Source organism: Trachypithecus francoisi, unplaced genomic scaffold, assembly GCF_009764315.1.
Source record: "Trachypithecus francoisi isolate TF-2019V2 unplaced genomic scaffold, Tfra_2.0 Lachesis_group6, whole genome shotgun sequence".
In the NCBI taxonomy this organism is placed as follows: Eukaryota; Metazoa; Chordata; class Mammalia; order Primates; family Cercopithecidae; genus Trachypithecus; species Trachypithecus francoisi.
In genome coordinates this window covers 100063557-100135645 of record NW_022681471.1, presented here as the reverse complement: position 1 = coordinate 100135645, position 72089 = coordinate 100063557, and the positions used below count along the sequence as shown (strand labels likewise).

General features: G+C 39.7%; 1 protein-coding gene across 1 annotated transcript; it reads right to left on the bottom strand.

Moving 5' to 3' along the window:
* Positions 1-26126: 26126 nt before the first annotated feature.
* Positions 26127-71295, bottom strand: XK (X-linked Kx blood group). The gene is made up of 3 exons (XM_033202092.1): positions 70763-71295; positions 62762-63024; positions 26127-30611 (listed from the first exon to the last, which is right to left on the bottom strand). The coding sequence occupies exons 1-3, from the start codon at positions 71005-71007 to the stop codon at positions 29785-29787; spliced, it is 1335 nt and encodes a 444-aa protein (XP_033057983.1). The 5' UTR covers positions 71008-71295; the 3' UTR covers positions 26127-29784.
* Between the last annotated feature and the right edge of the window lie 794 nt (positions 71296-72089).

Genomic DNA, 72089 nt, shown 5'->3' with positions numbered 1-72089 from the left:
TGGATCCATTGAAGTCACCCAGAAAGATGGCAAATGTTAGCGAGGAGAGGCTAACGTAATGCAGTGCCCGAGTTCTTAATAAAGCAATTCATGTGAGGACACAGCAGTACATGGACCGCCCCCCTTAAAAAGGAGGGGCAGAGGGGAGTAGAGCCAAGTGGCCCACACCTCAATGGGGCACAGGTATCTGCATGCAGTGGAAGGATTGAAAGTATGTCAATGAGGAGCTAGGAAGAAAGCAACTCTCATAGACTAGTCCACTCTCATGGCATGGCATGTAGAGTAGTTGGAGAGCCAACTGCTGTAGCTTAGCTGTCTGTAGGCCATGGGGTCTTCTGGAGGAAAGAAGGCCATGAAGTTGTGAAGATGTTCAGAGAAGAGTTGAGGGTGTAGGAGAGGCTATTAACCATGGGAGGAGAAGTACAGATGTTCAGTGGGAAGGTTTTGCAGGGAATGGGGAAGACCAGGTGGTTGTCCACATGAATTAAGAGAATGTAGAAGAGATGGGAGAATTGGAAGAGTTGCCCTCCCTCGATCCTGTTCCCTCAAATATATTTCAAGAGTCTCTTGGTTCAAGACAAGAGTCCCTCAAATACACTTCAAGAGTTTCTTGGTTCCTTTTATTTAGATGAACCACACTCAACCTTTTCCAAACTTCCCAGATGGCTCAGTAGCCAAATACCTCCCCACCCTGTTTGCCCTCCTTTTCTTGCAAAGTGGTTTCATGATAGACTTACATAGAATTTTTTCAAATCCTGACCACTGCACTAATAAGTTGTAAGACCTTGAGCAACCTATTGGACCTCTTTTAGCCCCAGTCTCCTCATCTGAACAATGGGAGGTGGGTATTAATACCATCTTCATTGGGTTGGTGCGAGGACTAAGTGTACACAATGCACATAGTCTGATGCTCCACATATGGTAGCTGCACAACGCATGGGTTTTGTCTTTCTCTTTAAATGTGGTATGCAGAATTGATAAAAATGTTCTAAGTGTGATCTGACTGGTCAAGAGTGAAGGGGGATCTTGATTTCCTATGTTATGGAGACCCCACATCTATGGTGTAACCTCAGACTGATTTTGCTACCCTTTTAAAGACTTGCCTCACATTATTGGCTCATGCAGAAATGTGCAATCAACTACAACCACCAGAACTTTAAAAAATGTATTTGTAGCAATTGAGTTGGGGTAGCTGATAAGACATATCAGGCCAACTATACATGAATTAAGAAATCTAATGGGAGGAAGTGTTGTTGTATTAGTTTGACAGGGCTTCCATAACAAAGTACCTCAGCCTGTATGTTTTAAACAATCGAAATTTATTTTCTCACAGTTTTAGAAGCTACAAATCCAAGATCAAGGTTTCAGCATGTTTGGTTTCCTTCTGGGGCCCCTTTACTTGGCTTGTAGATGGTCGTCCTCTTCCCTTATTTTATATGGTCTTTCCTCTGTGTGGTCTTTCCTCTGTGTGTGCGTGCCTGTGCCCCAACTTCCTCCTCTTATAAGGTCATATTAGTTTAGAGCTCACCTTCTGACTTCATTTTAATTTAAATGCCTCTTTAAAGATTCTATCACCAAATTAAGTCACATTTAGAGGTCCTAGGGTTTAAGACTTCAATATATAAATTTTGAAGGGGACACAATTCAGGCCATAACAATAGTGAATGAGAATTTTATTTTCAAACACCAAAAATTTGTCAGGTCTTCTTGTCACATTTTAATATATACTAGAAACACACAAAAAAGCTGAGAGAGAATATAAATTAAGTTTGTTTAACACATAATAAGGGATGGGTGCTCTTCATATGAAAGAGAAAAATCTCTGAAAAAGTATTCACTGAGTGAAGAAGTAAATAATGCATCCCCTTTACCACAGATAAAATGTACAACTGTCAAGTCTAAGGAACAAAACAAGGGAAAATGAAAAAAAATCTCATATGGGAAGTTTATCTTTTTCTATATTTTCAGGACATGGCTGATGTCTGGCCATATGTTCCTCCTTGGAAACATGGGCATAAATGTTTCTTTAGAGTTTTAGCTATGGAAGAAGCCCTGGAAAGAATGGCTAGTCTGTTGCTGCTGCTGCCCTGCAGATAAGTGCTTGGAGTTCCTATTAAGAATTGTTGGGTTGGCCGGGCGCGGTGGCTCAAGCCTGTAATCCCAGCACTTTGGGAGGCCGAGATGGGGGGATCACAAGGTCAGGAGATCGAGACCATCCTGGCTAACACGGTGAAACCCCATCTCTACTAAAAAAAAAAAATACAAAAAAAACTAGCCGGGCGAGGTGGCGGGCGCCTGTAGTCCCAGCTACTTAGGAGGCTGAGGCAGGAGAATGGCGTGAACCCGGGAGGCGGAGCTTGCAGTGAGCTGAGATCGCGCCACTGTACTCCAGCCTGGGCGACAGAGCAAGACTCCGTCTCAAAAAAAAAAAAAAAGAATTGTTGGGTAGACTGCACTAAATCATCCAAATTCTCTTGCCCAGTTCTTACGTGAAGGAGGTCACACAATTTCAAGATGACCACATAGGTATGGAAAGAGGAACCAATATTCCTCGAACATCACCTACTAGTAGTTTCTGTGATAGATAGTTTGCATTCATTAATTTAATAAAGTATTCACATCAAGAAAAATGCCCAAATAATCTGATTTTAAAATGGACAAAAGATCTTGATAGAGTTTGAATGTTATCCCAGCCCAAATCTCAAGTCAAAATGTAATCTCCAATGTTGGAGGTGGGGACTGGTGGGAGATGATTGGATCATGGGGGTGGATTTCTCATGAATGGTTTAGTACCATCCCCTTTGCACTGTCCTGGTGATCGTGAGTGAGTTCTTGCGAGATCTGGGCACTTAAAAATGTATGGAACCTCCCCCATCCCTCTTTTGCTCCTGCTCTGGCCATGTGATGTGTCTGCTCCCCCTTCACCTTCTGCCATGATTGTACATTTCCTGAGGCATGCCCAGAAGTCAAGCAGATGTCAGCATCATGCTTCCTGTACAGCCTGCAGAACCATGAGCCAATTAAACCTCTTTTCTTTATAAATTACCCAGCCTCAGGTATTTCTTTATAGCAATGCTGGAATGGACTAACACAGTTCTGAATAGACATCTCTCAAAAGAAGACATACAAGTGGTAAACAGATATATGAAAAATGCTCACCATTACTAATCATTAGAAAAATGCAAATCAAAACCACAATGAGCTATCACCTCACCTCAGTGAAAATGGCTTTAATGAAAATGACAAAAAATAGTAGATAATGGTAAGGATGTAGAGAAAGGGGAATGATTGTACACTGTTGGTGGGAATGTAAAGTAGCACAACCACTATAGAGAACAGTATGGAGATTAATCAAAAAAACTAAAAATAGAAGTACCATATGATCCAGGAATCCCATCACTGGGTATATATCCAAAATAAAGTAAGTCAGTATTGAAGAGATAGCTGCACTACTGTGTTTACTGCAGCACTATTCACAATAGCCAATAGCCAAGATAAGAATTAACTTAAGGTCCATCAATGGATGAATAGAAAATGAAAATGTATATATACACAATGGAATACTATTCAGCCATAAAAAGAATGAAATCCTGTCATTGAAACAACATGGATGAAACTGAAGTATTTTATAAAAATAAGAGAGCCTCACTATTTTGACTAATGGAAACTATTAATACAACATTCAATTGGCAGAGTTAATACAAGAAAAAATGTTACCAGAAAACTGAGTTATATGGACCTCTCCACAGTTATTATCCTCTGTGAACACTGTTATGGCTTCTCTCACCATGTATTAGTTATGTATGGCTTTAAATTTATTTAAATTGAGCCATTTTGCATGTGCTATTTTGCAGCTGGCTTTATTCATCCATCCATGTTGTGGTGAGAAGCAGTGATTAATTTATCTTCATAATACTATAGTATTTTATTTGTATGAATATACACATGCAGCTATTTTTCTATTAATGGCATTTGGGTTTCTTTTGTTGGGACACTTATTAAAAATACTCTTATGAATGTTCTTACAAATGCATTTTGGTAAATATATATGCACATTTCTTATGAGTACATAGAGGTAAAGCTACTAGATCATAAGATTACATTGATTTAACTTTAGTATAGAACACCAAATAGTTTATGAAGTAGTTATGGTACCAGTTTACATTCTGACCAGCTGTAGCAAAACTTACTTATTTTAGGGAAGAGCATATATAATATTGCTGTAATTTCATGTATTCCTTAAATATTTGAACGAATTCACTAGTAAAGCCAAATGCACTTGGAGTTTGTTATGAGAGTAGGTTTTGAGTTACAGCCTCAATTTCTTTATAACATAAAGAACACTTCTAATTTTTATTTATTAAATTATTTTTCCATTTATCATTTGGATACTGATTGTTAATTTAATTCCACTCTCTGCAAAGACCATAATCTCCTTTAAAATATTTTGAAACTGTTTCATTGTTCATAATATGGTTAACATTGGTAACTTTCCAAGTACACTTGAGAAGACTATATATTGTAATTACACGGTACATTGTCCTACATATGTCAATTAGGTCAAATCCATTAATGGTGTTCTTTAATCCCATTCAAAACCCCAGCAAAGTTTGTTTATTTATCCATAAAAATCTGACTCTAAGCAGGGAAAAACAAAAAAGGCCACACCCATCTCAATGTATATTACTTTTAGGACCTGGGCCTCAAAAGTCCTGACTTCTTTTATTGCTTTTGATGTTCTTTGCATTTTATCTAGCTTTTATAGATGTTTGCAGTGGGAGGGTTGTTGTGATATAAGCTACTCTACCAAAACTGAAAATGGAACTCCTTCCCCAACCACCGTATTTTTATTGTTGGTATTACTATTTCTAATGGAATGAATGAATTTTCTTAAAATAGTACAAAAGAAATATATTCATGGGATTTTAAAAAATCTTTTCTTTTTTCATGTTGCTTGAATTTAGTGTTATTTAACTAGTGTGTTTCTAGAAGACAGAATATATAATAAATACAAATCAAAGCTCTTTCAATGCAATCGGTATTATTTACATGTGGAAAATGGCAGCATTTACCTCAAATCATTATGTTTATGTTTCCAAAAGGCTTGCCCAACTATAGGCAGAGTACATTGTTTCTGTTTGAGAGACATGTTACTCAGGCCTAAGGCAAAGTTAAGCAAGTCTCATTGAACATAGGAATCTCATACACACAATACTCAGGGAGGCTGAGGCGGGAGAATTGTGTGAACCTGAGAGGCGGAGGTTGCAGTGAGCTGAGATTGCACCATTGCACTCTAGCCTGGACAAAAGGGCGAGACTTCATCTAAAAAAAAAAAAAGAATTCTAGGTTGAATATAATTTCCAGCAGAACTTTGAATTTCTATGAAACTTCCCATGGACATATGTACATAAACAGATGGCATATCCTTTTTCTCTCTCAGGTGTGGTCCCTGGTCCATGGGCCTTGGTCCATGGTCTTCTAGTTTCCAGTGTTGCTGAAACAAGTTTGATTCTTGCTACTTTATGGGTTACCTGTGTTTTGATTTGTTTTGTTTTGCTTTAATATTTCCCTTCTGGAGGCTGTCGCAAATTTACTTGAACCTCGATGTTCTGAAATTTTGTAATAATATATCTAGACATAAGATATTATTTTCAGTGTGCTGGCTACTCTGTGGACTCTGTCCATATGATGACTTGTATTATTTAGTTCAGATAAAGTATCTTATAATTTCTGGCACATTTCTCTCACGCGCTATTTCTATATTCTCTTTCTGAAACTTCCATCAGTTGAATGACAGACTGACTGTTTTCATTCCCGTGTTTCACTCTTCCCTTCTTTGTATCTGGTATTTCCATGCTTCCAGTTTCTCTGAATTCTTCAGGGTAGATAAGAATCTTCCTGAGCATTGTCCCCTTCCTCACTATGTCTAAGTTTGATTTCTTTCAGCCTAATTCATGATTTACCACTTTATCAAAAATTAAATGGTACCAGCTCCTCTTTGTACCTCTGGTAGAATTTGGTTGTGAATCCATCTGGTCCTGGGCTTTTTTTGGTTGGTAGGCTATTAATTACTGCCTCAATTCCAGAACTTGTTATTGGTCTATTCAAGGATTCGACTTCTTCCTGGTTTAGTCTTGGGAGGGTGTATGTGTCCAGGAATTCATCCATTTCTTCTAGATTCTCTAGCTTATTTGCGTAGAGGTGTTTATACTATTCTATGATGGTAGTTTGTATTTCTGTGGGGTCAGTGGTGATATCTCCTTTATCGTTTTTTATTGTGTCTATTTGATTCTTCTTTCTTTCTTCTTTATTAGTCTGGCTGGCAGTCTATTTTGTTAATCTTTACAAAAAAACAGCTTCTGGATTCATTGATATTTTTGAAGGGTTTTTTGCTCTATCTCCTTCAGTTCTGCTCTGATCTTAGTTATTTCTTGCCTTCTGCTAGCTTTTGAATTTGTTTGGTCTTGTTTCTCTAGTTCTTTTTTTTTTTTTTTTAACCAAGTTTCGCTCTTATTGCCCAGGCTGGAGTGCAATGGCGCAATCTCGGCTCACCACAACCTCTGCCTACGGGTTCAAGTGATTCTTCTGCCTCAGCCTCCGGAGTAGCTGGGATTACAGGCATGCACCACCACGCCCAGCTAATTTTGTATTTTTAGTAGAGATGGGGTTTCTCCATGTTGGTCAGGCTGGTCTCAAACTCCTGACCTTAGGTGATCTACCCGCCTCGGCCTCCCAAAGTGCTGGGATTACAGGTGTGAGTCACCATGCCCAGCCTCTCTAGTTCTTTTAATTGTGATGTTAGGGTGTCGATTTTAGATCTCTCCTGCTTTCTCCTGTGGCATTTAGTGCTATAAATTCTGGAAAAATAAAAAAGGAGAATTTTCCTTTTGGTAAAGTTGAGATTTGGGTTTGCAGCAGTTTACATTTTTTTTTTTTTTTTTTTTTGAGACAGGGTCTTGCTCTGTTGCCCAGGCTGGAGTGTAGTGGTGTGATTTGGTTCACTGCAACCTCTGTCTCCAGGGTTCAAGTGATTCTCGTGCCTCAGCCTCCCCCATAGCTGGGACTACAGGTGCATGTCACCATGCCCAGCTAATTTTTGTGCTTTTTTTTTTTTTTTTTTTTTTTTAGTAGAGACAGGGTTTCACCATGTTGCCCCGGCTGGTCTTGAACTCCTGAGCTCAAGTGATCCACCTGCCTCGGCCTCCCTAAGTGCTAGGATTACAGGCATGAGCCACTACACCTGGCCAGTTTACAAATATTTTTGACCACAACCACAGTAAGAACACATTTTATATTGTGACTCACTGTACTCATAACTGAATAGAATAGAAACAAAAATTCTCCCAAAGGATACTTGACTCAGCATGAAGAGTGCTGTCTGATATCTCATTTCTATTTAATTCTTGTATTTTTCCTTTTTAAAAATGTTTGATTGAGATTCACTAAATCTATATGAGGATCCATTAATAGTTTGTAACCCACAGGTGGAAGACTTCTGGAACATAAGTTACAAAAGATATAGCAACACTAGGCTAGGAGGGCCCTTCCAGAACAAGCCTTCCACAGTTTCCATGGCTACCCATTTCTCAGGTCAATAAAATTAGTGATGCAGTAAACCAAAACTATCATGGCAATCTGCTCCTCTCTTTCTTCTTCATCAGACCTGGGAATGCACCTCATAATGAAAGCAGCAGGAATGTGACATCTCTTGACAGTGCTCTCACAGAGGAACCAGGCCAGTTTTTGCAAGGAATGGTTTGTTCATATACCTCACCCAGGCTGCAGAAGAGCTGACTGACCCCTTCCCTCACCTCAACAGCCATTTAGATGATAATTTATTTCTTTATGGGTCCTTTGAGGAGTTGCCCTCCCCCAGGGTGTGGAGAATTACTGATGACTCAGAAAAGCCAAACCCCAGCTCTGAATCAGGAGACGTGCCACCTCTAAGCCTCCCTTTGGGTTTCCCCACATGCTACAAGTCCGACAGACTCCTGCAGCCCTCCTGGTGGTGTGAGGTCCCTCGTCTTAAGCCCAGCTACAGCTACCCTTTGTCACTGGGCTGATTGCCTATCTGGGTACTATAGGGCCTCTTTACCATAATGCTGGAGATGGGACCCTGAACTAAAGGACCACAGCCTTTCCAGAGCAGCAGATCAGGTTGCCAAGTCTGATATGCAGAGCTATGGGGGAGGGGGGGTGGTGGTAAAGGGAAATTGTGGGTGTGGGTGGGCGTGGGAGTGATGGCGTTGCTCCACTTTTAGCAGCTGAAGGGAGAACATGTGGTGGCTTAGAGTACCTCAAAAGAGTGGAGGTTAAGAGTAAGGTTTTGAAAGTCAGATGGTTTCAACTCAATCTTGGTTCTTCCCCTTATTGTCTGTGTGACTTTGCCGTTGACCAATTTTTTAAACTAGTCTGTGGTCTCCACTTGTGTAACTTCTACTTTTCATCCTGTTTTGAAGAATACATGTGATAATGCATATGAATCATGAATTGCCTCACATATAGCATGGGCTCATTAATGGTAGCTGCTATTATTAATGCATTGTTGTTGTTATCATACTGGGGAGAGGAAAAGGCGGAAAGACTTAGCTAGTGGTCCCTGGAATGCAGCTAAATGCAGGATGTAATGCCTGGTAACTGCACACATAGTGTACCCTATTACAGAAACTTGCCCTTCCTGCTTTGGCAGAGTGTGTCATGCTTGCCTGTTAGGAGGAGAAGCTTCTGGAATAGCTGTGCTCAGAAGGAATCTGAAGCAAAGCCATGGCAAGTCCCAGTGTGGCAACAGCCTCACACTGAGCATCTTGGCCTTTCATGGGTTTGGAGTGGTGAACATGGGCAGGCCAGCTGAGTATCTGCCTTCCCTTCCCTTTTAGGACTTAATATTTTGTGATTTAGTCATAATTTTTCAGGCTTTTCAAGATGGCTCTTTTTAAAGGCATTATTTCTCATTGGGACTTTCAGGGGGTGATTCGTAAGCCTCACCTATATTCCTGAAAGGCCACATTGTACAAGGCACATATTTGAGGAGGTTGTTAGGTGTGTAATAGAGATGGGTCTAGCATTGGAGGGGAACAGAAGTGGTGGGAAAGAAACAACAAGTCATAGAATAAGAAATATAAAAGGGAGAAAATTAGAACACATGCAGCGTAAAACAGCAAGCTAAAACTCCTGCTGGGCCCTGGTGCTAAGGCAAGGTCAATATTCCGTATCTCGATGAGCAAGCACTGCCACCTGCTGGCCAAGGGGAATGTGACTGCCAAGGGATCCCTTTGGAAATGGCATACATGCATACATCATTTTGTTGGTGCTTTGAACATAATTGCATTTTTTTTTTTTTTTTTTTTTTTGAGACGGAGTCTCGCTCTGTCGCCCAGGCTGGAGTGCAGTGGCCGGATCTCAGCTCACTGCAAGCTCCGCCTCCCGGGTTTACGCCATTCTCCTGCTTCAGCCTCCCGAGTAGCTGGGACTACAGGCGCCCGCCAGGTCACCTGGCTAGTTTTTTGTATTTTTAGTAGAGACGGGGTTTCACTGTATTAGCCAGGATGGTCTCGATCTCCTGACCTCGTGATCCGCCTGTCTCGGCCTCCCAAAGTGCTGGGATTACAGGCTTGAGCCACCGCACCCGGCCGTGGAGAAAGTTTTAATGGCCGAGAGAGAATATCAAACCAGCCACAGCATTCCCTTAAACCAAAGCCTAATCCAGAGCAAGGCTCTACCTTTGCAATTCTGTGAAGACTGAGAGAGGAGAGGAAGCTGCAGAAGCAAAGTTGGAAGCTAGCAGAGGTTGGTTCATGAGGTTCAACGAAAGAAGCTGTTTCCATAACATGAAAATGCAAGGTGAAGCAGCAAGTGCTGGTGGAGAAGCTGCAAAAAGTCACGCAGAAGATCCAGCTAAGATCATTGAAGAAGGTGGCTACACTAAACAACAGATTTTCAATGTAGACAAACAGCCGTATATTGGAAGAAGATGCATCTAAGACTTTTATAGCCAAAGAGGAGAAGAGAATGCCTGGCTTCGAAACTTCAAAAGACACTGACTCTCTTGTTAGGGGCTAATGCTGCTGGTAACTTTAAGCTGAAGACCGTGCTCATTTACCATTCCAAAACTCCTAGGGCCAATAAGAATTATGCCAAATCTACTCTGCCTGTGCTCTTGAAATGAAGCACATTTCTAGATGACAGCACATCTGTGTACAACATGGTTTACTGAATAAGCCCACAAAAACCTACTGTAGAGAAAAAAAAAATCCTTTCAAAATATTACTGCTCATTGACATTGCACCTGGTCAACCAAGAGCTCTGATGGAAATGTGCATGGAGATGAATGTTGTTTTCATGACTGCTAACATAGCATCCTTTCTGCAGCCCATGGATCAAAGAGTTATTTAAACTTTCAAGTCTTATTATGTAAGAAATACATTTTATAAGGCTATAGTTGCCATACAAAGTGATTACTCTGATGGATTTAGGCAAAAGAAATTGAAAACCTTCTGAAAAAAAGTTACCATTTAAGATGACATTAAGAACATTCATGATTCATGGGAGAAAGTCAGAAATATCAACATCAACAGGAGTTTGGAATAAGTTTATTCTAACCCTCATGGATAGCTTTGAAGGATACAAAAGTTCAATGGAGGAAGCAACTGCAGATGTGGTAGAAATAGCAAGAGAGCTAGAATTAGAAGTGGAGTATAAAGAAGTGACTGAACTGCTGCAATTTCATTTTTTGTTTTTAGTTTTTGTGAGTATATAATAGGTGTATACATTTATGGGTCACATAAGATATTCTGACACAGGCATGCAATGCATAATAATCACTTCCGGGTAAATGGGGTATTCATCACCTCAAGCATTTAGCCTTTGTGTTACAAATTACACTCTTCATTATTTTAAAATGTACAACTAAATTATTTTTGACTATAGTCACTCTGTGGTGCTGGCAAATACTAGGTCTTATTCATTCTATCTAACTATGTTTTTGTACCACTTAATAATTCCCACTTCTTCCTGACCACACCCCCTCTGCCTCCAACCAATACCCTTCTCATCTTCTGGTAACCATCATTCTAATCGCCATATCCATGTGTTTAATTGTTCTAATTTTTAGCTCTCATAAATAAGGAAGAACATGCAAAGTTTGTCTTTCTGTGGTTGGCTTATTTCACTTAATATAATGATCTCCAGTTCCATACATGTTGTTGCAAATGACAGGATCTCATCCCTTTTTACGGCTGGATAGTACTCCAGTGTGTATGTGTACCACATTTTCTTTCTTTACTTTAAGCTGAAAGCAATGATCATTTACCATTACAAACTCCCAGGGCCCATAAGAATTATGCCAAATCTACTCTGCCTGTGCTCTAGAAATGAAACAACAAAGCCTAGATGATAGCACATCTGCTTACAGCATGACTTACTGAATATTTTAAGCCCACTTACACTTAATGTTTGGATGAACGGAGGCAAGATGGTGCACTTCCGGGTTCTTCATCCCCCCCCCAACTTTTCCCGCGCGCGTGCGAAAATGCAGCCGGCGCCGGGAAGGTGCAGACCAACTAGGCATGCGCCAGGTGATGTCAATCCGAAGAGACCAACATTTACCTGGTCGCACCTGTGGAACGCCCCCCCCCCCCCCCCCCCCCCCCCCCCCCCCCCCGACACGCCCTGCCCCGCCTATTGCCTCCCACTCCTAGAAAAGCCGCTCGGAGGGACGCCACGCGCGGCCTTCCTCAGTCCTTCACTCCTGTCGGGATGTCAGGACTCCAGGAACGCCGTCCGAGAGCCCCACGGGGGGACTCTGTCGGCCTTCTTTGCCGGAGGCCGACAGACCTCTTCCCCACACCTTAGGTGACCAAAATAAACTTGCAGTTTTGCTCCTACACTTGCCTAGTCCCTGGTTCTTTTTTGCCCGCTCTGGTGGTCTTAGAAAAACAAGTCAGTTGGTGCCAAAGACCCGGGAGGAGACCCCTCCTCAGGCCTCTAAGGGTTGAGGAACCTCCTCCTGCTCCCACGCGGCAGACGGACCAGGACCTGAGACCCGCTTCCCTCACTCTCACGGCCTCTCTGGGGTAAGTGCCCTTGTCTCCTCTTTACCTCCCTCGGCCAAAATCCTGCGCAGGTCCGAGGTCCATTTTGAGCCACCAAGTGGCTCGGGAGACCCGTTCAGGACGGAGACGTCCGCCTGAAGGTAATCTCCACTTTGGCTCCATGAGCCTCCAGTCTGTCTCTGCTGGTTCCAAAGGACGCTTTGAAGCCAGGCAGGGATCCATTTCCATTTCCATTGTGTCCATTGTGTTGGTAAAGAAGAAACAAACGGGAAACCCCCCAGTCCAAATTTCCAAAGAGCACCCCCTTAGGGTGCCTCCTAGCCAATTAAAAACCTTACAGCTTGAACAAGACCTTAGGAGGAAGCGGTTAATTTTCCTTTCCACTGTGGCGTGATCGACCTCAGCAATTTCTGCCAGTGGCTAGGCAAGTGGTCTGAAATAATTACATACAAGGCTTTTGGGCCTTACGCTCTCGTCCCGACCTGCCCTATACTCCTCCTTCTCTCCCCGCTCTCTCCAACCCCTCCCTTCCTGCCCAGACTCCTCCTTCCTCCTCCTTATCTACTAGTAATCCACTCAGTCCCGTGCCTCCTTCCAGGCCCCCAACTGGCTGTCTTGAGTCCCCTATCTCTGCCCACACCCTCCTACAGTGTTAGCACCTTTGCGAGAGGTGGCTGGGGCGGAGGGGGTAGTCAGAGTACATGTCCCTTTTTCATTGGCCGATCTTTCCAAAATTGAGAAGCATTTAGGTGATTTCTCAGCTAATCCTACCATATACATAAAGGAATTTAGATACTTTTGTCAGGCCTATGACTTAACTTGGCATAACCTCCAGGTTATCCTAACCTCTACCCTAAACTGACTGAGGTTCTAACCCAATATACCGGTTGGATCCGGCCTCCCCCACAGGGGCCACCATTTTGGCGTCTTATTTCATTTCTCAATCAGCTCCTGACATTCGTAAGAAACTTCAAAAGGTAGAGGATGGTCCACAGGCACCAATACAAGACCTGGTTAAATTAGCCTTTAAGGTCTATAACTCCAGAGAGGAGACGGCAAGCTCGCCTTGAACAGAAGTTACAGCTCCTAGCAGCGGCTTTACAGCCCAGTCGTAACCCCAGGCCAGAGAGTACACACTCCGCAGACTCCAAGGCTACGAAAGGAGCCTGCTATAAGTGCGGCAAGGCAGGACACTATGCCAACAGGTGTCCGCAAGGTCCCCGAGCCCCAACGCAGCCTTGCTATAAGTGCAAGGCATCAGGACATTGGGCCAGTGAATGTCCTAACCCTCGTCCACCAGCAGCCCCCTGCCCTGCTTGCCAGCAGGGAGGACACTGGAAGTCTGATTGCCCCACCCTGAGAACAGGTGCTGTGTCTCCACGTGACCCCCTTTCCCAGGATCCTGGGAGCTCCTTCCAGCTCCTACATCTGGACGACAACTACAACTGAAGGTGTTGAGACTTGGGGACCCCCATCACCCTCGCCGAGCCACGGGTAACTCTCCTGGTAGCGGGTAAGACAATCAATTTTTTAATCAACAGCGAGGCTACCTATTCTGTTTTGCCGTCCTTCTCTGGACCTAGCCTTCCATCCAATATCTCTGTAGTAGGAGTAAGCGGAAAGCCATCCACTCCACAAAAACTCCACTCCTTAATTGCTGCCTGGCCAACAACTACTCTGCACACTCGTTCCTCATTCCCAGCTAAAAAGGGCCCCTACCGAAAGCAATCAGTGGAAATCAGCTTGGCTTTCCCCGACTTGCCTCAAACTTACTAAATTTTCTTAACTATCTCATACTCCTCAACCTTGCTGGGACCTTCCTTCTGGGTTTTGCCCCTATTCCAACAAATGCTTCCATTCCTCGTTCCTATACTAATACTGTGCCTTATTTTATTCTTCATCCGTACGTCCAAATGCCAACCATGGGCCCCGACCTTAACGACGCCCCTTAACAGCAGGAAGTAGCCAGACAGACCACGGCGCCCCTTATCACTATTACCAATAAAAGGTTGGAATGTTTGGATGAACGGAGGCAAGATGGTGCACTTCCGGGTTCTTCATCCCCCCCCCAACTTTTCCCACGCACGCGAAAATGCAGCCGGCGCCCGGGAAGGTGCAGACCAACTAGGCATGCGCCAGGTGATGTCAATCCGAAGAGACCAACATTTACCTGGTCGCACCTGTGGAACGCCCCCCACACGCCCGTGCCCCACCTATTGCCCTCCCACTCCTAGAAAAGCCGCTCCGGAGGGACACCACGCGCGGCCTTCCTCAGTCCTTCACTCCTGTCGGGATGTCAGGACTCCAGGAACGCCGTCCGAGAGCCCCACGGGGGGGACTCTGTCGGCCTTCTTTGCCGGAGGCCGACAGACCTCTTCCCCACACCTTAGGTGACCAAAATAAACTTGCAGTTTTGCTCCTACACTTGCCTAGTCGCTGGTTCTTTTGTGCCCGCTCTGGTGGTCTTAGAAAAACAAGTCACTTACTGTAGAGAAAACTAGGTTCTCCATATTGGTTGTACCAATTCACATTCCCACCAACTGCATATGAGACTTCCCTTTTCTCTACATTCTTGCCAGCATTTGTTATTGCCTGTCTTTTGGATGAAAGCTATTTTAGGCCGGGCGTGGTGGCTCATGCCTGTAATCCCAGCACTTTGGGATCCGCCAAGGTGGGCTGGTCACGAGGTCAGGAGATGGAGACCATCCTGGCTAATACGATGAAACCCCGTCTCTACTAAAAATACAAAAAATTAGCCAGGCGTGGTGGTGGGCGCCTGTAATCCCAGCTACTTGGGAGGCTGAGGCAGGAGGATGGCGTGAACCTGGGAGGTGGAGCTTGCAGTGAGCCTAGATCAGGCCACTGCACTCCAGCCTGGGCAATGGAGCAAGACTCTGTCTCAAAAAAAAAATAAAGCTATTTTAACTGGGGTGAGATAATATCTCATTGTAGTTTTAATTTGCATTTCTCTGATGATCAATGATGTGGAGCACCTTTTCATATGTCTGCTTGCACTTTGTATGTCTTATCTTTTGTGAAATGTCTATTAAGATCCTTTGCCCTTTTTAAAATCAGATTATAAAATTTTTTCCTAAAGAGTTGAGCTCCTTATGTATTCTGGTTACTAATCTCTTGTCAGATGGGTAGATAGTTGTGGGGAAAAGAGAGGTCAGCCTGTTACTGTGTCTATATAGAAAGAAGTAGATTTAAGAGACTCCATTTGGTTCTGTATTTGAGATGCTGTTAGTCTGTGATCCTACCCCCAACTTTGTCCTTGCAAGAAACATGTGCTGTGGTGACTTAAGGTTTAAAGGATTTCAAGTGCCTAAAGGCTGCTTGTGGTTAAAGGTCATCACCATTCTCTTAAATCTCAAGTAAGAGAAAAACATTTGTCTCCTGCCCATCCCTGGGCAATGGAACATCTCCGTGTAAAACCCATTGTGTGCTTTGTTTACTGAGCAAAGAGAAAACCACCTTTAGGAATAAGGTGGGACTTGCTGGAGCAATACTGCTAAAAGGTTTATGGAGATGTTTGCATATGCATCTCAAGGCACAGCATTTTCCTTGAACTTATTCAGGTCACAAAGATCTTTATCTATATGTCTTACTGCTGATTTACTCCCTTATCTTTTAGATGGTAAAAATAATTATCAATAAATACTAAGGGAACTCAGAGACCGGGCCAGCGTGGGTCCTCTGTAAGCTGAGCGCCAGTGCCCTGGGCCCTGCTTTTCTTTCTCTATACTTTGTCTCTGTGTCTTATTTCTTTTCTCAAGTCTCTCATTCTACCTAACGAGAAACACCCACAAGTGTGGAGGGGCAGGCCACCCCTTCAGATAGTAAATATTTTCTTCCATTTTGTGGGTTGTCTCTTTATTTTGTTGATCGTTTCCTTTGCTGTGCAGATGCTTTTTAACTTGATGCGATCCCATTTGTCCATATTTGCTTTGGTTGCCTGTGCTTGTCGGGTGTTGTTCAAGAAATCTTTGCCCACTCTAGTGTCCTGAAGAGTTTCCTCAAAGTTTTCTTTTAGTAACTTCATAGTTTGAGATCTTAGATTTAAGACTTTTATCCATTTTGATTTGATTTTTATACATGGTGAGAGATGGGAGTCTAGTTTCATTTTCTGCACACGGATGTGGAATCATCCCAGCATCATTTATTGAAGAGGCTGTCTTTTCCTGTGTATGTTCTTGGCATCTTTGTCAAAAATGAGTTCACGGTGTGTGTGGATTTGTTTCTGGATTCTCTATTCTGTTCCACTGATCCATGTGTCTGTTTTTATGCTGGTACTGTGCCATTTGGGTTACTATATCTCTGTAGTGTAATTCAAAGTTAGGTGATGAGATTCCTCTGGTTTTATTTTTCCTTAGGATAGCTTTGACTATTCTGGGTCTTTTTGTGTTCCATATAAATTTTGGACTGTTTTTTCTATTTCTTTGAAGAATGTCATTGGTATTGTGATAGGGATTACATTAAACCTGTAGATTTCTTTGGGTAGTGTGGACATTTTAACAATATTGATTCTTCCAATCCATAAACATGGAATGTCTTTCCATTTTTTGTCTCTTCTTCAATTTCTTGCATCAATGTTTTATAGTTTTCTTTATAGAGATCTTTCACTTTTTTGCTATACTCCTATGTATTTTATTTGTAGCTATTGTAAATGAGATTATTTCTTTTTCAGATTGTTCACTGTTGGCAGAGAGAAATAATACTGGGTTTTGTATGTTGCTTTTGTGCTCTGCAACTTTACAGAATTTGTTTATCAGTTCTAATAGTGTTTTGGTGGAGTCTTTAAGTTTTTCCAAATATAAAATCATATTATCTACATACAAGGATAATTTGACTTCTTCCTTTCCAGTTTGGGTGCCCTTTATTTCTTTCTCTTGTCTGTTTGCTCTAGCTAGGATTTACAGAACCGTGTGAAAGTGGGCATCCTTATCGTGTTATAGATCTTTGAGAAAAGGCTTTCATTTTTTCTCCATTTAGTATGATACCAACTATAGGTCTGTCGTATATGGCTTTTATTATGTTGAGGTATGTTCCTTCTATACCCAGATTTTTCAGGGTTTTTATCATGACGAGATGTTCGTTTTGTCAAATGATTTTTCAGCATCAACTTTAATGATCATGTGGTTTTTGTCCTCCATTCTGTTGCTATAATGTATCACATTAATCTATTTCCATACGTAGAACCATCCTTGCATCCCTGGGATAAATCTCACTTGGTTGTGATGAATAGTCTCTTTAATGTGCTGTTGAAATCAGCTTGCTGCTATTTTATTGAGGATTTTTGCATCGATATTCATCAGTGATAGTGGCCTGGAGGTTTTGTTTGTTTGTTTGTTTTTTTTATGTGTCTTTGTCTGTTTTGGCATCAGGGTAATACTGGCCTCATAAAATGAGTTCAGAAGTATTCCCTCCTCCTCTATTTTTAAAAATAGTTTGTGTAGAATGGGTATTAGTTGTTAAAATGTTTGGTGGGATTCAGCAGTGAAGCCATTGGGTCCTGTGCTTTTCTATGCTGGGAGACTTTTTATTATGGCTTCAATCTTGTCCATCTGTTCAGATTTTGCATTTCTTCATGGTTCAATCTTGGTAGGTTGTACATATCTAGGAATTTATCCATTTCTTCTAGGTTTTCCAATTCATTGGCATATAGTTGCTCATACTAGCCACTAATAATCCTTTAGATTTTGGCAGTATCAGTTCTAATGTCTCCTTTGTCATCTCGGCTCTTATTTATTTGGGTCTTCTCTCTTTTTTTTCTTAGTTAATCTGACTAAAGTTTTGTCAATTTTATCTTTTCAAAAAACAAACTTTTTGTTTCATTGATATTTGGTATTGTTTTCCTCATTTCAAATTCATTTATTTCTGTTCTGATCTTTATAATTTTTTTCTTCTACTATTTTGGGTTTGGTTTGCTCTTGCTTTTCTGGTTATTTAGATGCATCATTAGGTTGTTTATTTAAACTAATCCTTATTTTTTAATGTACGTGGTTAAAGCTATTATTATCTTTCCTCGTAGTACTGCTTTTATTGTGTCCCGTAGGTTTTGGTATATTGTGTTTCCATTATTATTTGTTTCAAGAAACTTTTCAATTTCCTTCTTAATTTATTCAGTCACCCATTACTCATTCAGGACCATATTGTTTAATTTACAGGTGTTTGTGTAGTTTCCAAAATTCCTCTTGTTATTGATTTTTAGTTTTATTCCACAGTGGTCAGAGAAGATGCTTGATATTATTTTAATTTTTTGAAATGCTTAAAGACTTGTTTGTGACCTAACATATGGTCTAGCCTTGAGAAAGATCCATGTGCTGAGGAAAGGAATTTATATTCTGCAGCCATTGGATGAAATGTTCTGTAAATATCTATCAAGTCAATTTAATCTATAGTGCAGATTAAGCCTGATGTTTCTTTGTTGTTGATTTTTTTTTTTTTTTGTCTTAGAGGTCTCTACAATGCTGAAACTGGGGTGTTGAAGTCTCCAGGTATTATTGTATTGGGGGTTCTCTCTCTCCTTAGCTCTAATAATATTTACTTTATGTATCTGGGTGCTCCAGTGTCAGGTGTATATGTATTTATAATTGTTATATCCTCTTGCTGAATTGACCACTTTATCATTATATAGTAACCTTCTTTGTCTCTTCTTATACTTTTGGTTTTGAAATCTATTTTGTCTGATATAAGTATAGCTACTCCTACTCTTTTTTTGGTTTCTTTTGGCATGAAATGTCTTTTTCCATTCTTTTATTTTCAGTGTATGTGTTTCTTTATACATGAAGTGTGCTTCTTGTAGGCAAAAGATCACTGGATCTTTTTTTAAATCCATTCAGCCATTGTATGTCTTTTGATTGGAGAGTTTAGTCCATTTACACTCAATGTTATTATTGATAGGTAAGGACTCACACCTGCTATTTTGTTATTTATTTTCTATTTTGTGGTCTTCTCTTCCTTCTTTCTTTCCTTCCTGTCTTCCCTTTAGTGAAGATGATTTTCTCCTGCAATATGATTTAATTTCTTGCTTTTTTATTTTTTGTGTATCTCTTACTTAGCAGATCAAAAGCAAGTCTTAGAGGGCTGAGGCCACAGTGCCCCCACAGTGCAGAGAGGACTCTGCTTCACCTTGGCATGCCTGGCACCAGAGGCTTGCTGGCCCAGAGCAAGGAGGCTATGAAGGAGGGCAAGAGGCGGTGGGCATCCATAGACTGTGGGAAGAGGGAGGCTGGCACTGAGGCCCCTGTATCCTGATGGCCTCCTCCACAACTAAGCCTGGGAAGGACACAGTACATTGGTTGAGGCAATACCAGAGGCTCAAGGGTTTCTCCGCCTCTTCACATTGGGCACTGTCTGAGGGTCCGTTGTCTGGGGTGCTGTCTGATCCCACATTCCCAAACAGGAGAGGTATGGTTATGCTAACAGAGGGCAGAAAGTGGCCCTTTGGTGAGGCAATGTGGAACCCAGGAACGCAGCCTCATCCATGGGAGGGTGCGATGTGAAGCTGAGGGGTGAGAGCCTTCCATGGTGCTGCTGTGTAGAACTGCCCAGTCTAGGCCCTTGGAAGAGGCCATGGTGTGGAATCCTGGGCCGCAGCTCACAGTAGACCAAGCCAAGCCAAGGCCTGGAAGCAAGCAGAGGACAGGCCCTGACAGCTGAAGATCTCAGCAGCAGAGTCCAGCAGAACTCAGAGGAACCCATGTGAGCAAACTGAGTCCTGATCCAGCCCCAGGCCCAGCCTCAGGCCGGTAGGTCCTGGTATCCCTCTGCCAGGAGGTGGCACGCAGTGTCTCTCCCATACACCTGGGTGCTGCCATCTCAGGGAAGGAGGGCAGGGGAGGCATCCCGAAATATAGAGTGTTTAATTCACAGACATGCAGTCACTCCAAAGAGATAGACCTGCCAGGTGAGCAGAGATGGGTACACTAAGCTTAGCAAGGCTGGTTCCCCGCCTCTACATTTTTTGGTACCCAATTTGAGCAGGAGATCACAAGGAAGTTCAAATCCATCTAGGATATAAAGAAGCTACATTTACTTGAACATCTGAACACAGTGTGAGGAAATCAGTGATTCTGTTACTTTTAGATACTTATACCTGATGACTGATTCACTGTTGTAAGCCCCAGACACCTACTTTTGCTTATAAAGAAGATTTCTGGAATACTGGGGAGCCCAGATGCAAACCCTAATGCTTGGGTCCCATGCCCAGAGATACTGATTTAATTGGCCTGAGGTGTGGCCTGGCAGCAGCATTTTCAATGACACCATCCTCTCCAGGTGATTCCAATGGGAAGCCATGTTTGGAAATCACTTAATAGAAACCATCTACGCCGGGCATGGTGGCTCACGCCTGTAATCCCTGCACTTTGGGAGGCTGAGGTGGGTGGATCATTTGAGGTAATGAGATCAAGACCAGCCTGGCCAACATGGTGAAACCCCTGTGTCTACTAAAAATACAAAACAAATTAACAGGCTGTGGTGGCAGGCGCCTGTAGGCCCAGTTTCTTAGGGGGTTGAGGCAGGAGAATCACTTGAACCTGGGAGGTTCAGGAGCTGAAATCGAGCCACTGCACTCCAGCCTGGGCGACAGAGCGCGACTCTGTCAAAAAAAAAAATAAAGACAGAAAAGAAAAGAGGGGAGGGGAGGGGAAGGGAGGAGAGGAGAGGAGGGGAAGGGAGGGGAGGGGAGGGGAGAGGAGAGGAGAGGAGAGGAGGGGAGAGGAGAGGAAAGAAAGGATCTCCTCATTGCTCAGGACACTCTCTGAGCACAGAAGTAATACATTAGAGCAAGACATCCTTGTTTTTATTGTAAACACACCTTTCCTGACATGAGCAAAGGAAATACCATCCAAGGAACAGATCTTGGCTAATCTGACATCTTTCTGGTGTTCACTTAGTGTACGTATCTGCAAAATGTCTTCTCCACCATAACACAAACCTGATATGGGAGCTACAGAGGAAATTTAAAATTTCTTAGTAACCACAGTAAAAAAAAGGAAGAAGTGAAATTAATTTTAATAGCATTTTTATTTAGCCTCATATATCTAAAATATTATCTTTTCAACATGGTATCAAATGTAGAAATTATTAATATATTTTGAATTTTAATACTAAATCTTCAAAATCTCATGTGGGTTTTACACTTAGAGCTCAGTTCAATTTGGAATAACCACATCTCACGTGCTCAGTAGTCACATGTGGCTGGTTGCTGCCATACTGGACATCGCTGGTGTTAATATTGTGGCATTAGTATTAGATGTTGAACTGAGTACTTTTAAAGAGATGGCATTCTAGCATCCAATTTATTTTCCTTCAGAAATATGCAGATAATACCAGGGCCCCAAGAACATAATATTTGTTTTCTCCTATTACCCCAACGCTGTGTCTGGATATAAGTTGTCCTGCTGTACCCTGGTAGTTCTTTAGGGCTTAATAGAAACCTTGCTTTGCTTTTTCCTTTGGAACCAATCAATTCAGTCTGAGGGGTGGGAAATGAAATGTAAAGCAATGCCAAGGAGTTCTAAGACCTAGAAAATAAGGTCAACATTCAGGCAGAAGAATTAGGATTTTTTTTTCTGTAACTCACGGTACTGGAAGAAATGTGTGACCCTGGCAGCTGAAGAAGACCACTTTGCCTCCTTCCAAAACTCTTGGGACCCTCTCCATCTTTCAAGAAGGAGAAGCTCAGATTCAGTTTTGTATATGTGATACCTGGAGGTCAGGTTACTATGCTTCAATAATATGAAAACAAGCATGAAGATGGAGGAAGAGGTTGAAGGTGACAGGAAAGATGGAAAGCCTCTGGGGCCCAAGGATAGTTTGCCTGCTAGAATCTAGAATCACCTCTTTCCAAACTGCTTGTTAATATAGATAACAAAATCCTATTGTTTAAGTCACTTTTAACCAGGTGTTCTACAAATTGTAGCTGAAAGCACCCTGATATTATTTATAATAAGGCAAAGGAAGTAAACTGGGAGGTGAATTGAAGAGTGTGTAGAAATCATATTATTTTGATGGATACTATGATAGTAATATACATGTATTAATGCTTTGAAATTATAGAAGCATTTCACCTTGATTACACACTTCCTGTGAAGGTAGATAATGTACTTTTTTAAGGTAGAACATTTACAGTACACTTTTAAAACAAAAATATTTCCTGATCTCTTGAATCAAGCTGTAAATGAGAGAAGCCACAAGATTTGTGGGTGAACCATTCTCATTTTAAAAGGAAAAGACTATACCGTAAGTCCATAGGAGAAAATATTTCAGCAGAAAAAAAACTTCCCAGGGTAATAGATCCCAATAACCTCAATTATAAAATACATCCTTTAAGGTCACCCTCCACATGACAGTGGTTGAATTTTTAATATTTGTTCATGGTGGCAGCTGGGAGAATAATGACAAAATTACTCTGACTACAGTGATACTTCTAATCAGTCCTCTCCTATCACTCACAACAGCATTCCCATTGGTTTGAAAAAGAATTGCACAAGTGTGTGCCAGATATCTGTAGTAGTGGAGAGGATCACAATACCTCTGAATCTTGGAGGCCTGCAGCTCTACAACCGGGCACCATTTTTCCAGAAAATTCTGCCAATCCAATTAAGAAGGTCACCTTGTTAGGGGAAGATGACAAAAGGGAATCATTCTCCTCCCTGCTAGGGTGGCGGTGGGTGTGGTGTTGCAGCACCACTCCAAAATAGAACTTCAAAATCCTGTTTTATTTCTTGAGTGCTATCACCCCTGAAAACCTAACTCATTAACTGTAGAGTTTAGGTAATTAAGATAGGAAGCAAACTGATAAGAAATTAAACCAGTATGCATAATGTATATGTCTAAGGAGGATGGTATTTCCACAGCTCTAGGAAGCAGGCTAATCAGGTTTCAATCAGGAACTCATCATTCAGAGAGAGCAAATTAATTCAGGATAGGAGGCAGGGAGGGAGCGAAAGCACAGGCAGAACCTCAAAATCAATTTAGCTAAATCTATCCTTGGGAGGAGGCAAACCCTCCGACTCCCTCACACAAAGGTGCATGCTACAGCAGAGTCTGAGTGTTAAGTTTTCTGATAACCTGTAGCAGACAGACGCGGCTGTATGCTGCTGTAACACTCTTTAAAGATGCTCCAGATTCTGAAACTTGCTTAAACCAGGTGTTCTAGATCTCCTTGGCTTAATAATTTCCACAGAAACAACCATGCAGAGAGGGTGATAAGATGTTAGGTCATTCCCTAGAGCAGGCTTTTGTGGCAGACTCAACTTCTTAGCATATTAGGGGTCTACTCTGACAGGGTGTGTGTGTGTGTGTGTGGTGTGTGTGTGTGTGTGTGTGTGTGTGTGTGTGTATTGGTAAAGGAGGGATTGGGATGTTTCTGAATTTCCAGCTCTGTACAAATCTCTGCTGCTATAAAGTGCCTTTTCCTGAAAAAGAGGAAATGCTCAAAATGTTATTCATTTAATTAAAATGTATAGTTGAGATTTCTGAGCTCTTTACCAGTTGGAGAGATGTTCATAGAAAATATAGTTTCCTGGAAGAGGGACATCCAGAGAAATATGGTCATAGCAGAATAATATCTACTTCCCTCACCTCATTCCTAATCTTTTAAAATTTGGGTCCAAACTGTAAAATAGAGTTATAAAAGCAGGGCAGAGGATGGCAGTGAACTATAGGTTCAAATATTAAACAGCAAACACTCGAAGCCTAAAATGGATGTCCATGAAAAAGAATTACCCAGCTTGCCAATAAACATCTCAAATTTCCAGTTTTAAGCTATTACTCAGTACTGATAACATCTACATATTTTCTTTAAATAATTTTTCAATGTCTGCTATAGATCTTCCATTATTCATAGAAAAGTTAAAACTTACTCATAGTTTTAAATAAAGACAACCCCACAGAAGAGAACGAGTTGATTCACATGGTTGAGGAAGTTTTGTGAAAACAAATGAAATGACTGGCACAACTGTTAACTGGAGTATGGATTGTAAATTAGATATTAGTATTGTGTCAATATTAAATTTCCTGAATTTGATAACTACAGTGTGGCTCTGTAAGAGAATACCTTTATTCATAGGAAAAACACATCAAAGTATTTAGGAATAAATGGGCATAACGTTGGCAGTGTAATCTCAAATGATTTATGAGAGAGAAAGTGACAATGATAATGGACATGGAAAAATATTAATAATAGGTTAATCTGGGTAAAGGGTATAAAGAAATTCCTTGTACTATTCTTCAGGCTATTCTATTAGTTTAAAATTATTTCAAAATAAAACATTAACAAACACCAAATCAAATAATTTTTATATTGACTTACTTGAATGCTATAATTGTTAATATTCCATTTTCTTAACGTGAAAATATTTATTTTAAAAGACTTCTGCACAGCAAAGGAAAATAATCTACAGATTGGAGAAAATATTTGCAAACTATGTATCTGACAATCTCCAAAACATGTAAGAAACTCCTACAACTCAATACAAGAAAGCGTTTAATAACCCAATTAAAAGTTGGGCAAAGGACTGGAATAGATCTTTTTCCAAAGAAAACATACAAATGGAAAATTGGTATATGAAAAGGTGCTCAACATTCCCAATCATCAGGAAAATACAAATTAAAAACACAGTGAGATATCCCCTCACACCTGTTAGGATGTCTACTATCAAAAAAAAAAAAATTAAATGTAAGTAAGGATTTGGAGAAATTAGAACACTTGTATACTGTTGATAGGAATGTAAAATAGTACAGCCAATATGGGCGACAGTATGAAGGCTCCTCAAAAAAATAAAAAAATAAAACTTCTGTATGATTCAACAGCCTCACTTCTGGGTATGTATCCAAAATAATTGAAACCAGGATCTTGAAGAGATATCTGCACTCCAGTGTTCATTGAACCATTATTCACAATAGCCAAGATATGAAAATAGCCTAAATGTCCATTGATAGATAAATGGACAAAGAAAATATGGCATATTCCTAAATACTATTCAGCCTTAAAAAAAGAAGGACATCTTGCCATTTGTGACAACATGGAAGAATCTGGAGGATATTATGCTAAGTGAAATAAGCTAGACACAGAAGGACAAATATTACATGATTCCAGCTAGATAGGGTGTCTAAAACAGTGAAACTCACAGAAGCAGAGGATAGAATGGCAGTTGCCAGGGCCTGGGGGGTAGGGGAAATGGGAAGTTGTTGTTCAATGGATGTAAAGTTTCAGTTATGTTAGATGAAAAAGTTATAGAGATCTGTTGTACAACATAGTACCTATAGTTAATGATAGTGTATTGTGAATTTAAAATATTAAGAGCATAGATCTCATGTTAAGTGTCTTACAGAGACAAAACAAAACAAAAACAATGAGGTACAAGGAATTTTTAGAGGTGATGAATATGCCTTTTCCTTGATTGTAGTGATGGTTTCATGAGTGTTTGCATATGTACACACTCATCAAATTGTATACATTAAATATGTGCAGTTTTTTGCATGTCAATTATGCCTCAATAAAGCTGTTTTTAAAAGAGAGGTTTATCCTATAGCTAAGTCTCTGCAAATTCCAAGGCCACCTTCAGAAGCAAAGGAATTATTGAAACAGTCCATGTCTCTCTCATGCTCTGAAATGATCCCTTTAATTAAGACTGATGTTTTTCCCAACCATTTACATTTGATTATGTGTGTTAATACCAAGCCATTTCTTTGGTGTTTTATGTTTCTGAATCAGTATATATTTATGTTTCTCTAGAAGAGATGTATATTGCCTCTCTTTTTTGTATTGTGCACGGCAACTGATGGACAACTGAACGGAATCTTAGTATCCAGCAGTGTAATTTTAACAAATGGAGTAAATGTTTATAAAACAATCAGAGGAGTTTTCAGCAACCATGGACTGTTGCTGTTCTGCAAGGCAGAATCTTAGCACTCTCAAATTTCTCAGCCTACAGAAGTAATTTCCAGGTGAGTTCATACAACTATAATCAGTTACAATGAAACTATTTTAAAATTTCTGTTTTAAAAATAGTCCCTCAAGTAAAAAGGTCATGTAAGAATTGTATAAAGAATGCAATACAAGGAGAAACTGAAAAATTAATTTATTATATGAAGAAACATAACAATATTTATTAGCATCAATGACTGCAGAGAAGCAGTCAACAAAAGCTCATATCCACAATGCATTGACTGGTTAAGTACTGGCACATTCACTCATAACCACAGCACTAATGTTTTAAGGTGGTTTCCAAAGAAATGTTGTATTTGACAATCAATTTTAATATATATTTTCCCATTTACAAGGCTGAAAAGATTAAACTCACATCCAAATAATGCCTTGAATCAGCATTCAAGTTGTAAAGCACAATTATCAAAAGATGTTGCTATATCCTTTATAGAAAACTATACTAAAATGATAAATTCATTTGCCACCAGAAAGCACTTTCTCAGATTCAGTGGGTCTTTTTCTTCCAAGTGCCATGTGTTTGAGTGCTAATTTTTGTAAGCAACTGGTGGTAAGAGAAAGGGCACCTGCCGAGAAGACCAAAGATTCACATATTCACTCAGGAACTCATATGAATGACACTACTTATTTCTTTTCAAACAGTAAAAAAATAAAAATAACCTGCTTATGGATTTGAATAACTATAATAACAACTCTATAAATATGCATAGCACTTAAAAACATTTTCAAAGCATTTTCACATCTATTATTCAATTTGATCTTTCTGATAACCTTGTGAGGTAGGTTGGACAAGGGTATTATGGGGAAACTGAGGCATAGAGCATTTAAGTTGTAGGGCTGGGCAGGGAAGTGCCAATCTCTACACTGGGCTGTCCCCAGTAATGAGGAGAAGTCTAAACATGTTTGATGGACTTACTTCAATATATTTTGAAGACATACTTCACCCCCATCCAGCCGAATGATAGCAATTCAGTTGGAGCAGCTATCCTGACAAGTTATGGGATGTAATTAATTAGACAAAGTACCGAGAAATTTAAAAATTGAAATTATAACTGAAAAACACATTTTAACTCCAAACACACGAGAAAATTTGCTGGTTTGTTTTATGCCTATAGGACAACCTAGCTCTGCAGTGTGAACTATACTTTTGCCAATTCAGTAATACAAATAATTTAAAAACAAAAATTCTCAGTTCGCCATGGCTTATGTTTTCACCACACAGAAAGAAAGTAGTGACATCCCTTCCCCAAAGTGAATGGACATACATGTGCCCAAAGCTGGGATACCTGTGTATCAAGGGTTAAAACTGACAAAATACCCAAATGAGTTATCAAACCTCTGTCCTTATAAATGTGTGCAGTGGGCTTTAGGTGTCTGACAAACCAGCACTGTTAGTTTGGTTTGGGATCACTCAAGTTGCTCCCCTATCTTTTAAATTAAAGTGATTTAAAATGTATTTGAAGGTTAAGATTTTGTAATGGTTTTTGAGACAAGCTTCCAAACCAAAGCTGGAAAAAATAAGTCTCTCCATCCCTGTCTAATTCTTAACATGCCTAGTCAGTGGCAGGCTGGTGGCTACTCCCACACCTCACTCCCAAGGCCTGAGGTGGAGGCATTTCAGGTGAAAAGGGAGCACTATCACCCCTACCATTTGCCACTGCAGAGCCTCAAGGCAAGAATTTCTTTCTCATAAAAAGCTTGAAAATATTTGGTGTCAATGAATACAAGTAACTGTGTGATACAAAATACACTTGGAATGACTAAAGAATGGCCTTACTGCTCTCCTAATCATTATAGAGCCCTTTTGTTAATCAGGAAAAAACAAAAAATGATGTATTAACATGGTAACTTTATTTTATTCAAAGTCATTATATATTTTCAAGGGTGTTTTATGTATTACGATTGTGTATCTATGCACATATGTGATTACATGAAGAGTGCATGGAAGTATATGTTGTATGAAGTATTTTGATTATATATGCTCACTATTTTAGGCCTATTAAGAATAGTGCAAGTGGTAAGTGATGTGTTGGGATGGAGAACACAGTATTGAGTGTTATTCTTATTTGGTTAAAAATAGACAAAAAATGATCTACTGTCTGGACATCCCCACAAAGTTAAACCACAAATATTGGTAAATCAAAACATTTCAAATGAGAAAAACTAAAATTGAGGCTCTATAGTTTAGGAGCTTATTGATGTATATCTATGAACTCTATAATATTAAACAATATGGATGTCTTGTGAAAGAATATATACTGCTTTCTTGACCTCTGAATGTAGTGGAAACTGATTACTAAATTGCATTTTCTCCTGTGTGCATGAAATTACTTAAAAATTTGACACCAAGAAGAATTTAAAATGACAATTATCTGAAGTGTAATGGCCAGATAAATACGTTTTGTAGGTTAACACAGAGAAGTGAACCCCTATTCCATGTGGTAAAATCGAGTCCATAAATAGAGTCCCTTTTGTAAATTTCTCAGGCTTTAATATTCATTCTAAATTGGTGTGATCTTTATGTTCACCTGTTTTCAAGTATTTCACTTTCAAGATTTTAATGGTAGAAATAATGGTAGATCTAGGCATTTTTCCAAGATAATTGGGGATATGCTACCCAATCGTCTTTTATGAAACAATTAGGGTCTCAGATTAAAGGAAAAATTAAATAGAACATTAAAGAGTGTCAGAGGATAAAACTGGAGATCTTTATCAAATTAACTCACAATTATGACAAGTCAAATTGCATTCCATGAAAGACAAAACTTTTCTGGTCATTCCGTCTTTATAATTTAGAAAAAGTTTCTGAAGTCAATCTCTAATTACAGGTGGTGGTGAGGAAAACCTCTTCCTTCAAATAATGAAAATGAAAATTCCCTATACACCTGAATTGGGTGAGAGATTTCTGTGGGGCTTTCTAAAAAACCCTTAAGTTAACCAAGGTAACTCTTCTAAAATGGTCCTGATAGGCAAGGAATGGGGAGGCAGGAGTAAGATGGTAGAATTCTACTTACATAAGCCTCCATCATTTTGATGTTTTAACACCCCTCCTGATCCAGAATTTCATCAACATATCAAAGAATCACAACTTTCCTAAAATTCCAGGGCTTCCATAGCCAAATTATCACTCATTTCTCCATTCATGGATGCTAAGGGACAAAGTCTCCAAATCTAGGCTCTTGAATCAATTAGAGACAGCATGCCAGGGTGGTTACAGTTGGCTATGTACAAAAAGCCCTAATGAGATGAAAATGAAACCTCTATCTATTCAAAAACCAAACTTGAACAGCCCTCCCTGAAAGCTCTGACAGGAATGATGTTGCTGATGGCAAAACCCTAGTAATCTTTTTTGGTCACCAGGACAGGTCTTGGGTGAAAACTATGTTCAGGGATCATAAAACTTCAGGTTACCCAAACCAGCAGTCTGGAAAACTAGAGAACAGGTAAGCCCCTCTCCTCATTCCACCTAATGAATCTAACCAATACAATTCAGATTTCAGGGGTAACTTGTCAGTGAAAAGGCCAGTAATGCCTACAAGAACACAACATGGTGACCTGTGAACTGTGATGCCTTGGGTTGCCCCTTCAACACTCAGAGGTTTTCCTGGCTTCTTCCCATAGTTCTACATACCCAAGAGCTCTATAAAGAGGAGCAGCTCACAAGGAATTAACAGCTAACTTCCTGCCTTGTTCCCTGTGTAGGGCTCATTATTTGTATGAATAACGGGTATCAAACCCAGAAAATAATATGCCTGTGCCCTGAGACCTTGGGTCCCATTAAGCAGAGCAGAGATTTTCAGTATTCAAGAACTGACTAGGCTCAGGACTTGTTTTACTGCTAGAAGGTGTCTCATCTCTATCTCTGGATGACTGCAGATCTGACTTTCCTATTGGCTCACAGGGTTTTTGCCGCCTGCAGGCCCAGCAAAAACACCTGAGCCACCTCTGAAAGCCTTCAGAAACACTGGAGGAAAAGAGCTTTTTGCAAGGGTGGAAGAACTGATAGAATACAAGCATGAAGAGAATGGCTATGCAGTACCCAACAAGCAGCTGCAGGACCAACAGAGGTGCGCACACATACATATAGATGTCAGTCTTGAAAAGATACCACAGGAGGAGGAGGATGGCATTCTCAATGAATCTCATCATGTAATACACCAGTAGCTGGTACCAATTATGGGACTTGCTGATGAGGTCAGGGCTGTCAATTTTCAGCTGTACAGCAGACCAGCAGAACATGTTGATACCAGTATAGAGTAAAGTTAGAAAGCATAGTACAATGGTGGTTCCCACCCGACTGAGGGCCTTCTCTATGTTCTCAGGGAATGGGGAACCACTGCACCAGAAGAGGATCCAGGGGTACAAGAAGAAACTGAAGAAGTTGATGAGTATTATAACCACCACCCAGGTCTTCAGGACGGAGGTAAAGAGGACCAGGACTACAACTCGAGTGGCAATCTCAAAGCTCCTCCACAGGAAGATACAGACATAGGCCAGAGGCTTCACTTTGACTTCATACTCATCATACTTGATTTTGATGGCTAGGATGTTGCAGCGCAAGGCTCCATACACAATGGACAACAGGGATATGGTCATGAGGAGACCTGGGGAGAAAAGAGAGAGTATCATCAAGTCTCACCTCCACTAGGAATCCTACTGCAGCAGACACTCTGTCAGCACCCCACCCACATTCCTTGAACTCTTCTGTTTTATGTGCAAAGCCTGACTTCCAGTTGTTAGCATCTGCCCACTGTGCTTGAGTATGTTTTCCAGACTGCAGAAAGCTGCTGCATCCAGATGCCTGTCAGGCTGAAGTGCCATGAATTAATACTCCCAGGAGCGCCCTCAATGCCCCAATTCTAGCCCAGATTAAGAGCTGGAATGCAAGTACTATGGCTTCCCCACCCATTAGATAGAATATCTCTGAGGCATGTGTTCTATGCCATTTCCTAGTATTTTCTCATTGGATTAACTTCTAGTCACCCATGGTGACAGTCGTCTAATAGTTGTCTCCCTTTATTGGCTGCCTTCCCTTCCCGGCCTCATTTCTCTTCTCCCACACTCCTTACGTCTTCCTCCCAAAATATAGGCACTCAAATTCTTCTCATAGGGTCTGCTTCAGGGTAAGTCACACTAAAATACATACCTGACCTCATCTGGGCCTGTCTGAATATGTAGAGTCCTTTATATGGTGTGTTTTATTTTCTCAATTGGCTTCTAAGCTTCTGGGGAATCAAGACCGACCAACCAAATCTGATATTTCCTCTTGATGTCCCTCAGCACATACCAGCAGTAGATATACAAACAGTAATAAGTTGCTCAGTATGTTCCTCTATATCTGCAGGTTCTTTTAAACTGATACACTGACTATAGAACACTCACTGTGGTTGCATTCTTCAATTCTGTAGGGAACTGAAGAAACGAGAACTTCACTGTTACTGAGAGTCAATCTGCCTTGGGATGAAAGTCCTCAGCATTTCAAGAAGTCTCAAATCCACCTGTTTATTTCTTAAAATGACTTATGGGTAATGGGTTTATCTAGTTTATAATAGAAGCAGAAGTTTGGGGAGACAAGATGTAGCTCATTTAAATGGAAAGTGGTATTACATTCCAGAGCACAGCACTGTTGGCCTTGAGTTGTACTATCTAAGATATATGATGCCAACCCATAAGTAGACTGTGGTCAAAACTGAAATATAATCACTTACTATAGGCTGCCAACATCTCTAAATACTGGCACAAGGAAGGATGGGAAGCAGGGCTATGAGTTAGGAACCAACAGCCTGGCTCTCATTTTATTCTTGTCTCACCAGTTTATGCTGAAAAAATGGCAACCTCTCTGGGTTCTGTTTTCTCACTCATAAAATTGAGGTAATACCTTTCCATGCCTGCTGCTTCATTTTTTAAAAATATCTTGAAATGTTTATTTATTCATTTTAATAAACTTTAGAGTAGTTTTAGGCTCACAGTAAAGTTGAGCAGAAGGTACAGAGATTTCCCATATATTCCCTCACCCCACACAAGCATATCAACAACCCCCAGTATCAACATCCCCCACCAAAGTGGTACATTTTTTTACAACTGATGAACCTACACTGACAGATCATTATCATCCAAAGTTCACAGTTTACATTAGGGCTTACTCTTGGCATTGTACATCCTATGGGTACATTGGACATTATACATTGGACAAATGTATAATGACAAGTAGCCACCATTACAGTATCATACAGAGTAGTTTCACTGAGTAAAATTCCTCTATTCTCCACCTATTCATCCCTCTCTAGTCTCCAACTCCTGGAAACCACTCATCTTTTTATTGTCGTCATAGTTTTACGTTTTCCAGAATGTTATATAATTGGAATCATACAGCGTGTGTGGCCTTCTTAGATTGACTTTTTTCACTTAATAACATACATTTAAGTTTTCTTCGCCATATCTTTTCATGACTTGACAGCCAATTTCTTTTTAGTGCTGAATAATGGTTCATTATCTGGATATACCATAATTTATTTATCCATTCACTTGTTAAAGGACATCTTGGTTGCTTCTAGGTTTTTACAGTTACGAATAAACTTGTTATAAACATCCATATGTAGATTTTTGGAGGGGCATAAGTTTTCAACTCCTTTGGGTAAATACCAATGGGTGTGATTTGTTTGGTGGATTGTAAGGTAAGAGCATGTGCATTTTTTAAGAACCTCTCAACTGTATTCCAAAATGATTGTACCATTTTGCATTCTCAACAGCTACGAATGAGAGCTCCTGTTGCTCCACATCCCCACCTGTATTTTCTTTAGTCAGTGTTCTGGAATTTTGCCAATATATTTAAGGTGGATAACATAATATTCTGATACACATATATACTATAAAATGATGACTATAGTCAAGCTAATATATCTATTACCTCATATAGTTACCTTTTCTGTGGGAGAACACTTAGCAAATTTCAGGTATTATTAACTATAGTCACCATGCTGTATATTAGATCTCAAGAACTTATTTATCTGACATAACTGAAACTTTGTATCCTTTGACCATCATCTCCCTATTTCCCAGACCCATCCTTGCCCCTAGTAACTACTATTCTATTCTCTGGTTCTATCAATTTGACTTTTTTAGATTACACATATAAATGAGATCATGCAGTAATTTCTTTCTGTGCCTAGCTTATCTCACTTAGCATAATATCTTTCAGGTTCATTCATGTTGTTGAGAAATGGCAAAATTTCCTTATTTGTCAAGCTTAATGATATTCCATTCCAATAGGTATATAGTAGTACCTCATTATTGTTTTAATTTGTATTTCCCTGATAACACATAACGTGGAGTATCTTTTCATATGCTTATTTGCCATCTTGTCCATCTTTGGCAAGGTGTCTGTTAAGGTCTTTGGCTCATTTTTTTAACCTGATTGTTTTCTTATTGTTGAGTTTTAAGGGTTCTTTGTACATTTTAAATAACAATCCTTTATCAGATAAGTCTTTTGCAAATATATTTTTTCAGTCTGTGGTTTGTCTTTTTATTCTCTTGACAGTGTCTTCTGCAGAGCAGTAATTTTTTATTTTAATGAGTTCAGCTTATTAGTTCTTTCTTTCATGGATCATGCCTTTGGTGTTATATCTACAAAGCAATCATCAAATCCAAAGTCACCTAGATTTTCTCCTATGTTATCTTCTAGGAATTTTATAGTTTTGTATTCTGTATTTAGGTCTGTGATCCATTTTGGGCTAATTTTTTGTGAAGGGTGTAAGGTCTGTGTCTAGAGTTTTAAAAATTATCATTTCTCCATTGTATTGTTTTTGTTCTTTTGTCAAAGATCAGTTGACTGTTTTTACGTGGGTCTATTTCTAGGCTCTCTATTCTGTTCCACTGATCTATTTGTCTATTCTTTTGCCGCTACTACACTGTCTTGATTGTTGTAGCTTTATCCATGCCTGATTCTTAAAATTCAATTCCATGTAATTCTGTCCACGTAACATAATTGTCTCTATCTAAATGTACAATTTAAAATGCATAGGAATAAATGTTTTTCTTATTTAAGTTATGAACAAATGGAAAAACATCTATATTTGGTAGACATAAAAACTCTGAAGCTTTGGTATTTATTTGCCTGGAAGAGAAGCTCATTCTTACTCAAAGCGTCAGTTTTTCTCATAGTCTTTTGGCACTGACTTTAATTAATGATGTCATTCACTGGAAAGACTGGAATCTACTAATCAAATTTAAAAGGTAGAAACACAATTACCTGAGTTGACCGGGGAGTAACTGGACTAAGTTATTTTTCCTGAGAGGCTAATTCAGTGGAGCATTGTAAAGCAGAACATATTAGTGATATACTTTGTGTATTACTTATACATGTAAGTGTGGTTACAAATTTCCAAACTCTAAGGATCCAGTATTAAATCATTTTTTCATAGTCCTTATGTTTTCTCCACTATAAGAAAAATACTTTAAGTACAGAAGATGAGCTAAACACAAATTATTACAATCTAAGTTAAGTAGTCACACATATACAGTATTTATATTATTATATTTATGGTATTTTGACTCCAAAATATTTATTGCTTTAAGCAATACTATGGCCCACATAATTTTTTCTAGTATCTATCCATTTTTCTCTTGTTCAGTCAATTATTTCCAATTACATCTTTTTCTCTATCAAGAGAATTAGGCAATTATTACCCAGTTGGTGCTTATTAGTAATCAACCACAGAAACCTTCTGAGAATGCACAAAAAATATTTTGAAATCACTGGTTTTAATCATCATTCATACTGTTGGGTACTCACTACAAAATGTCACAGATAGAAATGGGGTCAGGGAGGGAGACACATTTGGGAGACAAGAAGCTTGTACAAAATGATTCCAACGTACATTTCCAGCTCTAGAGTTAAGCTGTTATCTAATGAATGATGAGGATGATGCTCATGCAAATACCTACTGATTCAGACTTAAATGGAGAAAAGTTCCCTGACAATATTTCCCAACCTTATCTTCACAGAGCCAATACAAAAGGGGATAAATTGGCAGTATTGCCTATTTAAGTGGCATTTCACAGAAGTCTAACATTCCCTAGTAATCCTAATCTCATTTCCTAGGTGTGTGTATGGATGGAGGCATTTTGCTGTTTTCATCATTATCAGAAGGGAAGACATTACTTTAGGCAAAGCTAAAAGGCAGGCTTTGGCAATATTTCAAACCCTTGGCACACTCCTAAAGCTTCCTCCTACCCAATTCCAGCCAAATGAACTCTTTCCAAATGAACCTTCCTAATTCACAGAGAAATTAATTGTCACTAGGCATGGATTTGTTCATTTCCTGACTTAACATCAAAAACTTAATCTCTATGTAAAGTTATGGAGAATATTTTCTTTCCCAGAATTCCTTTTAGGAAAGGAATTCTATTTATAGGACAAGGGAACAGTTTGACTGTTGCTTTAGAGAGATAACACAAGCTGCCTATAAGATGGAAGATGGTAGATGGTTGCTTTCTGTATTATGGTTACTCTCTGTAGACACTGAATCTTCAGTAAAATGACTGAACTCATGAAATGCTTTTGTAAAATAGACTTTTCAAAAAAATTAGTGAATGACTTCAAAGAGGAAACTGGGGAAGCCAAAGGGGATATGGAGTGCAGCGGCAGAGGGAAACTGGAGGAAGTTCACACAGCAAGCTTCTGAAAATTAGAATTTTCAACAGATTTCTGAAAGACAGTAATTTTTACCTGTTTTCTTTCAACTCAGTGAACAAAGAGTCTTTCTTATGATCTGGAGCCAGGATCTCCCCACCTGCACTATACTCTATCACTTGCCTCCTCAAAAACTTTGCTATATCAATTATCATCTTTCCCTTCTAAATTCTCAACTACTCCCTTAATCCTTACTCTTTTCCCCTAGTGTATGAATCTGCCTATGTAAGCTGCATCTTTAAAAAATTCCTTCATTGGTAAAAACACATAATTGTTGAAGACATGTGATAGATGCATGGGGGTTCATTATAATATCCTCTCAATCTTTTTGTATGTTGAAAAATTTCTATAATAATGAAGCTATAATTCACATACATTTAAAGTGAACAATTTAATGATTTTTAAATATTCACATATAAGTGCAACCATCACCAGTCAATTTTTAAAAGTTTTCATCACCTCAAAAAGAAACCCCATATACTTTAGCTATCAACTTTGCCCCCACTGGTCCTAAGCAACCACTAATACACTTTCTATCTTTAAAAATGCCCCTATTCTGGACTTTCATATGAATAATATAATAGAACTTGTGGTATTGGGTGACTGGTTTCTTTCACTCACCATAATGTTTCTAAGGTTTATCCATGTTGTAGAACGTATCAGTACTTCATTCCTTTTAATGGCCAAATAATATTCCATTGTATGGATATACAAGACATTGTCCATCCATCAATTGATAAACATTTGGATAGCTTCTACCTTTTGGCTATTGTGAGTAGTGCTGTTATGAACACTCATGTGCAAATTTTTGTGTGAACATATATTTTCTTTTCTCTTGAGTTTATAGAAGTGGAGTTGCTAGGTCATATGGTAACGTAATGTTTAATTGTCAAAGGAACTGCCATAGTGTTTTCCAAAGTGGGTTGCACCATTGTACATTTCAACCATTAGTCTATAAGGATTCCAATTTTTCCACATCTTCATCAACATTTCTTATTATCTAACTTTTTTATTCTAGCCATTCTAATGGGTGTGAAATTGTATCTTGTGATTTTGATTTGCAATTCCCTGATGACTAATAATTTCCAGCATATTTTCAAGTGCGTACTGGCCATTTGTATAACTTTTTTGGTTGCTTTTCATTCTTAACTATGAATAAACCTCATAACAGATTTCACATTGCTCTAAAGGTATCCCAAAAAGTGTGCCAGAATTCAAAGCCCAGATCTGCACAGACTAAATATATATTATAGAATAAAATGTTAAAAATGCTCAACATCACTAATCATCAGAAAAACGCAAATTAATGCCATAATGAGATATCACTTTATACCAGTCAGAATGGCTATTATAAAAAAGTAATAAAATACTTTTTATAATAAAAAATTATAAAATTATAAATATAAAATTAAATATAATATATAAAATATATAATTAAAATTAATAAAAATATATAAAAATATAATTTTTATAATAAAAAATTATAAAATTATAAAATTATAAAATAAAAAATTATTAAAAAGTAATAAAAATAACAGATGTTGGCAAGGATGGGAGAAAAGGGAATGCTTATACACTGCTGGTGGGAGTGTAAATGAATACAACATCTATGGAAAACAGTGTGAAGATTCCTCAAAGAACTAAATAGAGAACTACCATTTAATCCAGAAATCCTACTACTGGGCATCCACCCAAAAAAAAATAAATCATATTAAAACGATACCTGCACTCATATGTTTATTGTAGCACTATTCACAATAGTAAAGATATGGAATCAACCTATGTGCCTGTCAATGGATGACTGTGTAAAGAAAATGCGATATGTAATGGAATACTACTCCGTCATAACAAGAGAATGAAATGTCTTTTGTAGTAACATGGATGGAACCAGAGGCCATTGTCCTAGGTGAACTAACTCAGAACAAGAGTCAAACACCATATATTCTCACTTAGTGGGAGCTAAATAATGTGTACACATGGACACACAGTGTGAAATGATAGACACTAGAGATTTGGGAGGATGGTAAAGGATAAGAAATTAGGTACAATGTACATTATTTGGGTGATGGATACACTAGAAGCTCAGACTTCACCACTATGCAATAATTTCACGTAACAAAACTACTTGTACCTCTGAAATTCATACAAATAGAAAAAAGGAAAAGAAAAAACGGATAAAGTATTAGTCTTGCGGCCATCAACAAACATTTCAAATGACAAAAAACGTACAATTTCATTTTCTCATGCTTTTTGAATTCCCTAAAAAAGGCATCAAAAGCAAATGATTTCCATGCTAGCATGGCAGATTAGCTTGTTTAATCCATTATTTCTGTCAAGAACAACTAGGCAAACATCCGTTCAAAGACATCAGAGATCTTCTAAAGCAGTGAGTACTCCTGGAGCTAAGACCTTTGAAAGAAAAAAAAAAATCTCTAGAGAAAATTCTGAAGCTCTTTTTCCCTCAAGACATTTTCCCAAATGAAAGTGAATACTAAGAGACAAATAATATGAATACAACTTATAGCAATCTCTCAAAGCTGGTGGGTATGGGAGCAAATATTGACATTCAGGCCCCATAATGATCCTGGTGTACACCCAAAGCTTTCTGGTAGAAACTCAAAGGACATCAGGAGTTAGGGTGACTGGAAAGAGATTAAGCCCTCTCAAAGACTGATATAGGTTTCAACCATCTCAAGTCATTACTGAGTCAAGTTGATCTGCATCTAGTCCATCTGGCTGCCATAAACAAAAGCAAAATCTTCCTGGAGAAAGATAGTTCATGCAGAGCCTCAAAATTTCTCCAATTTTTTCTTACAAATACCTGGCATTAAATTAAAAATAACATGGTATGCCAACAACAAAAAATGACCAAAATCCAAAAATAATAATAGATAATAAAAATAGACCTATAGGAGATACAGATTTTGTAACAATCTGACATGGACTTAAAATAACTATAATTTATATGTTTTTAAAATTGCGTGACAAAATTGGGAAATTATCAGAGACTGGAAACTATTTTAAAAATTCAAATGACAATTCTAGAACTAAAAAAAATACCATAATTACAATTAAGAAATCAACAGATGGGTTTAATAGCAGATTAGATACAACTATAAAGATAATTAGTACTCACTAGAAGGTAGGTCAGAAGAAAACACTCAAATGGAGAAACAAAAAGCATTAAAAACTTAGGGTAGAGTGAAAATGTCCCAGATAGAGAAAAAGAGAGAGAGAAAGAGAGAGAAAAGAATGGCTCTGATGCAATGTGTGAAGCAATAAAGGCTGAGAATTTTCTCAAACTGCTAAAATATCAAACCACAGATTGAGGAAATGCTACAAAACTCAAGTAGGATAAATATGAAGAAAACCACAACTAAGCATATCATGTTAAAATTGCTGAACACCAAAGTCAAACAGAAAGTCTTTAAAAGCAGTCAGAAAGTATAAGTAAACAGATGAACTCCAAAGGAGTAACAATAATGACAGAGGATAGTAGCATCTCAACAGAAATAATGGAAGCCGGAAGATGAATGATAACCTAAAAGTAGGAAGTAACACAGTCCCAAAGGTGAAGGTAAAATAAATACATTTTCTGTCAAAACAAAAATGAGAAGAGGGAATTTGTCACCAGCAGATCTGCACTAAAGGAGAGATGCTAAAAGTAGTATTTCAGGCCCATAAGAAATGATCCTATGTGGAAGCATGGAGATACAAGACGGCATGAACAAGAACCAAAAGGGTAAATACAACTCAGTTTTGTAATGAGTGAAAATACTTGAACAGTCTTTTCACACATGTGTATGCATGCACACACAGACACACACACAAACACACCCCCAAAATGGCCACTAAGGACATGAAAAGAAAATTAGTTCATTATTCATCAATAAATGCAAATTCAAACTACAATGAGATACTACACATCTACTCCATCACAAAAAGTAAAACCAAGTGCTGGCAAGGATATGGAGCAACTGGAACTCTCATACACTGCTTATGGGAGGGTAAAATGGTAAAACTGCCTTTGCAGTCTCTACTGAAGCTAAATATTGACATTGCTTTTGGTCCAGCAGTTCTACTCCTGCATATACATGCAACAGAACTGCATATATATGTGTACTAAAAGGCCAGCACAAGGATATTTATAGAAGCATTATTTGTCATAGTCACAATCTGGAAATAACCTAAACATAAATCAAAAGCAGACTGTATCAATACATTGTGGTATATTCATACAATGGAATATTATACAGCAATGCTAAGGAACAAACTTCTGTTACAAACTACAACATGGATAACTTTCATGAATACAGTGTGAGTGAAAGAGATCAGAACTCTGATTCCATTTACATAAAATTTTAAAACCCAGGAAAAAATAATCTGTGGTGTGAGAAGTCTGCTTTCTGCTTAGTGGTTACCTTTGGGGGAGGTGGGTGAGGAAAGTAACTGAAAAGAAACATAAGGAGTCTTTTGGGGATTCTGATACTCTTCTGTTTCTCACCTTGGATAGAGAACTACATGAGTAAGTTTACTTTGTGATAAATCAATATTTGCCCTTATGATGAGTATAGTTTTCTGTGTGTCCTTTATACTTCAATAATAATGTGTTTGAAAAAATTAGGTACACTATTACTATACTTAGTAGGCACTCAATAAATGTTTATTAGATTAGAATTTTTAAAGGCAAAAAGGACTATCATTTCATTGTTATGATGGAGTTGCTTCAGATATATTTTCCCTACCCTGGCAAAATGCCAAGTAGAAAATAGACATGACATAAACCCCTACTTAGATTACTACAGCAAAACTCATTCTGCAGATATAACCAGTATGATGCCCTAGTACCGTTAAAAGAAAATTCTTAAAGTCTTAGTGACTAAGATCTCACTGTTACCAAAATCTCTCTTGAACATCTGTCAGTTTACCAGATGTTTAGCCAAAAATTGAGGACTTTTCCTTCAATACATATTTATATCTTGTCCTCAGAATTGTGAGAACAAATACTATGGCCCATCACTCACAACCCACATGACGTGATTATAACTGTATACTCTATAATCCTTAGAGATCCTGAGTGATTTTGTTCTTTTCTCCCAGACGTATTTCGATTTCTTGCCTAAGGACCTGGATAAGATCTCTTCCAGTGCATCTTTCTTATGCAAAAAATTATTGCACTCTTATTTCATGCCAAGGGACTACTGTAAGAATTTTACAGCTATGAATCACTTAATTCTAACAATCCTATAAAGTAGATACTGTTATTATCCTCATAATAGAGATGAGAAAGTGGAGACATAGAGATGTTAAATAACTTCCCAGAGATCACTCAGGTTAACAGAGCTGGAATTCCAATCTAAGTAGTCTTGCTCCAGAATCGTAGCCTTAACCAGTAGGCTCTTCTGCCTAAATAAATACAATTAGGTCTATTTCCCTAGCAGTGGTCTCAATTCCACATTTTATCTCTTTTGTTACACAAGGCATGAAGGAGTCCGCTACCCTTAAAACTGCTCAGGACCTCAAGGAGTCTGGAGAATCCACCAAGGGTACTTTGAGGATTTGTTCAATTCTTCCTTGCTTCCACTGAGCCCAAATTTCATGTCTGTCTTCTATTATGTGAGTATTTCATATGTAAAGACCTTCTGAAATCATGCTGGTTAGGCACCCAAGCATGGGTAAGCCTCACTGTGCTAAGCTGGTTTCTGAGAATTGCCTCTCAAGGAATAACCAATGATCAGAGAGAAGTGGGGGCAGAAGCAGATCCCTCTATCTGCCCTAGCAACTTGTCCTCCTCCTTCCTTATCATCCTGCCTCAGGCAGAGAAAAGGGGCATCAGTAAGTTGAACTACGCCAAAAAAACAAAACAACAACAAAAAAAAACACCTTCCTTTCGATAGCCAGATCAAGGAAGTAAGATCCTAGACTCATGTATGGGGCCCTCTATCAGCAAAATGGAAGCAGCAAAATGGTATCTAACAGCAAAATGGTAGCAAGACCACTCAGAATCCCAAGACAGAATTTCTCTATTCTACTGCAGATTTTCAGGTAGGGCAAGGCATCACAAACCCTCTTAAAATGTAGCTACTCATGTACAGTGAACCTTGTAAATAATACAGCATGGCCATTAGACCCTCCATGACTGAAGCAATCTCTCTTTTGCCAACACTTGAACCATAGACACTCACAAATATTTGCATGAACATTCTTACCTCCACTAATCTTTTCAACTACCACAATAATCCTCAGTGCATTTTTCTTCCCAAATCTATCTTCCCTTCCCTCTTTTCCAAATACTTTATTTTTTGTTCTCCTTATTTTATGGTCATGTTTGATACGTGTCCATGGTTGTAAACAACATGAAAGCCTTTTAGAAATAGGTAGGATAAAAAGAATGAAAAAAAGTGGTTTGGACCTTGCGAGGATATCACTTCTTCTGTGTGTGATTATACCTACTCAGTGCCTCTAATTCTATGCAGCACTACCAAGACCTACTTACTTTACAGAGATGTGGGTGAGGAATCAGAAGGCCTATACTGGATACTGGATTATTCAAATAGCTATATAAGCAGCAGTTACATGTTTCACTAAACTCAAGCACAACCTTGACAAGACACCCTTGTGTGGGGGTGGGTAGGAGGCATATGTCTTCCCACTAAGTACCACTAAGTAACTTCCATTCACTTGTGGCCACAAACTCCAGGAAAAACTCAGAGCCAACATCATGCCAAAGCCAAACCTAAGCAAAAACTCTTGGTAGGTGGATGGAAACATTCTCCCCACTGGCACATTTGGAGGTGGGTTTAATTTAGAAGGAATGAATATGAACCCACCTTCAAGTCTTGCAGATTTAATATAATCTTATAATAGGCATATACCATTATACAATCATATGGACCATTGTTTAGGCTGCTACAGCAGCTATGTATACTATATTGACTATAGCTGAAAATGACCTCTGGTGCAGAAAACCATTAAATGGAATTGTTAGAAATGTAAGCCAATAAAGTAAGAAAAGTACCAGAGCATCCAATCTACTATCAGATATATACAAGCTATTTCTTTCCTGGATTTGCAATATGTGACACAGACCATAGATGGTCTGCAAAATCTAAAATATTTTTCTTCTATCCCTTTACAGAAAAAGGTTGGCCACCCTGCAATAGAACACTTTTCTGCCACAAAAATGAATAAACTAAGTTTACATTCATCAATGTGTATAGTTCTCAAAAATATAATGTTGACTGAAAAAAATGCAAGTTTCAGAAAGTTATTTGCAGTGTGATAAAGTTTAAAGACCTACAAAATCAATATATCCTATTTATGGATACAGTGCCTATGCAGCAAAGTTATAAATCATGCACAAGAATGATAAACTCTGAAATCATGACAAGGAAGACTCACAGGGTGCCCCAACTATACTATAAATTTTATTGCTTAAAAAGGAAAAAATACATATCTAAAGCAAACATGTCATGTAAAGATTTGACAAAACAAAGAGGAAAATATATATATACACACACATATATATGTACACACACACACATATATATACATACACACATAGGTATATATTCGGAAATATATATACACACATATATGTATATGTTTGGAAATATATACATATATGCTATATACCTATATAATGCTTTTCTAGAGAATCCTAACATACCAACAGAGCTGTAGACAATTGAGCAACAATAAATGTTTTATTTAAACCATTAAGTCTTTGGTGGTTTGTTTTTGAGCAATAGCTAGCTGATACAGCAGAGACCTCTTACCCCCTTCCAGGCATATGGCACCACAGTCTTTATTCACTCCAGGCTATTCCCTCAAGTCTCCTTCCTTCAGGAATATACAAATGAAAAACAGGCCTCAGTCATTATGCTCATAAATACTCCTAAACTCCAGGGTACACACAACAAGCCATCTCTAAGGGAGGTAAGCAACTGAGATAGGCCTATGGGTTCCCAGCTTCATAAGTCAGGGAGTGGCTTGACTACCCTTGCTGCTAGCACCGTTCATCTTGAAATTCTACTTTAAGTGGCTTCTGGAAGGGAGGAAGTAACCTATCACCATAAATAAGTTACAGAAGATCCTATTCTCTTCTGCCCCTTCTCCCCAGGTAAGTCCTTTTAGAATTGGAAGGTATGGGTATGTGAGGTTGACTGTGGTAATGTTAGTTTGTCACTCTCAGAAAATCCTGAAAGAAGAAAACTGGACAGTCCTTAGTGGTTTTTTTTCTGAAGGTAATATATTCAGCACATGGGCCAGATGTCATTTCTGGAGGAAAATGAAAAGTCCCACTTAATTTCTTATTATATAAGAAATAATTTCTAACAACGAGTACTTCACCAATAGAAGTGTCTTTTGAATACTGACAGTTCCACTGCTGAATATAATCAAGCAGAAGCTGGTGGAATACCTTTCAGGGACACCGAATAAGTGGTTTCTACAGAGTGTGCAAAATCAAACATGATGATCTCTTAGGTCCCTTCCATGTCTAACATTCTCCAACTCCATGAAAAGCAGTGTTGGTTAAAACAACTAACATTGGGCCAAGTGTCCAAAAACTGGGTCTTGGTCTTGGCTTTGGGCCCTTAAACTTCCTAAACCTCAGTGTTGCAGATACTGTGGGTCTCCAATTTAATTGGTATCCTCCCTCTCTTCTTCCTTAAAGGCAGAAATCTAATTCTGATTAGGTGCTGCTCACCCTTCAACGTGTTCAAGGAAGATGATCTCAGGTTTGACCACTGGAGTAAATAAAGATTAATATAGACCAGTCTCCTAACTTATTCTGTGTCACAGACAAATACAAAAATTATACTATTTGTAATTTGTATTCATTGGGTTAAGAGGATGAAGCTGGTCTATCCACTCCAGGCCTTGCCCAGCTGTTCTGTAGGGTAAGGATATCTACACCTCAGAGAAATCTGTAACTTCGTTTTCTATTCCTGTACCTAGAGATTGGTTTGGCATGGACATGTGACCCAATCTTGGCCAATGGAAATGGAATAGAATTATGTTGAAAAAAAGAGGCATTCTTCCCTAATAAAAAGAAGTACACAGGAAGAAACCTCCCTCTTCATCATGTCTGCATGTAATGTCTAGACCTAAAACTACCTGTAGATGTTTTAAAACATGGCTCCTGATGGTATTTTTCCTGTGGTATTCCTGTGGAACACCACCCATCAACAAGTGGGGTCTATGTCTTCTCTTCTTGAATCTAAGATCATGTGACTCCTAAATAGGATCAAGCAAAAATGATTCTGGTTTCCAGGCCAACATATTAAGACACAGAAAACTTCTACTTCGTGTCTCTTGGAATCCTCACTCTTAAGATCTAGCTTCCATGTTGTAAAAAAGCCAAGAGAGGTCCACATGGAAAAGAACCAAGGCCTCCAGCCCTCAGTCTCAGCTAAGCAACCAGTATTAAACAGTACCAAATTGCCAGCCCCTAGTCAAGCTGCCTCAGCTGATGCCACATGGAGCAAAGTAAGCCCTGCGGATACCTACACAAATTACAAAATCATAAGCAAAAGAAACGACTGCTATTACTTTGAGTCACTAAGTTTTATGGTGGTTTGTTATGCAGAAATACATAATGGATACATGGTCCTCTTGCAATCATCAGGGGGGACACCAATAAGAAGCCAAAGAAGACAGATAAAAAGATGGAAAGTGCCTGGATCTTCAACACTGTTGTGCTAATAAGTTAGTCAACTGTAGGATCACTCTGCCTCTGAACTTATTATATGAGGTAATACATTTTTACAATTTTAAATTGCTTTTAGTTGTATATTCTATCACTTGCAATGAAAACATCTCAAATGATACCCTCACTTTTTTCATCTATGAAATTGAGATTAATTGGCCGGGCGTGGTGGCTCCCGCCTATAGTCCCAGCACTTTGGGAGACCCAGGTGGGTGGATCATGAGGTCAGGAGATCAAGAGCATGCTGGCTAACACAGTGAAACCCCGTCTCTACTAAAAAACACAAAAAATTAGCCGGGCGTGGTGGCAGGCGCCTATAGTCCCAGCTACTCGGGAAGTTGAGGCGGGAGAATGGCGTGAACCCGGAAGGCAGAGCTTGCAGTGAGCCGAGACTGCGCCACTGCACTCCAGCCTGAGCGACAGAGCGAGACTCTGTCTCAAAAAAAATAAAAAAAAGAAAAGAAAAGAAAGAAAGCAATTGAGATTAATTTAACTTCCCTGCCTAACTCACAAAAAATGCTTTCCGTGATAGCAGTTAGGTTTTTTTTCAACATTCACTGACCTTACATTGAGCAGTCATACGTGTCAGAACTGGGCATGCATAAACGAGTAAGACAAAGACCCACAGCCACCCAGAGTAGCCCATGATCAATCACTCTCTCGTTTGCAACAAAAACTTATACTCATTGTGAAAGCATGAAAAACACAGATAAATGGAAAGAAAAAAGTACCCCATATTCTCGCTATCTCAGGACAACAACTAATTGATATTCCAGTGTATTTCCCTTCATACTTTCTGAAGTTTTGTGTTTTGTGTTTTTGTGTGTGAGTATACACATGCAAAAAAAGATGATGTTATGCCAAAAGTTTATAAGCTTACATCACGTAAAGCACCACATACAAACATAAAAAGCTATACCTTCAACTCCCTCCTCACAATATTCCTCTATGAATATATGAATTAAAGCTATTATCATTAGATTAGTTCATAAAATACAGTTGGTCCAGAAAACAGACAAAAAATTAAGTAAGGTTTTTTTAGAATCTAGCTAATGTGTCTGGCCAAGGTAGATCTCTGGGCAGCGACCTGATCAAACAGAAGACGATTGCATCAGGTTATCAAAGTTCAGAGAACTGTGGTATAAAATTAGACCTAAGAATCCTAGCCTATTTAGCCTTCCCCCAAATACAGCAGAAGTGAAATTGCAGGAGTGAGTTATTAAGAGCGCTTTCCTAGTAATCCAAGAGTCAATAAACACCTCTGAAATCACTAATTCAAACACCCTATCCTGACCACCACCTTCTACCCATCTGACTTGCTTGCTTAAGAGCTACAATTGTTTTGTTTTTTTTTTAATTTTTACCAAGTCCTCCAATGAAACAAATCCTCTATTTTCCCACATCCAGCTAAGAATACTTGGTGCAAAACTTCATTCATTCTCTTGCACAAACCTCAAACATGCTTACCCTTCAATTCTGTCACATCATCTGTGACTGAAATTGTCCCTGGATGAACCTAGCTTTTTTTCACAGCTGCATATGCCTGGCCCACTGTGATTCAAATTATCATCTCTATTTAGATGACTACTCTCAAACTGAAGAGCTTGAGGCAAGCATCTGGGTGCAAGTGGTTCATTTGGGAGGTAAGCCTAGAAAGCAGAATGAAGGAGTTGGGTGGGAAGTGGGAGAGGGGAGGAAGCAAGGCTACTAAAGACTACATTTTTAAACTGGTTACCACTGTGGCAAATGAGGCTCATTCCCACTGGAGATCCACAGAGGATTGTGTAAATTGTACCCCAAATTATCCATCTAAAGGACAGAGAGGCTGAGGTCTTATCCATCAACCACCATCTCCCTTAGTTTGGGGTGGCCCCATGGGCATTACCTTACCTACACTTCTCATCAGTACCTGAGTTGCATTCCCTGCCAGAGGAGAAAGGCCTGTGACAGAAAGGAAGAGAAACACTGCAGTGTGTGCTGCGACACATGCTCAAGATAGAATGTTGGCAACGTGCACAGAATCTTTCACCACAGATGCATGGACATATGTCTCAGAGCATCCAAAGCCTGCTATCAGCCTATGTATCTCTCCAGGCTACACAGCCATTCCTGCCTCCATACTAAATCTTAAAAATCTCTTATGGTATGTCTTCTTTTAGATGTCCCACAGACATCTCAAACTAAAAATGACAGAAACTGAGAGGAGTCAGAAACACATCATGGATTTAAACTTTTTGAGAGAATTTGCTGATGGCAACAGCATGGGGCTTCCTCAAATGAGTGATTTTGCCAATGGATGAGGCTGTGAGGAGCCCTGCCAGGCTCTGGAACCCAGGCATCAGCAATTCTTCTTGAATTTGGACATGTCAATTAGACTGACTGTCCCACCCCTAAAGAATCGGTGGCACTCAGGCCTGTGTACCAGCATTTCCGCATTCTGTGGGGCGATGTAACTCCTGTTGTTGTTGTTGGTCTTGTTGCTTTTCAACTCCAGGATACAGGCTATCTGACAGGTCACTGACACACACTGCAAAATGCATTGTTCAACACAGGTTCAACCGTCTTCCCTGTCAAAATGTCATACAAGAAGTTTTGTTTCCAATTACATACTTATTTTGATATCTCTAAATAATCCTTAGTTGGTTCTCTTTTATTTTATTTATTTATTTTGTATTTTTAGTAGAGACAGGGGTTTCACCATGTTGGCCAGGCTGGTCTCAAACTCCTGACCTCAGGTAATCCACCCACCTCAGCCTCCCAGAATGTTGACATTACAGGTGTGAGCCACCATGCCTGGCCATAACATCTGTTCATTTCCTTATGCGTAAACAACGGGTTCACATCTGTATGAGCAACATAATTTTACCCTTTGAAAAATATGTTTTAACCACTTTGGAAGTCATAACAAGATGTCCAACTGATTCACCTGTAAGAGTCAGGTAAACATTGCTGACAAGGAAGTGCACCTCGTGAGCAGTTAAACCCTAGGCATGTCCTTTCTTCGCTCTCATAGGTGAATCCAGAGCACCAATAGAGCTTTGTTGACACCCTCGTTTTCTCATTTGAAATCCTCTCTACAAATTTTGTGTTTCGATTTTGTTCTGGTTCACTTACAACCGTTAAGTTATTCCCCCTTACCATTGAGAGAAATGGTTTGCAATCCGATTTTAAGGTCTAACAATCTGGAGATCTAAGTGCATCCATGGTTTAGAGAAATCTAGTCCCTATTGGGTGACGGGCGACGGAAAGTCTGGTTTGTCACCCTTTTTGTTAGTTTATTTTTCTAAGCTCAAATCACTTAAGAATTTTATGCCCTTTGACAGGAAAAGAGCTATTAAAATCTGGACTGGGGAGATTTTCTGATTTTGTGTTCAATCTTGATCCATGCCTGAAATTGAAGAATTAAAGCTACAAACTCTATTTCTATCTGTAGTTCTATATGTCTGTAATATCCTCACTCTGATTGTACGAGTGTATAATGTTTTCCTACCTATGCACAGTATTAATACGTTAGATTATAAAGTCTCCCAAATTAAAGGAGTTCTATTCTGATTGGCATATCTAGACAAATAACTGCTTATATAATTGAATATATCTAGAATTTCCTAAAATATGCAAATTGTACTATTGATTTTTAAATGTGTTAGTCTAAAAAATATATTATCCTAGAAACCAACTCAAAACCATTTTAAGAATTCAGATTTATATAATTTATGTAACTCTTTGGCAAATAAGACTAGTTTAAGACTTTGAGTTTAATGTAAACATCTCTGATTTATCAGTGTCATATTTAATACAAGCATATATTTTTATACTCTTGGGTATGTTTTTCCTAAACTTATACAGCTTTTTGATCAAATGAGCTAGAATTATTCCTGTCAAATATTTAAAATTACTTAAAAACTTAAATCTATTTTTAAGAAACTTGAATCACTGTTCTGATAAATTTGTAGTTCCATAGTAATGAGGTTGTGTAGTATGTTACCTTGAAGAGCATTTCCAAAATCTTTAGATAACTGAAGATCTTGGCTATTCATTGGATTTCCAGATCATTTCTAAGTAAGACAGAATTCTGAAAAATTGATCAGTAAGCACAGTTTTCATTATACACCATTGCTTGTTATTCGTACATGCCACAAAGAAGCTTTATCTTTGGGTCTGTAAATGAACATTTTCATTTCTGCCACACTGTGGAATTAAATAAGGGAAGTATGTGGCTGGATAAAGCTCAATGAAGTATATTCATGAGATTGGTTAGGTTGCTAAAATGACAGAAATTCACAATTATCTACTCCCTGGTTTTCTTTTTGAAATACAAGTGGCTGCTTAAAAGTTATAATTAATACAAGTGGATGAGATTACTAGGAATCTCAAGATAATGAAATTTTTATTATGGGCAAAAATGTATATTTCTGTTCTAAAGAAAAATGACTTGTTCCAGGATGGGAATGAGGAAGAATGGTGAAGGATAAAACCTGAGTGAATAAAGAAAGTTGTAGGAGGTTTGCAGAAAGAGTCTGAAAGGGAACACAATTTTGTGTTAACATTTTGCCAAATCTGGCTCAGTTTTGATGGGTTTATTTGTGAGACCGTCAGAAGTAAATAGTGGGTTATTTAGAAGCAAATATTTCATTGAAACAAATCTAGAATTGGTTTTTCTGTGAAAATGAGTTTTCTTGGAGTATTGGTCTGTTCTTAATAAAAGGTTGTAAAAGATTACTTTTGGCGTGTATTTGTTTCCTATAACTGCCATAACACATTACCACAAACACAGTGGCTTAAAACAACAAATGTTTGTTGTCTTAAAGTTCTGGAGATCAGAAGTCTGAAATCAGTTTGGCTGGGCTGAAGTCAAGGTGTCAACAGGGGCATGCTCCCTCCAGAGGATCAAGGAGAGAATCCATTTCCTTGCCTTTTCCAGCTTCTACAACTGCATTCCTTGGTTCCTGCCTCTTTCTTCCATCTTCAAAGCCAGCAGTGCAGCATCTTGTTTCACTCCTCACATTGTCTTCTTCCTCTGTGATCAAACCTGCTGCTGCCTCTCCCTTATAAGAACATTTGTCCTGGGCCCACCTGCATGACCTACAATACAATAATCTCCCAACCTCAATCTCTTTATCTGCAAAGTTCCGTTTGCCATATAAAGTGACATATACAGGTTTCAGGGAGTAGAAACTGAGTATCTTTGGGGTCATAATTTAGCCTAAAATATTACCTATGTAATCCTGCCCTAAAAGTAGGGATTCTGCATCTTACCACAATAACACTTTTTCCCCCTAACTTTATCATGCCCTTGATTATTCTCTTCAAAAAAAAATAAAAAAGTTCTCTATTAAGAATGTATTAAAGTCTTTTGTATGTTTATCCAAATATTGTACTGTCACCTTAATTAACAGATAGCCAAGCTACAACCATTCATGTACTCAGCCACCCATGATCCTAACTTAATTCTCAAATCTGCTAGCAATTTTGCCTTTCAAAATAAAATTCAAAAGTTTAAATGAAATAAAATGAAACTCTATAAATCTTTTACACTTAGACTTATCTTTGAGATGTCCAACAGAGTACCTAGAAAATAGGAAAGATTTGTTCTTTCACCTTATAAAAAGATAGATATTAGATAAAATTAGTTTTGCTGCTGTTAGTATTGATGAGTTGCGTAGAAAAAAAGTAAAATCAAAAGAGGTGGTCTCCAGCCTGGGCAACATAGGTTAGATCCTGTGTCTAAAAAAAAAAAAAAAAAAGGCCAGGCACGGTGGCTCAAGCCTGTAATCCCAGCACTTTGGGAGGCCAAGACGGGCGGATCACGAGGTCAGGAGATCGAGACCATCCTGGCTAACACGGTGAAACCCCGTCTCTACTAAAAATACAAAAAACTAGCGGGCGAGGTGGCGGCGCCTGTAGTCCCAGCTACTGGGGAGGATGAGGCGGGAGAATGGCATGAACCGGGAGGCAGAGCTTGCAGTGAGCTGAGATCTGGCCACTGCACTCCAGCCTGGGTGACAGAGCGAGACTTTGTCTCAAAAAAAAAAAAAAAAAAAAAAAAAAAAAAATTAGCCAGGTATGGTACTGTGTACCTACCTGTATTCCCACCTACTTGGGAGGCTCAGTGGGGAGGATGGTTTGAGCCCAGGAGTTTGAGGCTATGGTAAGCCATGATTGTACCACTGCACTCCATCCTGGGTGACAGAGTGAGACCCTGTATAAAAAAAAAAGAAAGAAAAGAAAAGAAAAAGAAAAAAAAGAAAAGAGGTACTCAGCCTTCCCTAGATAAAATCTGAATATGAAATATATTATTAGTATAAACATTTCAGAAGTTCCAGATTGTGAGAAGTTCCTAGAGATTTGTCAGTGCTCCCACTGTCCATAGTATGTTTCTAATTATCAGAGTCCTGCTGGTGCTTTCCTTCATGATATTAGGCAACAAAATTATGGTATTAACAGTCATCATTTCAGTAGATTTCTATTTAGTCACAACTTTCCTTTTAAGTTTTATGAAGCATCTTCCCTCATGGCTTTTTAAGTTGAGGATGCACATCAAACCTTTTACTGGAGCTTTAGTAAAATACAGATGTCTAGAATCTACCGTAGACTTACTTCAAAATATGATTAATCATTATGCTGACATACTTTTTGTTCAAAACTTTTTTACATTTGTTTTATTATCTTATTTTGTATGTCACAATTTCTTCTTCAGTTGTATTAGTTTTGTTATGTACTTCCACTGGACTTTGCACTTTATCACAAGTCATAAGTGAACCACAGGCACTTTAAGTCTCTATCATCTCCAGATGCTTTTTTTTTTTTTTTTTTTTATTCTTGTTGCCCAGGCTGGAGTGCAATGGTGCGACCGTGGCCTACTGCAACCTCCACCTCCCGGGTTCAAGCGATTCTCCTGCCTCAGCCTCCCAAATAGCTGAGATTACAAGCATGTACCACCACGCCCCGCTAATTTTGTGTTTTTAGTAGAGACAGGGTTTCATCATGTTGGTTAGGCTGGTCTCGAACTCCTGACCTCAGGCTATCCACCTGCCTTGGTCTCCCAAAGTGCTGGGATTACAGGAGTGAGCCACCATGCCCGGACGATACTTTTTTTTTTTAAGAATTGTGGTCTCACTTTATGGCCTAGGCTAGAGTGCAGTGGTGCAATCGTAGCTCACTGCAGCTCAGAACTCCTTAGCTCAAGAGAGTCTCCCAACTCAGCTCCCCATGCAGCTGGGACTACAGTTACATACCACCATATCCAGCTAATTTTTAAAATATTTTTGTAGTGACAGAGGTCTCACTATGTTGCCCAGGCTCATCTTGAACTCCTGGCCTCAAAGGTTCCTCTTGCCTCAGCCTTCCAAGTTGCTGGGATTACAGGCATGAGCCAGCATGCCTGGTTCTCCAGATAGTTTTTGATTTACACTGATGCTTTCCTAAAGGCCCTACAATCAGCTACAGGAGGGAGATTTTTGTCTTCAGCAAAGGATTATCTTAGAGCACCATGAAAAAGGTCAGTACCTTAAGTACTTCAAAGACTAGGCTCTTGAACACAGGCTTCTCATGCCATCACATTGCCACATTTAAGACAATGGTTAGTGGACAGATCAGAATTACCGGAACACCTTAACTGAGACATATTTGTGTTCATAACAGTTTAACACAATGTCCAGTGGAACAAGACCTAGGTTTGCAAAGCCCAAAGACTTATACTATAAAATCAGCACTTTTCTCCTAACTTGTCTGGCCTTCCCCAAATAAAGCACAAATGAATATTCTTGGGACTGAGTTATTGAGTGCTTTCCAAGAAATCCAAGAGATCCTAACACCTTGGTATTGAAGACTTTAGCTTATTTTTCTCAGAGGAGAACATTAAACACTTTCTCTTTTGAGACCCCTTTTTCAGGATACAGTAGAGGAAGGAACCCCAGGCCATCATTCTACTGTGCTGCCCACTCACCATGTGACTTTACAATAACTGATTACCATCACTGGGCCTCAGTGGCCTCAGCTGTATAATGGAGACCCTAAAAGAATCGTGTCCTCTGAACCCTATGTACCCATTTTCCATAGAAATATTTTGTTAGGAAAAGAGCACAGTCATAATTATACATTTCTAGCTGACCTTTGAAACAATTTTTCCATTTTCCTCACTGGAAAGTGATAGGCCCCCAAGTAAACTACACTGTAGGAGACCAGAACCCAGTTCTGCCTCTTCTTTCAGTGTGTTGTCCCTTCTTGTCATGAAGAGTCCCTTTCACAGTTGCCTTGGTGAATTCTTTTTATCCTACATTTCAGAACTCAACAATCTCACATCTGCCACATCTAACATGCCCCACTGATGCTAATTGTTTTCCTTAATGTTTTTTGGTTTAACAGAAGTAGTTCAGCAACATTTTCACCAGTATTATGCTAAAGTCCTAAATATAAGAGGGATAAATCTGTTTTCATGAAGACTCTGAAGGAGAAACAATACCAACTGCAAGTCCTGTTTACTGCTTTTCGTTAGATTAAAATCTAAATCTAAATCTAAATCTAAATCTAAAAAATTTGAGGACTGGTACAATGAACTGTCTGTTACCAGTCAGTTATGATAAGTATGGACATTGAGAGCTGGCATTAAGGAATCTGTATACATCTGATTCAGCCACATTTAAATTAGTGGGCTCACTTTTTGAACAAGGTATATACCAGTGCAGTTGTTAAACTCGAATGACAAGTCAAATATGAGTGGCATACTAGTAATACAACCACATATCAGTTCACAATGTACTGGAACAAGAAAAACAAGGAAGTTTGCTTGGTCCTACCCCAATGATATTTTGAGAAGCACTGCACAATATACTACTTCATTAAATGAGATTGGTTGTTCTGAATACTGTGGACTTGTAATTAATTTATAGTGAGAGTAACAAACTCAAGTATCTCCATAATCAGACAACTACTATAAATTAATGAAGTGGATCAAATATAGGACCTCATAGGGAAAAGTGTGGAAGGAATGCGGCAAACCAGAGGTCCAGTCTTCATGGAGCAGTAGCTAGTCATCTCTATGTCACTGTAATCATGTATAGCCTCATTTCTACTTCTCAAGAGAGCCAGAAATCCAGACTTCCAGGTAAAATGTTATTGATTTTCAAATGCTACCAGCTTATTAATTTTCTTTTAAGATGTCTGCTTAGAACTAGCAAACCTATCCATCATCCAGATTGAGTTGTAAGATGCCACTTTGTAGACTGTGCTTTAGGAAATAATATATTAGAGATTAGCAGTGTCAGGGTTGTCCTTAGGGCCATGTGGAAGATGTGCTTGTCTAAATCCCAGAAGTCTTTCTTGCCATATCATGTCCACTGAACCTCATATTTCGAGGCACCTCATTGTCAAGCTGCTCACCCCACCACTGCGTGATTCCTTATGGAGAGCCATGGAGCACTCCCAGCCTTAGCCTAGCTCCTTGCTTCCTCTTCTGTGCATTTGAGCTGCAAGCAGGCCTCTCTCTACTCCAGGTGGGGAGTCTCCTTCAGCTCATCACTTCATGGCGACAGCGCCCCCTCCCCTGGCTGAAGTGAAACATCTTTGTGTCCAGGACATGGGTTTCTCACAGCCTAGTTTTTAAACACGAGACCGCTATTTACTTCATTCTCGGGACACTTCTGTGAATTAGCCAAGGCCAAGCTGGGTCCTTCTGCTTAGACAGAGGCAGAGAGAGGGCGAGTCACAAGGCAGGAGGAGCAAAGGGGACACAAAGAGGAAGGGCTTTTCCTCTGCCAGGCACTCTCCTGTCTCTCCACAGGGTTCAGCAGGATGTGGCTCTCACAGCCAGTAGCCCAAGTGCCCAACAGTAACCTGAGAACCAGACCCAGATGCACCCTGGGGAAGCCTGCCTGCGTGTCTGGGGTTAGGGAAGGAGACAGATGCAGCTGTTTATTAGGGGTCACACTGTGCATATCCCAAGTGGACTCAATCTTTGGGTAAACTAAAGATAAGGGACTCTTATTACCGCTGTTTTACACATGAGCAAGCCTGCCCAGCAGGAGTAAATGAAAGTCCAAGATCACATGGTCAGAAAGTGGTGAACTAGGATCTCAAACCCAGGTTGTCTGATCTGTTATTGAATCTGGCTGGGCAGCCTCCTGGCCAGCAGGCAGCAGAATGTGGCCATAGATGATCCAAAGAACGAGTGAAAATCTAAAATATGGACATTCACAGGCAAGGGGACAGATTGCTACAACACTTGATGTGACACCTGTTTTAAACAGTTCAGAGCACAAGTTTTTAAAAGTACAGTACACGCTTTAGAGGCCATCACTCGAGACAGAATTACACAGGTTATTTGTATACCTTTGAACCTGTTTTTGGCCATTGATAACTTTATGCTGTTCTATGAAATATATGATCATACACAGATTATTTTTTCTGGGAATGCGATTGATAATTGTGTTTATAATGGAATACATTTACAAATAAGTTTTATAATATTTTGTAACCATTAAGAACTGATTGGATTGCATGTCCTAGGCCAAAGAGCTTTTTATATAATGTTACTACTTAATTTAACAGTGTCCATAAGAGGACAGAAGAATATATTCCAAACAAAGTGTCATAGTACCAGTTACTAATCCATGTCTCAAGTCTTTTTTAGAATGAGGCAGGGTACAAATAAATAAATAAGATAACATGACCAAAACTTTTTTTTTTTTGCATTTTTCCTTGTGTTTTTCCCATCACTCCTCAATCTCCATGTAAAGCCTGTCCCATGAAGTTCATGCCAGCCAGTATGCAGTGTGCCCCCTCTCCACCCACCCCTGTGGCCACTGCCCTCTGACTTCAGACCTTTGCTATTCTGAATAAAGCCTCCCGCACCTCAGTCAGAGTCTGCAGCTCCACCCCAGGTCCCAGCATCAGGTCGGGAATTTATCAAGCCTAGGAGGCCCCCAGCAACTCTCTGGCCTCACAAGGCCTTCCAGTTCAAAGCCAATGGGGAAGTCTCTATATCTTTATCCCCAGTCAGCTCCTCCCACCAGGGCCAGTGCTCTCACCAACACCACTGGAAACTGCCCCTTCTAAAATCACTGATTCAAACACCCCACACTGGCCACACCTTCCACCTATTCAGCTCTCTATGGGATAGCTTCTCCTAGATGTCTCACAGACACCTACAACCCAAAATGAGAGAACCTGAGAGAAGTCGGGGCACTGTCATTAAAGACTTTAACAGCATGGGCTGATGGCAGCAGCCTGGGGTCTCTCATCTATGGAAATTTTTGAGGCTGGATGAAATTGTTGATGAAGTCCTGCCAGGTTCGGAGACCCAAGTATCCCTCCTTCTCAGGCTGGGGCACCTCATCAACCTGATGGTGGGTACATCCTCCAAGAGCCATCTGAGCTGCTCATCCTTGTGCATGGCCATCTCCATGTGTTCTAGGGAGATGTGCACCCTGCAGCTGTTCTGGGCCTCCTTGCCTGCCTGCTCCAGGATGTTGGCCGTTAGATACTAGAGAATAACAGCCAGGAAAACAGGTGTGGATGAGCTCAGGCACTGGGAATACTGACCTTCTCGCAGAAAGCCGTCCATGTGGCTAACAGGAAACTGCAGCTAGGCTTTTGTGCAGCAGGGAAGAATCTCCTTTCTAAGACTCCTTTTTGCCCTCACATGGTCTTGGTGAGTTTTGTTTTGATCAGCCCTCGTCGGTTTTCCCACTAGCCTGAGACTCTCCAGGTACCAGTGCTTATTCCCGCCCATTGTGCTCCAGGCCCTCCTTGATCAGGGAGCTGCCTTCATGACAACCTCAACTTTGTGATATTATTAGTGTCCACTAAGCCCTGATCAAGCCTGGCCTCGAAATGTCTCTGACAGGAACCTGCTCACCCTAACAACTGGACCATCTTTTTGAGGAAAGTCTAACTTTATACTTGACTTAAACGTTCTAACAACAACAACAAAAAAAGTGTTTCAGTTAAAACCTTGTTCTGTCTTCAGTACACCAATCCAGGTTCTGTGATTCTAGCTTTGTATTGCCAGTGAGCTCATTTACATTCATCTACAAGCTGTAAGTCACTAACAGACATGCTCAATGTCTTGTACAGTAGAGGTTCAAATGTCACCCCTCTCATGCTGTAACAAAACCAGTTTTACTTCCATTTACATACTCATTTTGATATCTCTAGTCAATATTCCTACATCTGTCCTTTGGGTTATCTTATAAGCTGGTCCGAACATCTGCTTGTTCTCTCATGAGTTAATAGAATCTTTAAAATGTGTTCATTTCTTTAAGCCTGAAAAAAGTAAAATATACCTTGCAAACTGCTACTTCACTACCAAGACAAATGGAGATCCAAGGCTACACAGTCCATATCAGGAACTGGGAATTATTCTTGACATCTCTCACTGCCTCACCTTCATATCCAATCAATCAACACATTGTTCCACTTACGCATTCTTTTTTTTTTTTTTGAGACGGAGTCTCGCTCTATTGCCCGGACTGGAGTGCAGTGGCTGGATCTCAGCTCACTACGAGCTCCGCCTCCTGGGTTTACGCCATTCTCCTGCCTCAGCCTCCCGAGTAGCTGGGACTACAGGCGCCCACCACCGCGCCCGGCTAGTTTTTTGTATTTTTTTAGTAGAGACGGGGTTTCACTGTGTTAGCCAGGATAGTCTCGATCTCCTGACCTCGTGATCCGCCCGTCTCGGCCTCCCAAAGTGCTGGGATTACAGGCTTGAGCCACCGCGCCCGGCCACTTACGCATTCTTAATATTGCTCCAATAATTCACTCTAACTATTCCAGTCCAGGCCATTATTCTCACCTTGACAACTATAGTAGCCCACTTCCTAGCCTCTCTGTTTCCTCCTTCACTCTCTTCCAATCCATTTTGCAGAGTAATCAGTTTCTAAAACTAAATTTGATCAGGACACTTGTTGCTTAAAACTCATCAGTGCCTTCCCATTGCCTCTGGAATAAAGCTTGAAATCCTGGGATGCTCTTTCCTGATTTTTCTTCATCTGGCTTCTTTTCTTCATCTAGCAGTTTTCAGTTTAAACCTAAGTTTTGGAAACCTTTGTCTCATTTCCCAGACTCGGTTAGACACCCCCCAATATACCTCAGAGAGGCTACTTATCTTTCACTTTGCAGGATTTACTTAAGTAAATTATGCATTTGATTAATAATTTGTCTGATATTTATATATCCTATTCGAAGACGATTGGGGCCTGTCTACCTTATTTACCACTTTATCCTCAGAGACCAGTACAGGGTCTGAAACACAGAACACACCCAAGAAATACTCATTGAGTCCATAAATAAAGTCACACAAATCTAACCTCAAATTCTGGCTCCTCTGGCAGACTATGAGTACAATTTTCCTCCTTTTTTTTTTGGAGCCAAGGTCCTCCCAGGCTCAAGCAATCCTCCTGCCTTATCCTCCCAAGTAGCTGGGACCACAGGCATGCACCACCACTCCTGGCTAATTTTTGTATTTTTTGTAGAGATGGGGTCTTATCATGTTGCCCAGGGTGGTCTCAAACTCCTGGGGTCAAGCGATTTGCCCATCTTGGCTTCCTAAAGTGCTAGGATTACAGGTGTGAGCCACTGTGCCTGGCCCAATTTCCCTCTTTAGTAAGACGGAGATATTATCTACCTCAGGGACACTGTGAAAATGAAACAGAAGAATGCCTATCACAGTACCTGCCACAAATCAAGGGTTCATGAAACAGTCATTACCACCTTGAGTGGAATAGAGAAGGGTACTGTGAGGGACAGGCAAGCCAAATGGCAGGCTGCAGGGGCCTTCACAAAGCACAGTAACATTGGTATGCTCACTTAGGCTTCAGCCCAACCCATCCTCCAAGATCCTCAGACTTGAGCAAGCCCTTACTGAGAACTGATTAGACTCAGGGAATCTCAGGATGTCCAAACTCATCCAAGACTGAAGCTCACAGACACAGTGTCCATTATTCACTGACTATGAGAAACAAAACTTCCCCATAGCATAAGATTCCATTGATATGAAAGATTCATAATAGTCAAATCCATAGAGACAGGAAGTAGATTAGTAGGTCGCCAGGGGCTAGGGGCAAGGGAAATGAAGAGTGACTGTTAATGGATAGGGGACTTCTTTTGGTGTAATGAAAATGTCTAAAATTGTCTAAAACTTTTCGGTGTAACGAAAATGTCTAAAACTAGACAGTGGTGATGATTGTATAACATTGTCAATATACTGAAACCTACTGAATCGTACACTTAAAATGGTGAAATTTATGTTATATAATTATATTGCAATTGAAGAAAAACAATAACTCTCCAGTGACCATGTAGCTGGCTCTCCCTTCTCTCCCTCACGACAAACTCTGCTAATGCCAAATCCATCAATGTTTGCTCAATGAGCACAGAATCAGAGAGAGAGGAGAGAGTTTCAGAATTTGAATGCTGAATAGGGTCAGGTTGTGATGGACTCTATGTCCTTCTGTCAAGAGGGACACATTTCTATTGGTCTGGATTGCATTTAGATGATGTGGCAGACACTGTCAGTTGCCTATTCATTTTCCATTCCTCTCACTATCTTAAGAGAACATGGTTTTGTTATGGGTGGTCATGGGCCCAACCACATGCAGGCCATGACTAGTCTAATCCAATGTTCTCAAACTTTGCTGATAATAAAATCACCTGGAGCCCTTGTTTAACGAACAAAAGGGAAATAAAAATAAAAGACATAACTTTGGCTCCCATCCCAGACACAGCAAATCACAGTTTCCAAAGACGAATCCTGGTAATCTATATATTTAACAAGCCCCCATGTAACTCTAATCATCATCAGGGAAGTTTGAGGAATACTGGTCTAAACCATTGGTGGCAAACATTCCTAGACCTGGCTTTCCTAGCATCCCTTGAAGCTAAATGACTGATCAGTTCTGGTTAGAGACCTAAAGTCATTTTTGTTAGAGAGATTTCTGGAAAAGCTATAGTTTTTAATAAAAGAGGAAGACAAAGCAAAGTCTATTAGGGAGATTCATGGAAAAGCTATATTCATTAATAAAAAGAGAAAGATATCTACCCTTCCTTCTTCCTGTTTTGAAGGTAGCTATGATGGTTGGAACTGCAGTAGCAACCCAAGCAAAAGGCCAGTGGCTTGGCAGGGACATCAACTTTGCCACTATTGAGCAGCTGAAATAATGTCAGCAACTGTCTACTTCCAATATCTAGTTAGATAAGAAAAATAAACTCTAGGTTAACTTTAGAGTTAGGTGTTTGTTCCTTGCACCAAATACATTTCTAACCACATGACAGACACTACCAACATTTGCCTCTGTGACACACCCTAGACCATGCTCCATTCGTAAGGGTCTTACCCTTTCTGGGTGAGATAATCCTTCCTTATATATGTTAAGGCAGTGATTGGGGTTAGTCAAGACCTGCATAAGTGGCAGCCATCTATCTTTTTAACAAGACCATGCCCACTTCCTTTTTCCGTAGCTATTTGATTTATCATTTAACTCTCAGAGGACTTATGTTTTTCCAAGTTCTTTTGGGACATTTCGATATCCATTGTGACACTGACGTTTTATAAGATAGATCTGATTTTTCCTGAACAGAATTATGTCTGAAAAATTATAACAAGGGTTGGCAAACTTTCTTTGTAAAAAGTTAGTAAATATTTTAGACTTTGTGGGCTACATTATGTTTATTGCAACTACTCAACTCTGTTGTTTTAGTCCTAAAACAGTCACAGACCATACATAAATGAAAGAGCAGGGCTATGTCCCAATAGAACTTTACTGATAAAAACAGGCAGTGCCCAGATTAGGCCCATGGGATGTAGTTTGCCAACCCCTCAACTGTGAGACATCGTCACTAAAAAACCTTGAGGAAAAAAATTGGATCTACCTCTAAAAATCAAATAGGCTATCATTACATCTGATTTCTTGCTGTATCCCTGCCACTTGGAAAAACAATAAACTGGGAAAAAGAGTATAGTGGCATGCAGTTTGGTCAAGACCCATTCCAGTTATAATTCCTTAGGGAACATGGATGCTGCTATATTTATTGAGCTTTTACTCCCTACCAGGTGTTGTGGAAAGTATTTCCATATAAATGTTGATCCACTAAGGTTCAAGATCTCTACTTGAGATCCTGACTCATACTTTAAGAAACATAATCAGGCAACCTGGATAAGGGAGATGGCTCTAACATGTAAGTATCCTGTGACTCTGACATGAATTATTACCAGCCAGTCTGAAATATAGGTAGAAAGAGGATAAAACTGAGTGAAGTAAAATAAATAAGAGTCTTTCTTATATTCAATGTTTTCTTAAACATGTATTTTTTCAACTTAAGGCTTTTAAATCATTTTGTATACCCATAATAAAACTTACCATAATGGTTTTCATTTACCCCTAATATTAATACTTGGGAGGGTATCCACTTCTCATTTGTAGGCTTTTCAATAAAATCTTGACTCTGATGCAAATAGTGTTGTTTTTTAAACTTAACCAAAATCTGCTCTTAATTTGATGATGTGAGAATAGCCCAAAGGTAGAACATTGCCTTGACTTAAAAACTGATATACCTATTACAAATCTAAGAAGACAGGTAAGTGGCCTTGTTCCATTATTCACCACAAAGTTGTTAAGCCAACTGTCTCAACTTGTTGAGAACTAGCACTGAAAGACAGAGTGAAATCCCAAGAGGACCAGCCTCCAGTAGCTGTATTTTCAGCCTCTGGTAAACTATATTTTCTAAAAATGGCCACAGTGGTATTTTTGGTCCCACATGATCTTCCAGAACTCTACCATTCCCCAACAAGAGTCAGAGTTGGCTTCCCTCTCCCTTCCCTTGAATCTGGGCACAACTCTTGAGTACTTCAACAATGAGAAGGAAGCAAAAGTCATGTGCCCCAACTCCCAAGCCTGGATCACAAAAGCTGATACGGCTTCCATCTGGCCTTCCCTCATTCTTAGAACACTCACCCTTGGAAGCAGCTACCATGCTCTAAGGCAGCCCAAACTCACCCACACAGAGAAATCAAATGGAGAAGATCTGAGACTCCCAGCAACAGCCAATATCAAAACATGTGAGCAACAAGACATGTGAATGAAGGGGCCTTGAATAGATTCTAGCCCCCCACCTTTGAGCCACCCTAGCTGATCCTTAGTGGATTACAGATTAGGTAACCCTTTTGAGTCCTGCCTAGAATGCAGAGTCATAAGCAAAATAAATGTTGTTATTTTAACTGAGTTTTGAGCATAGTAACTAGAACATAGATTCAGAATTAAATGCACTTAAGAACAAATTTCCTTTGAAACAAAACAAACTGTATGTTTTGCTTCTCATTTTGATCCCCAAATGCAGGCAGAAATTAAAAATATACGTACTTCTTCCAACAGTGACGTCCTGCTGCATGACACTTATGTACAGCTGTAGGGTCAGCTGGGGGGCTGAGCCCAAGAAAGCCTGGATCACCGATGCCCGGCTGAACGCTGATCGGTGGGTGATTAGCTTGCCTTCTGCCTGGCCCACCTCCTTCTCAATCTCCTCTGAGAGGCCATTTTTTGGCATTTGCCTCTTCTTGGTGATACTGACATAAGGCTCTTCATTGTTGCCTGACTGAAAGTAGATGCAGAAGACTTCAAAACACCTGAAAACAAATCAGCAAGTCATAATAATTAGAGACAGACAGGATTCTGACTTTCCATGCTCATCCTACTTACCTTTAGCCTGATTCTCAAAGCCTTGACTTGGCTACTCTGAACTCTTCTAAGTCACTCTTCTAAATCAACCACTCCAAGGACTAGTTCTCTGTATGCAGTCCTCTTGAGGCTTTCCAAGAGGCCAATGGAAATGAATGAGAACCAAATGAAGAAGTAACACCAAAGGCCACCGAAGCAAGGAAATATCTTAGAGAATGGAAAGTGGTTCCAGCTCCAGGGTCACAGAAATAATGTGCAGTTTTCCTTCCTGACACACACTAGCTGTGTAGCCATAGCCAAGTCACTTACTATCCCCACCCCAGTATATTCCCTCCACTATAAAGCAGATATAATGCCCACTTGGTCATATTGCCGTGAAAAATGATAATACAGTGTGACTGCACGCATGCATGCACACACATGTGTGTGTTCCACATCCAAAAGATGCCCCAAACCACCCCAGTTAAAGCAGAAGCTATGGCTTGGAAATCCTCCAGCACAAGGCAGCTTACCATCTAGCATTTCACTGGGAGACCACGACATGTTACCTATCTCTCTGTTTTCATTAGTCCTTACAGGGCAGGACTAAAGTTAGTCCCACCTAGGGATGGAGACTTAATCAGTGACCTTTCCAGACTGAGAGAATACCTGGCTTTTAACATCTGAATTTCCCCTCTAGGTAAAAATATGGATGCTGAAGCTGGAAGAATACTGAGGTCTGTGATTAACTTTGAAGTACACGCACACACACACACACACACACATGAATTGATAGATGGATAGATATGTGAAACAAAATGTTAATTGTAGAATCTAGGTGGTAAGTACTTGGGCATTCACTATAGAATTCCTTCAACTTTTCTTCTGTGTGTTTGAAAATTTTCATAATAAAATTCTGGAGAAAAATGTGTTTTTCCTAGGAGTAAGAAAAATACTCATGGCCGTAGGTTTATAACTTGTTAAAGGACTTTTTGTCCCTCCTCTAACATGCACTTTTATAACAACTTTATGATGCTGCCAGAAGATTTTAATGGCTTCATCTATTTTATTGAATGTTAATGTTATAATGCTAACTTTATACTCTCACCCTGAGGCGACTACGGCAACTGGAATGTATTTATAGTTTGAAATAATAAAACAAAGCTTGACGTAAGAGAGGAAATGCAGGAACCTTTCTGGTGAGTACAAAGTAGACATATTTTGTGATTAATACCATTGTTCATTTGTTGCTAGGAGAAAGAAGGTGCATGGTGTGTGTGGGTGTGTGGGGGTGTTGATTTGTGTACGACATTTTGTCCCGTGGGGTCAAGAACACTTTAATGTATTACATGAAAATATGTAAAACCACACAGGCCAGTTTCTTCAGTTGGAAATAATGTCAATGAAGTTCAGGCCATGAGTTCAATCCCAAGCATGTCCAATTGAATTTTCTCTGAAGGAAAACTCAAATTAATCACTGAAGGCTATATGAGGCCTAGCAACTTCACACTGTTGGACCACTGACCACAACAAAGATTAGAAAACAGAAAGAACTGTCCGGGTGTGGTGGCTCGCGCCTGTAATCCCAGCACTTTGGGAGGCTGAGGCAGGCGGATCACCTGATGTCAGGAGTTTGAGACCAATCTGGCCAACATGGTGAAACCACGTCTCTACTAAAAATACAAAAATTAGCCAGGCGTGGTGGTGCACCCCCGTAGTCCCACCTACTCGGGAGGCTGAGGCAGGAGAATTGCTTGAACACAGGAGGCAGAGATTACAGTGAGCCAAGATTGCACTACCGCACTCCAGCCTGGGTGACAGAGCGAGACTCTGTCTCAAAAATATAAAACAAAACAAAAACAGAATAAACTGATAATCATCTTTATTCTCATATATGAGATGAGTGCAGATGCAGTTTACTAAGTGCTGTGGGGAATGCAGACAGCTGGATACCCCTGCCTCATTTGGGGGCACTCACAATCTAAATGGGATAGTGGGACATATGCACAATAAGAATAATAAATAATGAAAATTAATATTTATATAGCACTTTCAGTTATGCCATTTTATCACGTATGATCTCACTTAGAAGAAAATGTATTGCAACAATTTAAATCATAGCATTACGTATAATAGCAAAATTCTGGGAATACTCTAAAGGTCCCAAAAACGAAATAATAATTAAATAAATCCTAATAATATCAATTCAATGAAACATTATACAGTCCTTAACATCAATGGTATAGAAGTACAAATACCAATATATAAATTTTTTTAAAAAGACAGTCTCACTCTCTCACCCACGCTGGAGGGCAGTGGTGTGATCATAGCTCACTGCAGCCTCCAACTGCTAGCCTCAAGAGACCCTCACTCCTGAGCCTCCTAAGTAGCTGGGACTCCAGATGCATGCTAATTAGCTGTGCCCAGCTAATTTTATTTTTTGTGAGGAAACAGTCTCACTATGTTGACCAGGCTACCTATTTTTACCATATTTGGTATGTGAAAGAAGCAAATTACAATAGAATCATATATTTTAAATTACATTTTCTGTAAAAAGAAAATCACATATGTAAAAAATATATACAGATTACACACACATACCCACACATACATATAAACAGTGAAATGTTTCAGCTGGCTCATACTGACTCAGGAGAGCAGACTGTTAAATAGGAATTTTGTGAGCCAGTTGTTAAACAACTGGTAGCTTGATCAATCATGATGGGAATATATGCATTAGAGAAATCAGCAAACACTGAAAATCAGGGCTTGTTTTCCCCAAGAGACAGTTTACTAGCATGCCATTATAAAAATATTAGTAAGGATATATAACAAAAGCATTAGGAATTGTTCTCTCTGAGCAGTCAAATGAGAGCTTTTATTTTCCTCATTGTGCAAATCTGTTTTCTGCTCTTCTGTCATTTTAAAAAACGTTTTACTTGCATAATAAAATCAAGCTTAGAGTTTTGAAAGACTAAAACAAACAAATTAAATACCAGCACATGCTAAGAACTGAATGAATGAAATGAGGGTTCAGATGAGAAAGCAATTTTCCTGATGCCAAGGAAGGGGCTGGATGAAACTGGAAGCATTCTGCAGAACTGTAGACAAAGTAAAACTTCCATGGTCATTTGATGGAAATGAAAGAAGGTCCTAAAGCTCAGGTGGAACCTCTTGTAAGCCACTGTTTTTTCCCAGGTGATACATTTGTATTAGCATAGAGTTTTACATGTAGTCATAGGTGTTTAATACATTTGTAAAAGGCCCCAAGACCTCCTGCCACTGTAGGTTAGGAAATCTGATAAGAAACAAACTACTATTCTTGCAATTCTGCAAGACTCATCTAATTACTCAAAATCTGTTTTTATTTTTTGGTTTTTTATTTGTTTGTTGCTTGAGAGGTTGGCTGAATAAAGCCAGAAATTAGATACTTTTATCAAAATTGAATACTCAAGGTAGTTTTTCAGTAGCATCTACACCAAGGGAAAGCAAATTTTCTGTGAAGTATTTATAAGAAAGTAAATATTTTATTATTGGCAGGCCATGGTCTCTGTTGCAACTGCTCGATTCTGTCTCTGCAGTGTGAAAGCAGTTGTAGCCAATACATAAACCAGTGAGCAAGGCTGTGTTCCAATAAAACTTTACCTACAAAAACAGGTGATGGGAGTATTAGGCCTGTGGGGTACAGTTTGCTAGCCCCAATGTAGATAATCAGCAAGTTGATCCTTATTTTTTACTTTATCCCATTTTCAAGCCTCATAGCAGAAGGAGCTTATTCCTTAGCTGAAATCATGCATGCTGATGTCAGCATAAATAATCTGTGGTACCAGAGACCCTAATTAAAATACTTTTTCCGAAGAAATACTATAATTTCCAATAAGCCACATTATCTTCACATGACACACATGCTCTGTAAGCCTACTCAAAACCCAAATTGGTTAAATAGAAAATGCTGCAAAACCTTTGAAAAGCCACTTGCTTAATCTCACTGAACTTCAATTCCTGGACTGTAAAAATAAGATAATGACAGTTAACTCACAGGGCTTTACCATGGATGAAATTAAACACTGTATATAAAAGCATCTTGCAAATGAAAAAAGAAATTCTCTTCAAATGTAGACTATTAACATTTTAAATTCTTTAAAAAGTTTAATATAGAAGGATATATTATGGTGAATCATTTTGCAGTATTCTGGAAAGGTTTTGGGAACTTCTTAGGCTTTATTTTATAAATGCAGATTTTTCATGTACCATTTTTTTCCTCACTATACCAGTAATAAAAAAGAGATGAGGGGAATTCCTTGAACTTGTAACTCATTTATATTTATTCCTCCCAATTAATTTATAAAAATTAGCATAAATGTAAAAGAATCATAAACAGAATTTTAAAAATGTTTTTGTGTTTTAGGTAAGAGATCTTTTCCCTGCTCTGGTTTGCTAGAGTATCTATTGCAATGTACAATAAGATTTTCCTTAAAATTATAAATAAATTCAAGGCATTATCCAAAGTTCGTATCATTCAAACTCAGGCTTAATGTGAAAACAATCATAAAAACTGTAACTACCATTTTAAATACAAGACTGATACAAATGAAATATGGTGCTCTCCCTATGTCTCCCTAAAGGAAAGAAGGAGCAAAGCCTAGTTAGTAGTATTTAGCCCAGTATTGTATTTAGCCCAGTGTAATGTATTGCAGTTTAACTGGGCCATCGTGCTGCACGAACTCAAACGCAGCATCTACCTAGCAAAAACACAAGTTTGGCTAGTACTCATCCAAAAGCAAGAAGAGTTAAACTGTCAAAAAACAATTTAGAAATATTACTAAATCCAATCCATAAGGAAGGGGGTAAGAATCACCATGACTCTCCTTTGAGGGAAATAATTTTTATCTTTATGTAAAGTTGATGTCTTAGAGTTAAAACGGAATCAAACAGTCAGCAGGAAGAAATTCCAGTAAGATATTAAGTCAGGCTAATACACAAGAATGAACTGCTTTTCTTTTAATCTGGAAGCTAAGAGACTTGGAACCACATTTTGTGTATCTCAGTAAGGTCATGGGTCCAATATCTCCTTGAAATAAATCAGCTGCATTAGAATCAGTGACTCCTTGTTGATGGAAGGGGTTTGCCTGTTGTTTTGTTTTTTATCTTTTATTTTGTTTTTGCTCTAAGAAGACAATGGCCCATTCAGAACTTTCTGGAAATAGGTATTTTTATAGTGTTGAAACTTTACATATAGATGAGAAGTCATCTCTTCAAAGCACCAAAAGTTTTCTTTCTTTAATAAAGTTAAAATATTTTTACTGTAAAAACTGAAAAATATAGAAAAATATATAATTGTTTTATTATATGGTTTTATATATTTTCCAGAATATTAAAATCACTTATAACCCCACTATTCAGAAATTATTATTCTTAACATCTTGGTATGTTTTCTTGAGTTCAGGTTTATACTTGTCATCTTGTTTTTATATATATTATGTTATTAGCTTTGTCTTGGGTTACTCTTCGTGTTTAGAAACACTTTAAATAGCAGCAGTGATAGGGTATTATCATTTACTTGGATTGCCAAGATGGACCAAACTTTTTCTTAATTTAAAATGGAACTACTAATAGAATGTACTACACAGTCCTCTGCTTTCTTCCACTGAGCATAGGGAATATAATTAGCTCTTTTTAAGGAGGCTTGAGAACATAGTGTGAGGCCTCACTTTCCTCACCTACGAGATGGGGACAATTACATCTATGTCATGGTGAGGGTTCAATGAATTGAGGGATGTAAGTACATATCAAACCATCTAGCACAAGAAGCTTTTGAGAAATGTCAGTTCCCCTTTTTCCTGTTACTCCACTTAAACATTATCTGTTTTCTTCTCACAGATAATGTTAAGAAATGATAAGTGCCCTGCCCAAAGTCAGATCACACTTATTTTACTGAGCGGGAATATAGTCTGGATCACAGGGCTTACCTGGCTAGAAAGGACTAACTCTCTCCTCACTAAATGGCTCCAGGTTGCAGGACTTCTAAAACTCCCCTCCCTCCTTTTCTTTTTCCCCAGACTCTTCCCTAGCTATCAGGAAGTCAGCAGCAACCTCCCACTTCTGCCAGTGTACCTGTTTATTTTCCTTTCTAGGATTCTGCAGCTTCTGGAGGCTGAGAAACTCGTTCACCAAGTTTGCTGTGACTGTGTGTAAACTACAAGTCAGTAGTTTGTGTGTCAGCTGGAACAGTTTTCTTTAATATGAGGTGCAAAAATTTTATGGCCAGGCGTGGCAGCTCACGCCTATAATTCCAGCACCTTGGGAGGCCTGGGCAGGAGGATCATTTGAGCTCAGGAGTTCCAGACCATCCTGGGCAACATAGAGAGAACTTTAGGAGGCCCAGGCGGGAGGATCACTGGAGCTCAGGAGTTCGAGACCAGCCTGGGCAACATAGGAAGACTCTTTCTCTACAAAAAATACAAAAAAAAAAAAAAAAAAAAAAAGAAAGAAAAGAAAATTAGCCAGGCATGATGGTGCTTGCCTGTAGTCCTAGCTCCTCTGGAGACTGAGGCAGGAGTATCACTTGAGCCCAGGAGGTGGAGGATGCAATGAGCTATGATCTTGCTACTGCACTCCAGCCTGACTGATAAAGCAAGACCTTTTCTCAAAAAAAAAAAAAAATTATAACTACGTAAAATTTATCTTGCTCCTCGACGTGTGTATGCGTGTGTGTGTGTGTGTGTGTGTGAGAGAGAGAGAGAGAGATTTCCTGGTAGGAAAGGTCCTTAGCTAGCTGAATTCTCTGGCAGCTGAGGTGTCTCTCTGGCCTTTCCATCTCTTCAAATTCCTCTGTCGCCTATGTCCAAAATTCAGTATTATAAACTTATTTCTAATCCAAATGGACGGGCTTTGTTTTGCTTTTCCTATAGAGATGAAAGGTACTAAAACAAGACATTTTAAACTCCTTAGATAAACCAGTCTGTTTTATTACAATATATTTCTACTTGCTTTGTGTTAATAAAAATTAATTTCCAGAAATGTCACTAACAGTTTTTCTTTACTTAACACATAGCAAGTTTTGTCTTCATGGTGCATGTGTACCAGCTTTAACGGCTACGTTTATAAGTTCGCCAGGGCCGGAAGACATTTCTAGAACCCCATATATTTCCATATCCCATAATATTGATTACGCCACTAAGAGAAAAGAATGGTGCATGGATTTCTTGACTTCCCTATGAGAATTAAATATTTTTAAAGCTTTTAGAACAGTGCTTGGCACACAGTAAGCTCCATGCTTGATAAATTAAAATTAAATCACCTGTACATGCTGTCCCCATAACCACAGCTTAGAACACACTTCCCAAGGGTTTGTGACCACAAAAGCCAATCCCGTCACAGCCTACTTGACCCCAGAGAAACCAATGTCTTTAATGAGGTTGAAGCACAAGAAACTGCCATTTTTGTTGGTCAATTTCAGTTGAATGTTGGCTATTTCATTTGATGGAACCTAACAGGAATTCAGTGTGCCCCAGCTTTATAACCATTATGCCATGATTCGTCCCATTCCTGACTGGAATAATGGGGCTGAGGGGCATGGCGGACCGGCTTGGGGCCCAGCCACCTGTCTACACAGGAAAACCGCCTCCCTCCACTCGAGCAGGTCCAGGGATCAGGCCACAGGACCGGGGCTGCGGCCTGGGGCTGGCTCTGGGTTTCTGCACGCACCTGAAAAGGGGCCCAAGTTGCAGCAGGTGCAGCAGCAGTACGAGCGGGCGGTCGCGGCTGAGGTCGCGGTGTACGAAGAGGAGCGTGAGCTGCACGAGCGCGCAAGGCAGTAGCGAGAAAAGCAACGTCAGCGCCTGCCACATGCGGTCCCCGCCCGAGCGGTAGGTGCTGCTCAGGCTGAGCGCCGCCGTTGTCTCGGCCACGAACAGGAACACGGACGCCAGCACCGAGGCCGGGAATTTCATCTCCGCGCGTCAGCGGCTCTCACCGGGGACGGACGCAGTGGCGGTGGCTGTGTGGCTGTGGCGGCGGCGGCGGCGGCGGCCGTTGCTCGAGGGGCTCCCAGCATGCCCAGCCCCAAACTACTCCCGCGCTCTGCGCAGCCCGCCGAGGGCACGCGGGCCCGGCCGACCGGCCTGGGCTCTGGAGCTGGACCTCGAGGGGGGGCGGCCGACCTGGCTGGGGTGGGGTGGGGTGGGGCGAACAGCGCAGCCTCGCCGGGACACGCCCACGCGCTCGGTGCGCCGCCCGCTAGCTCGCTCGCCAGTGCCGGCTGCGTCTCTGTGGTGACCTGCCCCTGGCGGGCCGCGAACCCGCGTCGTGAGACGGCTCAGGCCGTGGCGCGGGAGCTCAAAAGGATATAGTTGGCCCTGCGGGCGTCGCGCGCAGCCTCTGGGTCCTAGAGTCCCTTGGGTCCTATCTTGGGAAACCGTTCACATCCCTTTGAAAAACTGCGACCACCCAGGCCCAGAATTGGAGTCCCGACGCCTTTCTAGCCCAGTCTATTTTCTGGGCCGAGGAAACGCGTGATTCTTCAAAGGGCCAGCGTTTCCGGTCTTTTAAAAATAACCAGACCACACATAGGCTTTTCAAAGTGCAAGTATATTGTCATGCATCCACCACCAAGTGGGAAAAGATTTCACGTTTCACTGTGCCATGTGAGCATGTCCCTTTGTCTTCCAAATACAGTGGTCTGAAGCATTGCTTCCAGTGATGAAAAAGCGTCAAAGATCGTCCCTAAGAACCAATCTTGACCTCCCAGAAAAACTGCCTACAAAGTGTATTCCTCTATAACTGTAGGTAATTCAGGACAAAGATCAGGGCCTAATAAGGAAGCAGATTTTTTATTCCAAGGCAGACCTCTGCTTATTGGTGTGCCAGCACCAAGACTAACACAACTCCTTTTAGCCCATTGAACTTTCCACCATCTTCTTGATATCAGGATGTACTCAGCCCACCCCCGTCCCTCAGACCTCGATCAAGCCACTAAATCTCTCTAAAACTCAGGTTGCATAAACGGATTAGACTTAAATAATTATAAGATCTC

Excerpts from the sequence above, each read along its gene's own strand:
- XK (XM_033202092.1), bottom strand. The coding sequence starts at position 71,007 with ATGAAATTCCCGGCCTCGGTGCTGGCGTCCGTGTTCCTGTTCGTGGCC. Across the intron at positions 63,025-70,762 it reads CAACTTGGGCCCCTTTTCAG|GTGTTTTGAAGTCTTCTGCA; the intron begins GTGCGTGCAGAA and ends ATTTGTTTTCAG. Across the intron at positions 30,612-62,761 it reads GGACGTCACTGTTGGAAGAA|GTCTCCTCATGACCATATCC; the intron begins GTACGTATATTT and ends TTTTCTCCCCAG.